Here is a 72,089-nt window from a genome sequence, read left to right on the forward strand (position 1 = left end):
GATAAATGACTCGACAAGCTAAAATTTGAAAGTTTTGATTGTTTAGAGACTCATTTGCGTAGCTGAATAATTTTTTAAAAGTTTAGATGATATACGAATGAAAAAGTACACTTGAAGAACATAAACAGATAAGTTAATTAGTTTCCATAGTTTAATTAAACGACCAACTTGATGTACTATATTTACCATTTATTTATATGTTCTTATTTTTTGTCACATTGCTATGACTTAGTTTTAATTACCTCTCGATATTTATCTATCGATATTTTAGGCTAACACATTTTAAACTAAGCTAAACTCTGTCACTAAATTCTCCTTAAAGCAAAGCGCTTTCTAGCAATTTGCATAAACTCTACTTTTAAATCTTTACTTTTATTATGCAGGACTTTTCCGAATTCTTCGAGGACTCACACAGAACTTAGCTGCAGTTTATAGGTAAGTATACTTATATAGTCAATACAACAAAAAAAACTGAAATAAAGTACAATATTTTTTTTAAAAACTTTAACTATACATAGTAACATTAATATTTACAATTCGATCTCTTATTTTATGCTTGTTGTAATGGGAACATATTTGCTACAAATAATTTCGCTACTAAATTTCAGAGTCTTTTTAAAGTTGCCTTAGGATTTATATAAGTTGCATATTGTTTATCATTAATATGTAAGTATCTTATTCACTTCTTTTAAATTTATCGCATTTTTCAATTAATTTTAAGAAATTTCAGTATGTGAAATAAACAAATTTTTGGTAAGTTTAAAAAAGATTCAATCTTGAAATATTCCCAGATAAGATTTTGGAATATACTAAATGTTAATCACTTCATCTATTTGACCGTTAGAAGGAAATGTTTATTAGAATTTACTCAGTTCTAATCAATATTTCGCTGTTCATGTCAACATTACATTTCCTATTTGTTTCAAACGATATGCATCTTAATAGTGTCGATATAAGATCGAAAGCTGAAAGTAGAATACAGTAGGGCTATTCCTGAAAAAGATTAAGATTAGATTAAGGATATCTTAATCAATTGACTGAACAAACCTTTTGCACACAGATTAGATTTTAATTTCGTGAATTCAAGAAAAACAGCGAATAATACTTTTCCAAGCCTCTTAAATAATAGTTTGCAACTATTTATTTAAAATGTATTAATTGGTATTCAACCATTATCAGTTTCTTTATTTTTCTTCGTGTTCTGTAACCTTTATTCGTGCCTAAGATTCATTTACTTTAGTATCTTTTTAGCTGCCGTATCCAACTGAAACTTTTCGTGTATCTTTAGCAACTATCCTGTATTAAATTGAAATGCAGAAAACTTACAACTTTCATCATATTGAAAACTGAGTAATTTTTTATATAAGTGAACGGTCACACAAATAACAAAATCAAAATCTAATCGAAATCTACCTCAGACATGTTCTCGTTGAAATTTTTAATGAGTAATGTCTACTCCTCGTATTTTGTATGGAATAGCAATGTAGAGCTGATCGAAATATAATCTAATCTGTTTCTGGAATACCCATAGTTTCTTTTCAAATGGTTTGCCGATATTTTTATAAAGATATGTAAAGGTCAATGATGTGTTATTCTTAGATCTTCCATTCATTACACTCTTGGGAAACATGAAAGTTCTACAACAGTTAAACTTATTTTATCGAACCGAATGGATGAACAAAAAGTTGCTCATCAATAATCGAAACATTTCTGCTGAAATCTGATACTGAAAGATGTGTTATCTGTAATAATTGGATTAGATATTCTCATAGGTGATATGCAGGTTGTAAGACAGTTGAACTTAGATATGCACAGGTCAGGATGATATAGTATACTGCATAAACAACCTTAACGGACTATCTAGTCTATATAGGTGTACATGGGTCTATGTGGCCTCAAGATATCTACTTTATACTTTATACTCCATGACGCAACTTTCTGGGACACTGTTGCCATAGAGGCATATCTTTGATGGCATTTCTATGAACCGAATGGATGAACAAAAGTTGCTCATCAATAATCGAAACATTTCTGCTGAAATCTGATACTGAAAGATGTGTTATCTGTAATAATTGGATTAGATATTCTCATAGGTGATATGCAGGTTGTAAGACAGTTGAACTTAGATATGCACAGCACCTTAAAAAGAACAGAACTATGACATATATATATATATATATATAAGTGGTATGTACATAAACAACTTTTAACGGACTATCTAGTCTATATAGGTGTACATGGGTCTATGTCTAGCCTCAAGATATCTACTTTATACTTTATACTCCATTTAGACGCAACTTTCTGGGACACGTTGCGTCATGAGGCAATCTTTGATGGCATTTATGTTGATGTTGTCATCCAAGTCCTGTGATGAGTTGCACGAGGTGGTTGTTGTCGAAGTCACGCCCACGCCCATTACACTGCCCATGCTGCCCAGCAAGAGACTTGACCCAGAGCCGGGCTGATGATGCTGTTGTTGCTGCTGCTGTTGCTGGTGCTGATGATGATGATGGTGATGATGACGATTCAATGTGGCCGTGTGTCCCACACCAGAGCCACCTGCCTGCTGCAGCGGGTGATGCAGTCGACCACTGGAATAGGCATTCAATATATAACCACCACCACTGCCCAGACCAGGCGGAAGTGTGCCCACTCCACTGCTGTGCGCCGGCTGAAGATGTGCCGCGATTGTCGCCGTCGAGGAAAGCGACGTCGGCGACCCGATGATGGTGCCGCCCATGCCCAGGGGCAGTTGCTTCGCCCCGCCACCGAGGCTTCCTATAATACTGCTGCTGGGCGAGATGACAGTGCTGCTGCATCCACCGCCAGCTGCTGCCACGGCGGCCAACAGCTGCGCCCGCTGCGCATTTATGTGATTGTAGGTGACCGGCGGATTCGCCGGATCACTGGACAGCGTCGTAGTCGTCGTCATGGCCGGTGCCTGCAATAAGATAACAATGAAAACAGTTGAAAGCGCATTCAGAGCATGTTTGCACTCAGCAACTCAGCTGGAAGTTTCACCCGGTTCCACTTTCAATACCCAAACCCAAACCCAATCCCTGTCCAGCTCTCTACAGAAATAAACAAAATCAGTGGACAATCGAGTTACATACTTTTCGGTTGCTAAACGAGTTTTGCCACGGAAATTAGCAATTTAGCCAGACACTCAGATAAATGCACATCTTATTCGCTTAACCGAATTATAAATACTCTAATAAACCCCATATTAAGTCATTTGGAACAATTTTAGTTTCGAATATTAAAAAATTTAAATTGTATTTATCATAATAAATTATATTTGATGATATACAGTATAATTAGAAAATAATATATATTATATCAGTTATTTTAAATTTCTTCAAAGGGGATGTTTATTATTGAAACTTAATTTAAATGAATAAAATTTAATATGATATCACACTAAAAAATAACGTAACTCTTAAAATATTTATAAATTAAATAGGGGACTCCGCCCCCTTCTCGCTTCGCTCGCCAACCCCCTGCTCGCTTCGCTTTTGTGAAAGGAGGAACACTTCTAATATTATTCTTGAATAAATTTCTTAAACGGAAAAATATATTACTGTAAAATTTTAATAATTCGGACACTTATTAGTTCGGACAACCCGCTAATTCGGACGCTCAATTTATTTCCACAAAAAATTGTTGTTTTTGGAATTCGATCACATTAAATTGCTTTTATGTAAGCTTTAAAAAAAAAAAAAAAAAATAGAAAAAACAAGAAATTTAAAAAAATTTTTAGACTTTTCCTAGATTCGTAAAGTAATAAATCGGAAAAAAGATAAACAGAATATCATAATTTTCATAATTCAAAAATTTATGTCTCTTAAACTACTGGTTTAAATCTTAAACTGTGAATGAATTAATTAGAGATAGATTCTTCTGATAGCTTAAGAAGTAAACTTTTACTGTTAGTAAGCATTACTTTTTCTGAAAGATAATGAATATACATATCTCAATGGGCAATTGAAGACACCCAACTTATGAGTTTGATTAAGATAGCTCAAAATCCAAAAAAAATTTTCATTCGAATGTTAATTTGCTTGCGATTGTTCCAATGGCAGCTATATGATATTGTAATCCGATTTTGACCAAATTTGATCAGGGTACAACAGGTAGTCACTAATACACAATTTGTGAGTTTGGTTAAGATACCTTACGAAACAAAAAAATTATTCATTCTAAAGGTTAATTTGAGCCTGATTGTTCCTATGGCAGCTATATGATATAGTCATCCGATGTTGACCAAATTTTGTCAGTGGTACAAAAAACAATATCTGTGAGTTTGGTTGAGATAGCTCTAAAACTAACAAAAATTTACATACTTAGCAATTTATCTCAAAGTGTGAACTTTGACCCCGAATTTGACCCCCTTGAAATTTGAATTTCGAAAACCGTCTTATTGCACGATTTTCTCAGCTCTATTGTGTGCAAATTATTATAGGTCTTATGGATTGGGCTGTGCAATGATCAATAAGCCAGTCAGTCAGTCAGTAAGGACAAAGAATTTTATATATATAGATAATAAACTTTAGATGGTAATAGCATATCTATAATTTAAATTTCAGCATCTATTTATAGAAGCTATGATTGTAATTATTGAAATATAATACTTTTATTCAATACTGGTTATTAAGTAATAGTTGACAGCGTTTAACGCAATTTTGATTTCTTAAATAGTTCGCGCACTTAAATAAATAAAAAATTATTACATTTGCTAACATGATAACTACAATTTCAAAACTGCTTAAAATGACTTGCATACTTTTTTTTCAGGGCTATGCTTTAAGTGTTTAAAGCACGATTATATGCACTCTCATAGCCTTTTAAACACGTCAAGTAAACCTCACAATTGTAGCGCATGAAAGGCGGCAACGCTTGACTATCGAAATGTTTTTTTTTGGTAATCGAAATGGAATTGCAATTGAAATCTCTGAATGCAATGCGAATTGCAGAATTGCGAATTTGCGGCGTTGTTGTTGTTGACTTGCAGATTCCCTGGATTGTGTTATGTTTGGCAATATTTAAAATTATTTAATTAACGAATTGAGTTATGCCCGGCTTTGGACTGGGGCCAATGTCCAATCTCACACCCAACGACTGATGCCTGATGGTAATTTAAATGTAATTGAAATCAGCGCAGCAAATCCCATTTGTAGAATGCACAGAGTTCCCCCATTTCCTGCCCCACCATCTCCCCTCCAGCAATGACTTGTGCTTATCTCTGCATTGCTGAAAACCGCACTATTGGTTTTTTTTTATTTATATTATTATTTTTTATTCTGAAGCTTCATGGCGAACTGGTTGTGGTATATGTATATATCAGTATTTGGCAGATTAGTGATATATACATATACATAAATATATATTTTTGAATACATTTGTAGATCCCTGGGTATTGCAGTCAATTGGTCATGGTCTGTATATGGCATATGGTCAGTACGAATTCTAATCGCACTCGAGCAGCTTATGGTAATTTCGGGAAATGCATAAATGAACTCTAATTGCAATTTTAATGAAATGAAAACAAATGACCATAGCAAAATAGCAACACATGCGATTATCTAAAATGAGTTTAATAAAAGCGCACAAAAACTTTGACATAGATAATAATGAAAAATTATAAAGTAAGTATCTATACCTTTATGAAGTATTTCAGAAATTATCATTATGTTCGTTTTACACAGTATCTTATTGATAATTTAAAATTGTCCTTGAATGCATTTTCGTGTACATACTTGCTGCCAATAAGGTAAAAACTAATTTTTTATTTACACAACATAGAATGAAAATCTTTAACCGACAATGAATACTATTCTGACTATAAATGAATTGTATTTGAAATTAATCTAAAGCTAACCCGATTGGATAACGAATAGTAATTTAATTTAAATATTTTACAGCCATAGGGATGTCTAGTAATTTTTAAACAAATTTATGCATCTGTCAGATTTGATAGCTGCAGTAGTGGTAAGTAAAAGAATTGAGCTAATCTTTATAAGAGTGTTGTTCTATGAATGCATTGTGTGTCAATCAGAATTGGAGACATTTTTATATTTATTTATCTATTTTATGGGGTCCAATTTAAAGCTCACTTGCAGCTCAATTGCTTTTTATTAAATTGATGTACAGAGCACATATGTTTTACAAACTCAAGATTGCTTCTTCCTTCCTCTTTGGTTAACTAAGCGAGGCAGCTAAGTATTTTAGAGCAATATAAATTCCAAAAAATTGATTGATTATGGCCAGTTCGACATGATGTATTGTGTTTGGATAAAGAATCTTGCAATTACCTTGTCGCTGGCTGGTTGCAATGCAAAGTGTTTTTCCCATTATCCCCTCAGATTGAACCAATGGTTTTTATTCATAACACTGGCAAGGAAGACAAGCAGGAGGAGGAAGACCGTGCAACAAGACGTGTACTCTGACAGTTTAAAAGCTTTTTTTAATAAACATCCTTTTGAATGCTTTGGATTGAGATTGGCAACGGCTTTGGAGCTGGTATTGGAGTGGGGATTGCGATTGAGGTTGAATTGGAGCTAAGGTTGGGCATATATGCCATTTGAAACCCGCCTGAGGTTACCCATCTTGGTAACTGCTGAGTTTTGCTTAGATATTTGGCAATTTGAATATTTGATTGGTTTTAGTGCGGATAACAGATAGCCAGAAATGTCAATTGGGGCTAATATAAATCTGAACTGACATCTGACAGACGATGACTGGAACCAAATAGATACATCTCAATATCAAGGTAACCAAAACACACTCACAAATTAGTCGGAAAGGCTATAGTCGAGATTTTGACCATAGGATACCCGTTACTTATTTCAATATATATAAAACTACTTCAAAGGAATTACTTGTACTACTTTAAAAAAAAACATTAGATCGCCATAACTGGGATTATAGATAATACTAATAGATTTTCGCGATTTTCGGGGGCGAAAAGGGTCGTGATAAAAATTTATAACAAACTTGTCCTGCTCCAACGCCAATGGGATCTGCTTGTGAAAATTTGGTTGCTCTCTTTCTTGTACTTTATAGGGTCGGAGATGTGTCCTTCTCTATGTAACATATATTCCAAGGAACAGAATATACTCTTTTAATTATTTTTTAAGCATAAAAAGCAATCCCAATCAAATGGCAATGGAAATACTCGAATAGAGTCTATAGTAACAACAAATTTAAAGTACCTTCTTTTTTCAGGTATCCGTGTGTCTGCGACAGGTTATTCTCAATTGATTAGATCCCACAAAGCATAATACTTTTGAACTCTTAATACTATTTAACGAATGGCGTAATAATTGAAACCTTAAACAAAAAAAAAAACTTCCAAATACTTTAAAAAATTATTTTTTATCTGAGGTAATGGTCAAAATATTTATAACAAACTTATAGCATTTGGCACATTGGACGCCATTTTCATCATTGGGCCCGAATGTGGACTTAATTTTAGTACAAATTCCGAATAAACATTTTTATCGAACGGCCGATTTTTACCGATAAACTCAAGAAAAAAAAGCAATTATCACTTTAACCAGCTGTTTTCTTCAATAAAAACGGTAGGCAGTAAATTTGCGCCAATTATAATATCAAAATAAATATTGAAATGTGCTTATTGTCAGCTTTTTATAATTTGTGCACAGAAACCGAACAGCTGATTTCCTTTGGGTGAATGTTAAATGTCTTTGGTCGTGGAAAGCCAAAAATGAGCCACATTCAAATGTGAGCAAATGTGGCAAATGTGAGTGGTCGTGAAAATAGCCAATTAAAGTGTTTTATTAATGTGCTTAATCATATAATTATTTGTTCTTAAATATATTTTGTATCAACATTTTGAAATCATTTATTTTAGTCAAGAAAATTTGTATGTCGTTGCACCTACGACAAAAATAAATACATTATTAACGATTTATAAAATTCTCATCAGCGGAATAACTTTATAAATTCTAAATCTCTTTACTATTTACTAATAGATATTTGTTTAATAGGCTTTAAAAATCTGTACACTCGTGTGGAAAGTTCTTTTTATTCGGTTTTAAAGAACTTCTACAGTTTTTGTTTGATTGGGCTATATAATAAATTGTAGGACCGTTTTAAAAATCCACACTACGAGTTAAAACCATGTCGAAAAGGATAGTAACAGGAATAATATTTAAACAACTGTTCTTTATAATGCAGTACTAATCTAACCTTTATGGAAATACCGGTATACTTACATTGCCATTGGGTGACCACTTGGAAACGCTTCCAACGACTCCAACGCCAGAGGGCGTCGCGGCAGCTACAAACTGAGGCGCATCGCGGTCCGCGGGAGCAGCGGTGGCAACCGCTGTGGAGGTGCTGCTACCGGTGGCTGTGCCCGCAGTGGTACTGCCCACATTGGAGGCATTGCTGCCACTGCTGCCGGCGCTGCTGCCACCAACTGTCCGAGATTGAAATTTATTGATGATGGTGCCACGTTTTGGGTACGTTCGAGTGTTCATGTGTTCATGTGAGGATGCGGTTGCGTTTTAGATTGGCGCATTCCATCGTTAAAAATATTTACGATTAAAAGAAAATTGCATCCGTTGATTGGATTGGATTGGTTTTTCGGTTCGTTTGGTTTCGTTTGGGTCGATGTTTCGGTTTGGCGAGGTCGCAATTGTTTAGATTGCCGGTCGTATTGTCGTGTTGATGAGATTGATTACGATTACGAGTCGCCCAACAGCAGAAAGCATGGCGAGGACAAAATTCAGGATGATAGCGAGACACATGAAAGTAAACGTCAGAGAAGTGGTCATAAAATTTGATTAAAATTTAATGGACGAAGTGCACGTCGCCGTACTATAAAATCCGACGATCCTGTCAACTCGACTGCTTAGACTGGATAATATTAAAACAAGCATTCGACAATTTACACGTATTCAACTGACGAACCAGAAATACACTAAATACACACTGATAAAAACTTATTGACGTGAATATTAAAGTAACTAAAAATTTCTATGAAGAGAACCTCATCAAAAGAACATTATAGTCGTAAGTTGAGATTCTCTATGTTATACAATTTAAAAGGCTTACATATCTTTTCTGATCTTTTATGACCTTAGGTCAAAAGGTAATAAATTTTAAGTGAAAAATAATCTATTCTAGAAATGTTTTTTAATCAATAGTATAACTCGTCTTCACTTCATATCAAATTATAAAACTAAAATAATTTCATAAACAATTTTTATTGTCCATAGAATCCCAAGAAAAGTATCTTTCTTCCTCTAATAACAGGTCCATAAGATTCCAGAGGTATCGAACAATTTTTTTATTGTCATTTATATATTTCCCTTTCAGAATTCTTATTCTCTAATTCTTAAATTTCGGGAGATACTCCCACTTAACCTTCACTAACAAATTGCATTTCTGACATGGTATACCCAAATCAAAGAGTGTAATTTAACGAGCAGCAACAACTGTTTATGAGCTAACCATATTGTGAGGGTATTACATCTGGATCACGTTCATCTTCAACCAAATCCTCTGATGATTTCGTTTTTATATCCGTATGTTGCCAGCGTGGTTTCTCCAGGTTGCCGCTCTGCAATGGTGTCGTCGAATAATAATATTAATTGTACTCGAGTCTGTGAGCTGGTTCTGGGAATATGTGAGGGATTTTCTCACCTTGAAGACATCGCCTGATTGGGCGACCACTCCCGCAACCGTCGCCTTGTTGCCATGTTGGCGATTGCGTCGCAAATTGTGGACAAATGTTACCACAAATATCCGTATCGCGATGGCCACTCCAATAATTATGATGGTCAAAACGCTGCCAACAATCACCGGGGACAGTGTCAGTGTTACATCGTCGTCTGTTGTTATCGTTGTTATTATTTTATGTCATCGGTTATTGTTGTAATTACAGGTTGACAATCGCCGGTCATAAATCATCGTAAATTTTACATAGATATCACATCACATCACATCACGTATTCCAAATATCGCACATACATCACGTTGATTGCATGATGGGCAACAAGGTGGTTCAAGTCGAGTTTGACAGTTTTATTTTTAGCCAAGTTGTGTTAACGACATGAAAAAAAATTAGAAGAGAAGGGCAACAAATAAGCTTGATTTTTTTTATGAAAACCAATTGGAAAGTAGGATAATTTACAGTGGTTCACACCATGTAAATAAAGGTAAACGAATATTTTATAAACGTTATAGTGTATAGGCTAAAATATAGTAATATTTTAATATAAGGTATAACTAAAATTACGAAATAATATACATGTGAGAAACAGGGTAAATTGAACTCCTCTCCGTCCATAATTTATAAATGCTGATCAAGACTCAGTGTAATATTACTAGTCGGTTATACGTCTTTCAGAATACTTCAGATACTGCATCATTCCTTAGGTAAAAACTCCTGATACCGTGATACTACTAATTGCAAGTATCAATTACTTCATTATCACAAGTAATGTATTATCCCACAAAAAAAACCTCTACACGAGGTAAAAGTCTAGTGACGAAAGCAATTTCTAGCCCCAAAATTTCTGATATCCAATTTTGTGACGAACAAAATTCAGTTTAATCTAAAAATTTTAAATAAAAATATAAATTATTAAAATAAAAATGCGAAATGCCAAAAGCCCCAACGGCTCCACAAGCTGCGATCATACAAATTTTTTCCCTCCCACTTACACCCCCGTATCTCATGACCCAGGTGAATTAGAAAAAGTTTTAGTATGCCATTTTGTAAGTTAGGACTTAACCTTTCAATCAATATATAACTTGATCTGATCGGACAGTCGTAGCAAATTTTCCAACTTAGCTGTATATATTGTTAGTCTCCTTTCGCACTCTTAGTGCTGCTTTCGTCACAAACGCGAACTGCCGTCCGCAGTGATACAAATTGTATAATTAAAAACTAACAATTTAAGCAGCAAAAGTCAAAAGGTAATTGCTTTAAATAAATAGACCCAGAAATAAAAAATTTATAAAGTTATTTTAGAATATTATTTAAAAATTTACGTTATGAGACATTTGTACATTTTTTTGATTTAAAAAAAATTTTTAAAGTTACAAATATGAGATATTAATAGGTGTTATTCCGAAGCGCTCATTATATTTTAATCGAGTGTTGGATTACCAAAATTTTAGATTCACAAACTTGTAAAAGTCAACGCAGTTTTGCCAAATATTTGCAACCACTGTACATGGAAATTGCTGTACAGAAGTGCAGCTGGCACGTCAAAAAGTAATTCTACACATATTTTAAGGCCTTTCAAGCAGCATCCATCCCACGAGGCAGGCATGTTGATTATGTAAGTACTGCAGATGACTCTGGTACCTGTCAAGTGTCGCCACCATGTGTGGAGACTGCCAGTCTCTCAGTGTCTCTGTCTGTGTTCTGGCAGGCCAACAACAACAGCGACAACAACAAGGAGAGCGGCAGGTCCTTCTTTGGGATAAATACATGAAATCACAGAAAACGGGCAGACGACGCGTCGTCTTTAACTGGTCTTGGAGGCAGGCATGTGTCAAATGCAATCAGTCCTATGATTACCATCCATCAATCAAGAACAGAGCAAGTATGTGCGTGTGCGTGTGTGTATGTGTGTGTATGTCACTCACCTGTCTTGTAAGCTGTTGAGCCAATTATGAAATCGGGCAACATATATGCCGCACTGCGTCCCTTTTGATTGTAGGAATAAATGCGTAGCCTCAACGAATTATTCTCCTGCATCATCATGGAAGTGAGCGTGTCCAGATTCTCCAACGAGAAGAGCGCCTCCTCCGCATTGCTCAGATTGAATCTTGTGGAAGAAATAGATTGGGATCCAAAGATGTTATTAAATCACAATGGCAAATCAACAGCTCTGAGCCTTTAATCATGTGCAATCAAATGTCAGAAACGGCGCAAAACCCCAACAAATACCAAACATATTTTTGGCAGCTTATGCTTTTACGGTCCTCGTTTGGACTTTTGAACCCCCCGTCCCCCTTTCACCCCATTCACCCTTCCAACCACACCAGTCAACACCCTTACCAAACATCTCCCATTCGCATGCTTCAATCATGACCTCAATTTGAATTTGATGCCTTTTGCCTTGTTGCGGCTTTCACTTGTCTTGTCTTGTCTTGTCTTGTTCTCTTTTGCATTTGCCAAAAACTCTGAAATATTAGGGTTCAATGTCTATATAAATTTTGCATCATTTTAACATGCTCTTTATACACTAACTCAAGGTGTATTCATTATGTCACTAAATGATGACCATTTAATACGTTAAAAGTCCATTAATTATTCTAAAAATATTTATTTTTCTGCAAAACTACCCGATAGATAAAGCTTAATTTTCACGTATTAACTTTTGAAATAAAATTAGTACTCTAATAATGCATTAAATAGTATCATGGGGTAGTGTATGTTAAATTTGGCTACCCAAGGACTGTTATTTTTTCGTGATGTTTCTCTCTGCGTGGCATTTCCTTTTACAAACATTTTTGCATTGATGACGACGTTTGTTGCTTTTTGGCACAATCATTTTGAATGAGGGTCCTTTGATGTTTTGGGCTTCCAAGTTTTCCTTAGGGCATACCCTTTACGAGTATTTGGGTGCAGGCTGCCATTGTTTTAATAAGCAATATTTATTAAACGTTTCTGGTTTGTTTCTCTGGCCTACTGACAGGATATATTATACATTTATATATATATTGTCCTCGCATAATGTAATGTGTGGATATGAATACGACTTCGATGTGATACTGATTACATTTTTCGGTTCTGGGTGTAATAAAATGCGCATTTTTTAAGCACCTATTCGACTTGCATATAAATTGTTGATTCTCGCCGGTCACTAGGGAGCATTGGGAGAGATGCGAGAACTTGGCCCGAAGCATCCTCTTTCACGCCTAATTACACCTCCCCAAGGAAGGTGCAAACACATTCATGCCTATGAGAATCAAATACTTGACCCCAGACATCCTGACAACTCCCCTCCCCATTCATTGTCACTTGCCTGGCCGTAGATGATGCTGAATAACATTCTGCAGAAGTATTTAGAGAAGCTGTCTGACGCAGGATATAATTGTGGCTATATATAGATATTTAATAATTTGTATGTGATTTATGTACTGTGTCTATTAACTGGTGTGATACTGGTTACAACATATTCAGTAATTAGAATGCATTAAACTACAGTCTGAGTCGACCTGTAAAGGTAAAACTCTTGCGGGTATTACATATGTACACGTAAAGATTTTTATTAAATTTGACTTCTGTCATTACAATGCGGTGATTTATTTAACCGAATTTCATTTTTAATATTATATTAAAGTAGAATTGGAGGTCGAAATCTATACTGAAACCAGAAAAAACAATTTCAGAAATTAATCATTTAATATTATTTATTCCGTGAACCCGAATCTGATACTTTTTATTAGTGATGTAAAAATAGATCGAAATATCGACAACTTGATATTCACGAAAGCTAATCTATTGAGTCGATTAAATCGATTTCCATAAAAACTTTGAAAACTTACTGGAGTTTGTTCATCTTAGTTCATTTGCACAACTAGATGATCTACAATAAAAACTTTTCTTGGAATTTAGTGCTTATTGTGAAGTGAAGTGAACAAATCAAGTTCGCTTAAATTAAATTATAGAATAAAAATCATAATATACTATATAACTTTATAGGTTCGAACCCAAACCTTGGGTTCAAAAGGTACATAAGCCGGTTTGCGAACCAAACCTCAGACTTGTTTTTTTGTTCGAACCATCTAACCGAACCTTCACCAAAATTTTGGTGGTTTAAAGCCTTGATTTCGAATAAATTTTTGACTCGAATACGTTTTAATTGGTTTCTTTAGTCGGTTATCTATAAGAAAGCGAGCTAGTTTCCCCCGGGAGTAATAATAGATTGAATTTTCTGCAAACATTGTTGGCATATGTTTCAAATCAACGCCTAGGGCCGATGACTGTGGACTGAGGAAGGCGGCTATTTAATCCGCTTATAAACGCAAATCTTACGCCCACTGGCCAATTCAGAGGGGAATGGAAGGTGGTAGCTGTTTGCAGTTGTAGTTATACTCGCAGTTGATTAATATGCTTACCTGGTAACACCGGTGCGTGATGAAAACATTTCGAGGACAAATATTTGAGGCAGACCTCCATCGTAACCTGGAATGCATTGTATGTCCACACTGAGCTCCGTCCGATTGAAGATGCTGCAATTGTTGACGGCATTGGGTAAAGCTGCGAATCCGAATCCGAATTTAAACAAGATTTATGTCGTCCATGTTTGCAGATTGTCCAGGAAATTAACAAGCCGCCAGATGGGAGTGTGACAAAATAAAAAACACACAGAGTACACACATATGAGCAGATGAATGATTTGAATTGAGTGGGGGAAAACAGGAGCTAGCAAGGACACTCCGAAATTTTTTTTTTTCGTTACAGTTCATAATTTATTTTTAATTGTATTTGTATTTTTAATCTTTAACTTAATCGTCGTAAATAAATAAAAGTAAAAAAAAATAAAATAAAGTGAGTCTTCACTGAGTGTTAAAGTCACATGTTACTTAATGAAGCAAATACTCGGAAAACAGAAAGTCTGTCAGAATGACTTAAATTCTGTTTAAACTTGACTTGTTATATGTATTTACTCTACTTTATTAACGTTTGTAATAACCAAAGTAATAATTAGTATTTTTGCAATGATCACTTAAAATTCGTAGAATTTGAACATACCCGCCAGAACCACTTGAAAGAGACAGGGCTGTTGCTGAGTTCCCACCTCGTTGGCCGCCCAGCAGGAGAGCGTGCCATAATCCTGTGAAATACATGCACAGACATATTTATATACACACTTGACTTGTAACATGCTTGCAAAGTACAGAGTCGGATCCATGTACATTTGGTTAATTATCTCTAGCATATTCGGTTGGACGCTTTCGTTTAACTCGCATTTCACACCCGTAAATCAATAAACGCATGCATAAGTATACATATGCAAAGCTTTATCGTATGCTCATAGAGAAAATTCAGGATTACATTTAAGGACACAAAGTGTGTGTATATTTCTGCTAAAATTCTACGAAAGCAATAAGCGATATCCAATTTTGTGACTTAAGCACGAAAATTGGCATTCTGCATTGTGCGCAAAAAGGGTGAGCTTTTTTATTCATAAAAATTACAAAAAATTTTCGTAATGTGGTTAGATAAATAATAAAAACAAATTTTCTTGATTCTCAAAAAAGAATAAATCCCCATCATTAAAGGTTTTTTAGCGCTATTTTTTTGTCTATTGAACTAGTTGTCGGATTTGAGTGATCGAGGTAGAATCAAAGGACCCAACGACCCCATTAACTGCAATCATTTAAATGTTTCCCCTCCAAATGTTTGCCAGTAGAGATCCTCTAATTAGATTTGCGTCTTTTCGCACCTTTTGTGCTGCTAGCGTCACTAGCGCGGACTGCCGTCCACAGAGATTAAAACAAAAAACTAAGTAATGGTTAATAAATAATACTTTGTTGATTCCGTACAAATTGTATCACTTTAAATTTAAAGACTTCTGACTTTAAATTTAAATGTTTGCCATAGAGACCCTAATTGATTTGCGTCTTTCGCAATGCGATACTTTAATTTAAAAATACAAAAAATACAGAGAAATATATATCGGTGAGAGAGAAAAAAAGAGAATGGTTGGCATCGCTGTCAAGCAGTTAAATGCTGATAAATTAACTTGTAGCCGCCTTCAGGCCAACAAGAACAACAACCACAACCACAACAACAACAGCAAGGAAGCCCCAAAGTATGCAGCAGCTTTTTAATGTTCACGCTGAGCATTGCCTCCATTTCTGCCCCTGTTTCTGTCTCCCCTGTCTCTGCCCATGAGCTACCACAACAATTACACGACGCAGCTGCGCTGGAAGCAGCATCGCGCATATTTTCCGCTGGCTAATGATTAATTATTTTAGCATAAAGCGTCAACTCAAGACACAGACACACACAAAAAAAAAAGAAAACGAAAAATTGAAATTAAATACAAGACAAGCCAGATGGACAGATGCACAGATTGAGCGACAAAGACGAGAAGTGGGAGCGAGAGGGAGTGGGTGAGAGTAAGAGTGAGAAGCAGACACAAAGTCGGTCGTCAGGCCACAGCAGTGCGATGGCTCATTAAAAAAACATTAAAGTCGGCAAATGTGGCAATGTGAATTAATAGAGAGTCCAGCACTAAGGATGCCCGTTCCACACTTCGCCAGAGTCCTTTTCTGGCATCTGCACATTTAGCATGAATTTAAGGCGTGGCACTTATACCAAAATAAAACATTAGGCGACGCCTTTGAAGTGCTATCGAATCAAAATATTGTTAAATTCTCACACATTTCCTACCATATAAACAGCATTTTCCGTTACGCACACACACGCACACACACTAGCTCACAATTACAGTCATTTGTCAATTTAGCAAACTTCCATTCAACAGGAAAGCTGAAGCAATTGCCTACAACAGCAAAAAGGGAGTCACTGCACCAAAAGGGACAAGGGGAGGGGATTGCAGAGTGCGAAGTGCGGAGTTTTTTGTTTGTACTCACCGTGGCGGAGGGTCCGCTTGTATCTCGCAAACAACCTCAACAGTCTCATCCTTGGAGGCACCAATTAGTATAACGCGATCCGTGTGCTTGCAAACGGGAGTGTCTGTAAAGTCGAGAGGAAGAAAAAAACGATTTAATTCAGAATACAATACTAAAGAATACCCTAGAAGTAAAATTAATATTAAGTTTAAGTGTTCAAAATTCAGAAGAGGACTTTCTAATAAAATAATTATACTCAAACATACCGCATCAATCATCTATCAATTATCAAAAAAATTGTGATAGTCTGCTTGTGCACTTTTTGATGGATTTTTGAAGCAATTAAACGTGATGTGTGAACAAACAGCTGATATGCTTACATGTTTTAAAGTGAATCATATACCCAGATAATTCCCAAAAATCTATAGTCACAACCTCCCCATAGGGAGCAGGAAATCAATGGCAAATTATTGAAAGAAAGGGAAAAGAAAACCGACTGAAAAATGAGGCAGAGCATTTTGTTTGGCATTGGGCGTTGCACGGGGAAACGCACAAAAGTGATTTAGACAGCAAGACGCCTCCTCATCAGTTAGAGTAGGCTCGTTTACCTCTCTGCCCCCTCGGAAGGTCATCGGGGACGGAGAGCAAAGTCAGTCTGTCAGTGTCAAACTCAATGGTATTCGTGGAAAGCCGTTGAGTGGCGACGTCGTCCTTGTTTACTTGAAATTAATTAATGTGGCAACATGATTTAGTACTTGCAGGTAAATAAGGCGTTCATAAATGTTAAAGGATTATTAGCTGACAGCACACGTGGCGTATGCGTAATTTTCTGTCGTCGTTGTCCCCCCGCATATCTCTCCGTATGCAAAGGAAACCAAACCAAACCAAACCAAACCCATTAGCAGTCAGGCAAGTTGAATTTTTGATGAATTGTTTGTCTTAAAAATTTACAAAAGAACCTAATTAATTAGCTGTAACAGGACGTTTTTCCTCATTGTTTTTGTTTTTTTGTTTTGTTTTTGTTTTTTGTTAATATTATTGTTGCTGTTTCTTATTTAAATTGCAAATTCACGAGGGCTGTTTGATCAGACAGCAGCCAATTAGAGAGAAGCACTTGAGACAGCACTCGAATAATACTTGTTGCTGCTCTTTGCCTAGAATCGACAGAGAAGTTCAATGGCATCAAGCGAAATAAGAAAATATCTTTGTGCAGGATTGCCGATTGTTTTAATAGGGCTAAAAAGCTAGAAAATAAATTCTTGAAAGGTCGATAAATGGATGCTTTAGTGGAAAAAAAAACAAAACCTCAGAGCTTAAAGACAAAACAATATTACGAACGGGTAAATACCTACCTCCTTAGTTTAAGGAGTCTGGTATAAAGTTGAAAGTTAAAGCTAAAAATGATACAGGTATTTTTCCATCATATAAACTTTTCGCTGTATTTGCTAAAATTTTCCGTTATAAGTATTTTTTTATGGGTATAGATATGTGCAGCTTTAATTCATTTTTAAATCATATCTACAATATCTCAAATAATAATTACTCGCTTAAATTATAAACAACGGAGCTAATAAATATAACACCCTTAACTAATAAAAACTTGTGTATATGTAAGCGTAAGAATTTGTAACCTTGAGAACAATTAATTACAATAGAATTTTGTGTTTTGCTCGAGCCAACAACGTACCTACAATGTAGGTCCTACACCTAAATATAGCTTTTAAATTTAAACTAGAGGCGGGTCAAATTCAGTGTCAAGGCTCAGGTAAGCTTTTCTCGCTACATTTGGATTTTTCCACTTTATGATACAGTAGTCCAAGTTTGTCTAGATACAAGAAGTTTTTAACACAAACAGCTATAAAATATAGTGGTCATATCGAAAAACGAAACAAACTTGATCTGCGTACGATATGAATACATACATGTACAATGCTTAAAGTCTCTAGGTCTTAGAGTCTGAGTTCTGAGGTCGACGTGCTCAAACAGACAGAAAGACAGACGGACAGGGTATAAAAAGATGAGTGTCCGAATTATCGGCTTTAATTCCGACAACAGCCAAAATATTATAATAAGCACATTATTATTATTATTACAAAAATTTAAAAAATCTTAAAATTAATGTACATACTGCCGATGGTTACCTATAAAAAAAAATAAACTTAAAAAAAAATATTACTGACACAAATTAGTCTTAATTATAATATTTCATTTAATTTGAACCAATTTTAACAATACCAAGTAAACCCTAATATGTGTGTTTATTATTAAATAAAAACTTGTTTTGAAGAGTGGCGCAAAATCAATAATTTACCATATTCGACTTATATTTTGATAGAAGTTGTGCATTAACAAAAGCACAATCACAATGCCAGCAGTTGCAAGGAGATGTGGCAGATTTGGGAGACGTGGTGGGAATCCATTTAATTTATAGCCCGCAGCAATGCAGTGGGGTGAAGTACTCATAGTCTGAGCATGTGTATCGCTCAGGGGCAACAACTGTTTTCTGGTAACTGGTAACTGGTAGCTGGTAGCTGGTAACTGGTAACTGGCAACAGTAATCTCTGCCTAACTGGGAACCCGATAAATCCGGCTAAAAAGCTCATTATGAGTGCGATCATCATCCGGTGGAGGAGCTTGTCAAATTGCTTGAATTTAAGCTGCAGCTGCACTTGCCGCATGATGTGTCTCCTCCAACTCATCCCTCGACTCCATAATCTCTTCTGGCAAGACGAAGTGTTGGCAACGCTTCGCGGCCTGTTAAATTGATGCATAATTCCGCAGCTGCTGCAGTTGCAGCAATGAAATATGATGCAACGCATGTGGCAAGCATATGAAAAGCGACTGGATTTTCTCTCAGTCTGTGAGTGGGAGAGGACTGACGCGATAGATAGAACGAGATGGCAAAATGTTGTATTTATGCAAAAAGCGGAATGAAAAATATTTTCACAGCCTTGACTTGCAACTGTGTCCCGTCTCGACTCAAGTTGAGTCGAGTTGAGCTGAGTTGTAAAATGAAAACGGCCGAGCACAAAAAAATGCAATACATCAAATAGGACAGTGGCGGGGGGAGGACAATTCGAGAAGAGGGTTGCTTGACAACGACAACGTCGCTGTCTGACTTTACGATAAGAAAACATACGTGAAGCAGGGAGTGAAGAAGGGACCAGCGGCGTGAGAGGGACAGCCAGAGAGATGATACATTCAAACAAAGTGCTGGCCGTGATGCTGCTCCTCGTAATGCCAACTGATGCAAACAAAACTGGCCTATTTGTTGTTTGCTCACAAGGCAACAGAGCCTGGGATTATAGAGTACAGCGATATGAAGTAAACACTTTTTCCTTGATATATATGAATGTATTTTTATATTTATGTATGTACTTATGTGTGCATGTGTGTTTCCTCGACTTATTTCTTTATACTCACATTTGACCCGCAGCGGCAACTGATTGCTGACCGTTTCGCCCTCATCGTTAATTGCACTGCACGCATAATTGCCCGCATAGTGTTTGGTGATCTTCTGGAGCACGAGACTCTGATTCGAGCGGATGACACGGGCCGAGGTATTGTGCTCCAAGTGTATGCCCTGAAAAGTGCAATATGAGCGAAATATAGAAGAGAGAAATGCATATGTACATATGAGAAATCAATTGCAACATACTTTTTTAAATTTAACAAGGGTCATAAGTCAGGGATTAAAAATAAAGACGAACCTTCTCTGAAACTTAAATAAATCACGACATAATTTAGAATAGTGCTATAGTAGACTATGACTAATAACGGAAGATACGAGCTGTAATATTTTTATAGATAAGCAACTAATGATATAAGACAAGGATTCAAGATTCGCAATTCGTCATTAAAAACGTGGCACAGTTAAAACTATTCAAGAATTGGTAATATTTATTTAAATTAATTGACTAAATCTTACAGGTTGAAGAAATTATTAAAATCTGTATTGAATATTGTCATTGATACAGGAGAATTATCTCCATAATTACTCCAAAATACTCTTAAAGAGACAAAAATCAAATTTAATTTTATCTATTCTTGTAGTTATCTTACTTTTATTTATGTTATATAGACAAACCAAATTTGGCATGCTAAAGTCAATTTTTAGAGTTTTGACATTGCAACTTTGTTGTCAAAGAAAGTACTTAAAATATGTACATACAGTAAATCTACAATCTGTATCTGTGACTTTCTTTCTTTGATATATAACAAGACAATGTCTAGTGCTTAGAATGAGCTCATTAAAGTTTAAATACAATATATATTATAAATGAATTCACACTGATTAATTCTGTACTTGTCTGCCAACTGCAGCGACAACTATCCAATGGGAATGGAAATGCTTTAGATGCTGTACAGGAACTGATGCTTTGCTCTGATGGGTTGCTTCACTCTGCACTCTTTGCTGATTGATTGCGGGAGGTGGTGAATGCACTTGAGTGTCGGCAGAATCAATACCACAAATCCCAAAACTATTTTGCCCAAACGGCACATTGCGGAGTTTCCTTCGCCCCTTTTGGCCCTTGCAGCACCCTTCGGACCGTCATTCTTGGTGTGAATTGAAATGAGCAAAAGCAGCGCAGAGCAGTGCATGCTGGAGCTAGAAGGAGCAGCCACCACGGCGCATACGCAACTTGCCATGTTATTGACACTTAAACAGAAATGAATGGAAGCCAACCAAGCACACAGCCTGAATGCCTGCCTGCCTGCTTGTGTCCTTTACTCTGTACTCAGTTTCTGCTTGTCGTTGTCATTTGGTTTTGGTTCACATTTGTCGGTGGCAAAACAGGTGCACAGGGGTGTGGAGAGGGGCGTAGGGGGACTACATGAAGTGAGAAGAGGACACTTCCAGCTGACTTGACGCGACCTACATTATGTAACCACAACAGTTTCCGCCATTGAGGATTCGATTGTACGTGACACTCGAAGTAAACATCATCGCCTTCCTTGATATCATCCGGTGTCAAGGTGGAGCCCAGACGCAACGTAACCAGCGGAGGATCTGCAAGGATTCGACAAATGAAAAGAAAATGCGTTAGTCAAATGGCAAACATATGTGACCTAGCTAATATGTCATTCATCAATTATACTAAAGATTGATTTAAGTATTACCAATTTCATTTAATTGTTATCCCTTCCGAAGATTACAAGTTTTTCATAAGGATTAAAGTTTTAGCAAAAATATATTCTTAATTACATTCATCTTTTGAAGATATAGGAATGGGACTATTTTTATCTTGTATCAATTTTAAGAATATGTATTTTAAGAATGTATAAACGAAGGCTTTGGTTCCAGTATTTTTTAATTCAAGAAAATTAAAAAGTTTAATGCTTGTTATTTCAACTTTTGTTTGATTTATTAAGCCGATATTAACATTTATATCTATTTATTTAAAGTCTAACTTAAGATTTTGATTAATTACTTTTTAATTTGCTAGTCAAAATTTCAAAAAGTTTCTGTAATTTACCTTTACCCGAACCAAAACTGTAGTAAAACTGCATCAGGGATACTTAATGCTTTATCTTGCTTGATCTCGCGCTTCTTTAATCATTAGTAACTTTGCTAGATAAGGTTAAAGATACCCATTCTTAATTCTTGCTCCCCACATAAGCTATCATCAGGTGTAAGTTAAATATCTTTGGGATTCTTAGGGTTACTCTAAGTTCCTCCTTGCCTTATTTTTCGTTTCAGCTGTCGTCAGATGTAAATTGTGAACTAATCTTATATCTTATATCATCTTAACTCGTTATAAACTGTCTTGGAGATAATTGAGGGAGAGCTCTCCACTTAGATTTGCATTCTTCACATCAGCTGTCATCAGATGTGCTATAACTGAAGTGATCTATTTGATTTAATAGTTGGTTGCAAATATGTACTATTTGCTGCAGCGACAGCAACAGCGACAGCAACAGCAACAAAGAGTTATGAGGACATCCTAATGGAAGGAGGCCAAGGATCAGGGACTGGCTGCTGCTTGTGAACATGTGTTGCCGCTTAAGTCGTTTGAATTTGCTTAACGAGCCACAAACTTTGCGACAAACAGAGCAAGAACCAAAGCCACAGTCCCAGAGCCCAGGGCCGAAGGTTGGCCAGGACGACGACGCGTCTGAGGAAGGACTCACGTGCCAGCCTTAATATTGTTGAGTTATTGGCGGCCAAAGCCAAACGGCGCCCGTCAAGAGTTAGACGACGACGACGACGATGACGGCGAGCGAGGCCAAAACTTTGCTTACTTTAGAATGGCCTGGCAAAGTTTGCCCACCCCTCTTTTACCCCTTTGTGCTCAGCACCCCTTGTGCTGGTCTGTCGCCCCGCCAATCAGCCAGAGTGCTTCAAAAGGGCCCCTTAAACTCTTTCGCCAAAAGTCGCGACGTTGTATTTCCGCACACATGTTGCAGGCCATTTTTGTGATTATCATTTACCGTTGCCTTCAAACTCAAGACTGTAAACTGGTAACTGGTAACAGCAAACTGCTGAGACGGCCAAAACAAACCCCCAAGAACTTTTGGGCATCGATCGACGGGTGGCGAGTTGTGCTACGAATTTATGTGCAAATTAAAGTTGGCTTATTATGGCATTTGATATATGCGACTTCTGCTGCGCGATTTGTTTGGTAATAACGCAAATTGCCAAATTGGCTTTTGCCTACAACTGGAAATAGCCAAAAGCCAAAGCGAGCTTTAAGGCATTCACAGTTTATCAATTGAAGTGGAGGTCTCTTGTTATGGCGCTCTTTAAATTGTGCTATTCAACTGGACCTCAAGAAGTAATCCTAGATGATTGGCTTGCTGCCATTTATCATCTGGCTATAATCCCTGCTCTGCTGTTCGCCCACTTTAAAAATATCAACTCAAATTGCGGCATTGAGAAAAATATCGCGATGCTTTCGCTTTTCCAAATGCCAGGCACGCACACAGCAGAAGCGCCAATGTAGCCAGCCATAAACAACGAGCAAAGGACACACGGCACAAACAGACACACACACACACACACACGCGCACACACTTTACAGTCTCTGTGTATGTGTGCTACTGCGCTCATGGGAATCTCTATGTCTGTGATTGCATTGCATGTTTTGTTGTCCTGTTTCCTTGTTTGCCGGGCTCGCATTATAAATTTTAAAACCGAGCGAGTGTCACACACTCGTACTACGCACAAACGGCACAAACATAAAGAAAATTATATATACAACCAACGCAGTTGGAATGCAGCAGTTGCCTCTTCCCCTTCCCCTTCCACTTCCCTCTACCACCCTGTTCCCCTCTCTTCATAAAGTATGGCAAATGGCCTTGCCAAATGCCATGCCTAAGAAGCCAAAACGAAGTTGGCATAATAACTCAGGCATGATGCTGAATAGAGATATCGCATAGCAGGAGCAAAAACAAGGACGAGCCGACAACAACGACAACAAAAGCATTATAAACAAGAACAGAAAATCCAAAACGATGCAAAGCATATTTGCCATGTGTGCTCAAATTAAAAGTTCGAAGAAGTTATGAAATAAGAAAAGTCGACTTAGGGATGCGCTTTATGTTTTTGAGAAAGGATCAACAGAAAAAAGTTTTTAACAAAAGAAATATTATCAAATGGTCGAGAGCGAAATTTTACTATTTGTCAGATTTACATATTTCAAAAATGTTGTTATAAATAATTCAAGGAAATACTTTTACATAAGTCAGTGGCTTGTGTAATAAGCTGGGATTTAACTATTTTTCGGAATCGATCGTCAGCTATGAAATACAGAAATATACTAGAATTTTTCTCATTTTTTTCTCTTCCATGAACAAATGAGCTTCAGCAATTTAATAAAATTATCACAATGAAAAATTCCGTTTAGAATATATTTGCTCAAAAATAAAACTTAAGTTGTTATTTTGACTACACAGAGAGAACAAATCATGTGTTCCATACTTAAGAAATCGAGGATGTCGATCTAAATTCAAGTATGATATTTAAGGAACGAAATTTAACGTACTTAATTTAAGTTCACTTCAAACTTGATCCAAGCTCTTAACATTCTGAAACTGAGTACAAAAATATGTTTAAATATGAATATGATACTTGATTTAAGTATATTGCAGACTTAAATCAAAATCGTGTACACCTAAATTATCTAATTATCTAAGCGATGGTGCTAAAAGCTTTCAGTTAGTGTGAAAGAAAGTGAAGACTAATTACATAAATTATTCTCTTAAAGTCTTAAGTTCTGAGTGTCCGTCGAACTACTCCTCATTGCAGGAAAGCAAGAACCAGTTTAGTATTCTAAGCAAGCGAATGCAAAATTTAATAAGCACTAATGAACTCAATTCAAGATTTGACGAACTTGGTCTGTGAGTCGAGCCTGGGTACCGATTGCATGCAAATCTGTACTTGAACTTTGTCGCGATGTTAGTCGCAACGTCAGAAATGTTTGTAAGCAAGCTTGCCAATCCCTAAATAATAACATTCACGCATTAGTTTAAGAACTGTCCTCGTTTATTGATTTGTATGGAGTTTTATAGGTTATTTTATGTACTAAAGGATAGAGATCACTATTGTGCTAAGATATTCTTTACTCATTTCTGCTCCTTGAGTTAATGAGTCTTATGTGACGGGGTTATTTCTTATCTATTACACGGTGCTACTAAAAAAAATCAAAACAAAACTTCTGGGATGGGACATGGCATATGTTGTAGGTATAGGTAAATAAAATTTTTTTGCATACTAGAATTTTTTGGATCACATCGAAATTTAAAATTACGTAAAAAAAACGTTTTTTTATACTTGCGCTCACTAATACGCCCATAGCTTCGTCAAATGTCCACTGATTTTGAATTTTTTAACAATTTTGGAAAGAAGAAACTTAGGTTTTTTAATGTACCATACTTGACTTAACAGGCTTCAATTCCCTTTTTAGTGTATTTGCTATGTACATTTTTTTTGAGTTTTTTTTAGTTTAATTTCTTAACTTTGGTGATGTTTTTTAACACTATTTTGTTAAAAACCCCCTAGATTTTTTTTTTTTTTTTATAAAAGAGAACACATTTTTACGGGTAAAATGAGTGTTCATTTTCTAAAATCGGTCAATAATTAGCAAAGTTATAATTGATTTTCGGAAACTATGTGTTGCGCATTATGTTGATGAGCGCGCCATTATTACACTGTCGGCTGTAGTAACATTGTTGAGCACTAAAATTAAATTCTTAAAGAATTATTTTTAAGAGTGAAGGTGTCTCTAAGCACTGTAAAATTAAAAAAATATATAAAGCTAATTCATATTATAATTATTTTTATTTTTAAACTTTTAGTACGCACTTAAAAATGTTTACTCGATCTATTTTTTTTTAAACTAATTATAATCGGTTTCTCTATCCGTGCTAAGTAAGCAGCAGTCATTTGTTATTATGTTGATTTTATTTTTGTCATCAGAGCGCTTTTCTTAAGTAGCAATATTTTGGTGAAGTCGTTCACCTTGTTCGTCGCTGAACTGGTCCAGATTAACTGGGACGAAATTTAAATGGGAATGAAAAAAATGGATTTCTATAGAGATGCTGCAGTTCATGTCATTGTACGCCGTTAAAAAATAGTGTACAACTGTACCATAGTCAGTGCTCCTGTTATTGCCAACATAATTGTCACATAGATAATAATTTTCAACTTGGACTTGAAATTTTCACTTTTCATAAGCTTTCGGGTCTGTAGTCCGATAAAAATACGTAAACGTAGCGAAAAGGAACTAAAAACGATCAGATACTGCCAGAAATTTAATGGCTATTTTCCTAAAAACTTGAATAACTCAGTTAAATATTACTTGATTTTAATTAACTAAATTGCAGAAGACGCAAAATTAAATGTTTTTTGAAACTGCATACAAAAAGTAATCAGTTTTATACCAATATGACTCAAAAATCTGAAAATATACATATATTTTCACACTTAGCTACCTCATTTTTTATTGTATTACACCGTTAAAAAGGTATTACTTTTTTCTTTCCAACGACGTATTACACTATATTGTAGAATGTAGGGATAGCTTGAAGCATAAGATTGCTTAGCTCCATCAACCTCGAAAAACGTTTTTTTTTCTGTAATTTAAAACTTCGATGTGCAACAAAAAAATCTAGTATGCCACAATGTATAATTTAACAATATCAACAACTACGCAATGTCGCATTCCAGAAGTTTTTCGACTGTAGCACAGTGTTATGTATTCAGTTTTGTTTATGTTGCCCTTGCCCATCTATTTCTGAGCGCCAGGATCGCTTCATAAAATAATCATTATTTTACAGTTTTATTTTTTTGCTCAAAAATACTGAATACTTCTTAAGTGTTATAATAAAAGTTATAATGATTACAGTCCCTTTTTTGACTGAGCCCTTCTACGGCAGTTTAATAGTAGTCTAAATATAACCAAATGCGCAAGATGTATAAAAAATTTGAGCCGATCCACACGTTTTTGACACTAATCACTTACACATTTACACACAAGCGTTTAAAACACTCCTTAAGGCTATAAAAATATACAACATACTTCAAATAATTCAAGCAACAAATACAAGACGTATCATTACATTAAAGATATACTTTTTTGTACCCGCTACTTAAAAAATTAGTAAAAGAGTAGGTTGTGTTAGTTGGAATGTATGTAACAGGGAGAAGGAGGCATCTCCGACCCTATAAAGTATATACATCCTTGATCAGCATCAGCAGCCGAGTCGATACAGGCATGTGTGTCTGTCCGTCCGTCCGTATGTGCGAATTTTTATTTTTAAATCAATAAAAGTAACTTCTTTAAAGTACTTTTATATATATTGAAATAAGTAACGGGTATTTTATGGTCGGGACTTCGACTATAACCTTTCCAACTAGCTTTAAATTAATTATAAGTATTTTTACTTTTACAAAATATATGTAATCCAAAGCATTCCAACTTGCTTATACATAATATGTGCAATTTCTGCACTAAACTAAACTTATAAAGTTATCCATTTCTTGGTTCTTAGCAAAGCTCCTATCTCAATGGAATTCATTAAATAATGAAGTGTATTTCGCGCAAATATTTCAAGAGCTTAAATTAAAAAGCTAAATTTGTTTTCTTCTTTATTGTTGAGCTTATTTTTTTTTTCAAAAGTTAAACATTTGCTTTCTGTGTGGAACACAAATACATCTAAAGTATGTATATGAATTTATATGAGTATTTTAGCGTACGTGCCGATCATAAAGTTTATTTGCATCAATGTGAAGCAAACGTTGCGGCGACGAGGCGCAAAACAAACAAATAAAAAATAATATTCTAAAATATAAAATATGAAGCTAAAAAGTATGTATGGCGCATAAAAAATAAATATAATTTATAATATCACCTTATGTTTTTACGTGGAGCCTAACCAGCAAATGTTTTTCTTTTTCTTTCCTCTCTCTGTTTGCGCCTGGCAGCAGATTGCAGTAAAAATTTAATATTTGAGGAAGTTAAAAGCAAAGAAACAACATTACGTGATGTGCCGAATGAGTACATTCCGTACATGCATGTATGTATATAGTATAAGTATATTTGTACAATTGTACACACAGACGAAATAATAAAATACATTTGCAGCGGCAACACGACGTATACGTAACGCGCGCAGTACTCTCTGACTTTGGAACTTTACGATGTCCGCAGTATTTTGTGGCTATTGACCCATTGACTATATAATTTGCACAAACTTCTTTATGTGCTATATAAAGATTTTTATAGTTGCTTGCTATGATTATAAGGGGCTATTGACTATAATAATAATATAATAATACCATTTTAGCATAAAGTAAAGTTCGAATACATCATACCCAACAAAATATTTAAAAAATTTTAAATTTTTTTTAAATAAAAATTAAGCGATATTATCTATAATGTTTGGGAGGAAGGATCGTTCAAAAATCCATCTTTAAAACTCTCAAAAAATTCATTATGTGTTGTGCTATACATTCTGACCACAATTAATATAAATTGATCCACCATCCAGCAACTGTTCAAAAGTAAGGTTAAGTATGCAAATTTTGTATGTCGTATTTCAACTAAGCTCGCAGGGGTCTGCAAAGGAATTAAAATTTTAAAATTTAAATTATCAATATAAATAAAAAAAGTATGTAAGAGTTTAGATGAACGCGATCTAGGCTCCAGTGCTTTAGAGTTCTTTTGCCAGCAGAAGGTCCTACTTTGATATTATTGTTGTTTGGTTTTGTAGTATGGGTTATATATAGAAAGTCCTTCATTTAATTTAAGCGCCTGCCATACAATTTGTTTGCCCACATATTTCACTTGTGGAGGAGAACGGCTAGGGAATGGGACAAAGAGGGGGGGTTACTGCTGCCGCGTCGGCTGCCTTCTGGCCCTTGGCAAATTATTCACAATTTGTCATTTGTCTTTGATTTATTTGCATTTTAAAGGCTTTCAACGGCGACGTCGACATCGCCGACGTAATAAATTTAGCGAGCTGTCTACCTTTTGGTAGCTGTCGGCAATGCTTGCTTTTTTCCTTCTCTTTCTCGATTTCGTTTCGTTCCTTCTTAATTTTTTTTTTGGTATGGTTTTATTTTTCTTATTTTTTATACTTAAACACAATTTGTAATACTTACAAACGACATTCAATTTCCACATGGTCTCCAAATAAAGGCCATTCACATTTGGATTTTCCGCACGGCATGTTATCGATTTGCCATCGTCGTCTGTGGTGGGCACAAAGCTCAGCTCCGAGCGTGTCGAGTTCTTTGATATGTCGTCCTGAAAATGTTTCTGCATTAATTAAGTTTCGTCAGACTTGAACCAATTCTCCCCAGGATCCCCCCTTTATTCCTGAGGCGCAATTCTCCCAACGTTCGTCTGTTTTCTTTGTGTGTTTTGGTTTTTTGCAAATTTGTCGAAATATTTTATGTTTGCAATTTAAAATTTATTGCTGCATACTTCGGGTTTTATGTGACTTGTGTGGGTATTATAAATTTTATAGCGCCAAACAACACATAATTAGTTGTGCTTTCGTAGTCGTTATTCTTGCTGTTAGTTGAACGGGTCATAAAATGTTCATTTTGAACAGTGTCTCCCCCTAGCGGCCAGACACTAACTTGGCTAAGCGCCTCGTCCCCTGCCTGCTTGTGCCAGCCCTGAAATATGCAGACACATGTGGTCCACCCGATGGCGTCGATGGCCTTGCCCCGAGCAGAATGGAGGAGTGTGGAGTGGGTGTTAGTGCTTTTCGCTTTTAAGTGGCATTAAGGTGTTAATAGTCTGCCAGTTACCGACCCGATTTCACGCCTTTCTCGCCCTTTACTCCTCTCAAATAAAACCGTATTTTAAATACATGTCCGACGCAACAAAAAATAAACGATAATTATTTGACAACGACATTAAATTTAAATGACATGATGATGTGTAAGATTTCTTTTAAATTTCTCTGATTGAAATTGAAACAAAGATTATAATAATTCTAAGCAACGCAATCATTTTTTTTATTGTCTGGATATAATTAATTATAAATAAAGAGTTATTAGGTTTCTCTGTTATCTATAAAAGAAAAAATTTAAAATAAAGGTTCAAGTTATAATTATTTTAACAAATAGCAACATTAAGTAGCAATATTTATTTTGTCATTAAAATCAAGTCTTTATTGAGGTCTAAAAAACATTAATTTGTACTTGTTTTTAATAAAAGTAAACATTCACAAAAATTGAAATTGTAAAGTGCATTATAATTAGAAAACAGAAAATATACAAAAAAAAGCAAAATATTATTAGTTTATTTATTTATTTAAATAAATTATTTAAATCATTTAAAATGATGCTACAAATAAAAATTTTAATTTTAATTTTAAATTTGTTGATGGAAATAATTCAATTTGTTTGTTTTTTTTCTGAACTAAGTACAACTGATTTAAAAATCAGATTGAAAACTATTTTATTAAAGTTTAATTTTAAGTGAATCTTTCAGTAAAAATGGGACGAGTTTTTTTTAAACGATTTTAAGGACATCCTGTATATGTATCATCGCAATTGAATTACTACACTGCCGCTTGACTCCTCTAAAAGATTGCAATACTGGAAATAACATGTTTAGCTCTCCATGGCTACCCTAATTAGCTTCAATTCGAGTGTAGTGAGTCGTGGTCGTCCGTCGGCCTCCAAACGCTGATTAATGTCGGAGCTTCTATAAGGTTGTTAGACCTTACTTTATACTCGTAACATCCACATGTTTGGAGGGCCCTCACACACTCACCCACACGTAGACTATTGCCACCCACAACGCCCACACATTAGAGACAAAGTAAGGTACCAAAAGGCATGTAGAACATGGCTTAAACCAGGTCCGTCGACTATCTGGCTGGATGGCTGTGAAGGCCTTTTGCCGCATTACAGCAACTTTATGCCACGTGAAAACTACTGAAAAACATTTCCGGTCTTTAAAGGAGTGTAGCTGCAAACGGCAAAGCAATCAGCAGCGGTATGCATAAACGAGTATGCATATAGGGCGGACAGACATGGACGTAAACAACAACAGCTCAGACTAGGGGAAAGGCGTAGAGGGCTGAGGGGAAGCGGCGCAAAAATGAATTGCAACAAAATTGCGCTAAAACTCCCATAAATTTGTCCAAAGTTGAAGCAGTACAAAAAAAAAACAAAGGAAAAAGAAAATGAAAATAGCAAAGCAAAAGCGAACCAAGCTAAAAGGGATGAGGAAGGGCGAGTGAATTGTTGTGTATTGTGGAGTTTATATCACATTATCTGTGTTTATTCTATTCGGTGGTGGGGAGCGGTTAGCGTCATGGCGAGTGTAAGCCACGCCCAGGGACAACAAGTGGGTGTTTCCTTAACCCCCGCCTCCCACACCCACCCTTTGTCGCCGAGCAAGAGTTACGAGCCACGTTTGTGTGTGCCATGACTGTGCAAACACAATAACTTATCGAGCTGAACGTGAGTCAGTTAACACCCCTCCATCCCCCCGGAACCCTATACCACAGAACGTCAATTGCGGTCATGTGAGAGTCCTATCTATTCTTGTCCTTCCCCTTTTCCCATTTCCAGCACTTACCTTTGTGCGTCGCAATTGACGCTTTCCCTTGTACCACGTGATGATGGCATTGGGACGTGAACCGGACGACTCGCAGGTGACTTCGTAACGACGATCGGCAATCATTGAGCTGGGGGGGTCCAGTATATTAACAGTCAATGGTTTCACTAAAAATAATAATAGTAGATGAGAAAGATAAGATATTTTTTAAGTATTATCAATATTCTATTATAACATATCTCAATTTATTTAAAAAACTGGAAAAACTTCCCTAGATTATCTTATATTTACTTTAATTCTAATATTTTTTTTATTAATCAGCGCTCCAGATTGGTTTTTACTGCGATTCTTATAATTATAACCAATATTTTAGAGTAAAATGACGAGTCCATGTAATTAAAATTTTACTTTACATTTTATAACTATAGTTAAACACTCTATTTATGTTATTCTAATAGGTATATTAATTGTATGGGGTGATTTTTAGTTCAAGAAATCAGCAAAATTTGTTCTTCCTATCTTAAAATCAATTTACGATAATCGTTATTAAATTGACAAAAGATATTTTAAAATATTTAAAAATATGTCTTTATTTTCCAAATTCAATTATTGATAAATAACGTTTTTTTACGTTTTCAAACACTATTCACTCTTCTTATGTTACCCTGGATAATTATGAGTCATTTTTCGTCTTCGTTAGTAGGCAGAGCAATTAACAATTTGTGTCTACAAGTAATACGTGTACGACTATAGACCGTCTTGTCCAAGTTTTCAAGTGTTGACGCCATGTGACTCTAAAGACCTCCAAAGGTCTTATGACGCTCTAGGACCTGGCCAGCTTTTGTTGTCCTAGCTGTTCAGTTTTGTTGTTTTTGCGCTGTTCTTTACTTACATATAAACCTACTCTCCATGCATCGGATGAAATGGAGCGAGGTTATCGCCTGTTAACGCCTCGACATTCATTCACATTTGTAAACATGTAATTATTTAACTGCTACTTTGAGAAGGTAGGACGAGAAGTAATTAACCTTATTTAACTCATTCTACATATACTTATAAGACGTTAGAAAACTGAACAAAAATTTTGTTTACTGAAAGTCGGACTAAACATTTAATAAAGAAAAAAATTTTATTGAACATGGACTTATTTCCAAAGGACGCAAATAACAGTCAATACATTTTTCTAATGCGGTCTGCTAACCTCGAAATCAGATAATATTAAGTCGACTCGGCCTCACAAAAAAAAAAAAAAAAAAGTATCTTAACAGTAACTACTTAGAATAGAAGTTTTGTTTACAAGTTAACGATAAAATTTGCTTCTAAAAAAAAACAATATAAGTGGATTACGTTAGTGGAAAATTGTTTGCTTGAAATTGCAAATTACTTGTTAATATATATTTAGTTATTGTAAGACCAAAAGGCAATATTAACTCAATTAAACAAGTGTTGAGCTTGACAACTAATATTTTCTTATGCTTAAATAAAATATTGAGAATCTAGATCGGCCTTCCAATCGAAAATTATTTACAAAAACACTTTGATAATTATTGTCTTTGTCTTGCATGAGCAATGACAGGAGAGAAAACAAAACATAATCTTCAGTGTAGACAAACTTTAAAAGTTGAGCAATTCTTGCAAGTCAAAGCCAAAATTTCTTCTTTAAAAACTGAAACTATAAACGACCTCTGTGCCTATAGATCAAAGGTCTCTTTCGACGGGTTAAATGAACCTCGGCGACAATATAAGGCAAACTGTTCTAAATATTTTGAACAATTTTATTATCCAAAGAATTGATTGGCATTGCCGGTACTTACAGTGCATATCCAGTATGAAGCTCTTCTCCTTGGGCTTATCTAATTGCGTATTCAATGCTTGACATGTGAATACGGAATTTAAATCGTTACGCTGCACCGATGGCCACAACAGTCGATTCTCGATAACATCACCGGAATTGTGCTCGTTTTGATTGTCGACAAGTAGTCCATTTACGAGCCAGCGTACCTGCGGTTGTGGACGACCTATCAAATAGTCACAGAAGGGCAAAAAGACAAAAACAATGTACTTATATATGAGACCGAAGAGGAGCACAAGTTTAGGGAGAAATGGTGGGCTCTGCCAGAAATAGTGCAAATTAAAAAGTCAAGCTTGAAAAAATAGAGCGCAATGGAAAACGAAAGCAAAGCAAATCGTTTTCAAATGCAAAGCAAACTTTGTGATATTTTCATTTGCAGGCAATGCGGCTTGAGGTTTTCGGCGTTTTTCCTAGTTTATACGGGCTTTTTTTTTCGTCGACCAAAGCTTTTAAGGAAATTAACAGGAAATTGTCTAGCCGGGCGAACGGATATAGCCATGTGTGGGCAATACATATATAGGAGCACAACTTGTATTGGGATATTGAAGGAACGAAGGGGATTTAGGGCGTGGTCGTCTAGGGTTAAGTTGTTTCGTTTACTTACCACCCACCACACGACAAGTGATAACAATATCGTCTCCCTCCTGCTTAGGACCCAATTGTGTGCCATTCAGCTGACGACCCCAACGGTCCAGTATGATGGGCTGCTCCGGAAGTACTAAAACAACAAAAGAGCACAAAAAGACACACACACAGACAGATGGATAAATTGAGAGATTGATAAATTGATAGATTGTTAGATATATGTACGATATACGTCATCATTTTCGATACTTACTTATTACAGACAAATTGAAACGGAAGCTTTGCGTTTGAGCTGTGCGAAAATCCACACGGCAACGGTAAATGCCTTGATCATGACGCTTGATATCCTGCAAAATTTCATTCCATTTATTATTGTGATAGGAAACACATCATTAGCATACACACGTATATACAGTACACACACAGCTACAAATACAACTCCGTTTTCTGGCCATGTAATTTTCAATTATTGCTTGTCACTTAAGTTGTACGACTGTGTGGTCTGAACTGTGGTCAACTCAACAGAAATTGAGACGTACTGACAAATGCAGACAAGGCACATAGTATGTATGTATGTATGTATACGTGTGTTCACCTATTGAACAGCTGCTTAGTTTGGTCAATTATGCACTCAAGTTAATTATTGTTGTGCAGTTTATCGTTGTTGTCATTGATTTGAAAGGTAACATTTTATTATTAAAGCTTCACTGATTCTAATTTCTCTGTTCAATTGAGGTATCAGAGTCAAAGCAAATAAATCTTAAATATAAAGGATCCACTTCTGATTTTTAATTGCCAAAGCAACCTATTTATTTCATGAAATGCTTTCAAGCTGGAGTTGAAAGTACTGCAAAATATCTATCATACAGAGACAAATCTATTCAAATCTAGAAACATTAGTAACATACAAGCTACTATAGAAGGCGCCAATGCTGCTTTCCCTGCTTCGTACCAGGTAAAATAGTTGCTTAAGTATCTTTTGTATTTATTTTACCAATTACAATTAAAATTAAACAACAAGCTTAATGTAATAATTCATAATAATGTACCATATTTACTGTTAGAAATTACAGAAATGACAATAAACTTGTCTCTTTTTACAGTCCGAGTAAACGCGCAAAACGAGAACAGCAACAAAGAGTTGCTACCGTTCACCAAAAAAATTTACTAAAATGTATTGTTAAGTGTTTAGTTTGTTTTTAAAGTTAGAGTTAATAATTTATTTGACAAGTGAGAAAATAACAATATTTTTGTGACTAATCGCTTGTAAATTAAATACAAAAAATTTCAATTATTTTGCCCGCCAAAAAAGTAAGTAGTGTGACAACCCTGCGATCATGTCGGCTGCTTAGTCTCTTATTCGAATATTTGTGAATGGCAAATTGGTTTGTTTACATTTGTGTAAAGCTTAAGTGAAGAAAGAAAATTCAACAGATACCTCTTGCAAGATTGCTGGCCATTGATTTCTTGCAGAGAGAAAGAAAAGGATCGATCACAGGTTTCTTCGCTTCTTATGTTGATTATGTACAAACACAGACAAATTATAGCTTTTCTTATTTTCAACAGATTTCGATATAACTACCGTGTCGACAAGGATACATCTATGATGACTTTTAATTTAATCGAAGGAGACATGCCATCTCTTTCTCACTTTGTGTAAGCAACCCAGCTCTTCTTCTTACGGAAGACATTAACACATACCACAAACACTGGAAAAGTTGCCACTTAATGAAAAATAGAAGTGCTGTATTAACTTTTTTTAATTTACAATAAACTCTTCAGCTTACTAAAACATTAACACTTTTTATTTATTATATTAGTGAACTTGATCAAATCTCCGGCCAAAGTGATGGAGATTTAAAAATGATCTTGAACTGGGGTCTGTGTCACCTAAATCTCCTAAAGTTGTTTTTTGGTTGGTTTTCGCTTGGTTTTCGCTTGGTTTCGATTTCTATGGCACCCCAGAATAACTAATTCTCCACTAGAATAACTATCATATTTATTAATACCTCCATATCTTGTTTGTTTGAGTTTACTGTAGCTACATTATATGTGTGTAATTTGCAGTTGTCTGTGTAATTTATAGTAGTTGTCTGTGAATGGCATAAGGTTAATTGCCAGGCAATTGAAATGTAATTAAAACTAATTTATAAAGTCAACTACCTCTCCCAGAACCATTTGTCGCACATAATTCATAGCTTACCAGTCTTCAAGTGGAATAAGTATTTTTGCTAACCTGTCCGCTTGTCCCGCCAGCATTATGAAGTTGATGCAACCGTGAGTGGCAAATTTATGTGGTTGCCTCTTCGTGTGCATTTCACATTCATTTCCGAATGTGTGTACATGCAGCTCGTTAACGAAGAACCCCGAACTCCACCCAAAACTCAACAAGAAACTGGCCAAGGATTCCTCCGAACCCAAGACAGAACCCAAACCCAAGTTACTTGGCCTTTAAAAGTCAACTGTTTGTGGCAAAAGACATGGCAAGGCGTTAGTTCAAGTAGCTGCCACATTGAAAGTGTAGTGTTTTGTTTGTACATATCTGTGTCTGTGTATGCATGTGTATATGTTTGGGAGTTCGTATGTGGGTGTGTGTGCATTGCATGACAATAACGGTAAATCAAGTTATCTGTAAACATGCAAGACATTAATAAACATTTCGCGTGCGCGAGGCAATTTAACAACTTTTGATATCTAAATTTGTTTTCGCATTGCCCAACAGCAGTCACAGCTTTTCTACCTTCATTTAACATTCGGATTGCTGTTTTCTCTTTCTTTCTTCCTATTTTTCTTTTCTGTTTTTCTATCTGTTCTCAGCATGTTTGTTACATCCGATTTCTGTTTTTCGGACTGGCTTAATTTAATACGCGCATTCTTAATATCAATTCGAAATTTCAGCAAAGCTGTTGCAACGCATGCGAAATTGTTAGTAAAACCCAGAAATATATTTGAAGCCTCTTGAATTTTGATGTCCCTATAATTACTAAATATCTAAAAGCATATTTATACACGTTACTTAAATATGTAATAGGGTGTATTTTGTCCGTTGAATTGTATGTCCAGCTGCCTGTTCGTGTGAGCACCTAAATCTCATATACCATAAAAGCTAGAGCAACCAAGTTTTTCACACAGACTCCAATAGTCTTGATGCAGACCAAGTTTGCTTTATATTTTTGCCAAGCCCCTTCTGCCTTCGCCCACCATCGGCTTTAATAGCCTATTTCCACGACAGCACATTTGGCTCATTCGACGCCATTTTCATCATTTGTCCGAAATGTGGACTTCATTTCAGTACAAAATCCGAATGATCATTTTGGCTCATTCAAAATGAATGATTTTTTGTCATTTGACCCTGTGAATTTCAGTATTTTTTTTATCGAACACGCGATGTTTATCGATAAACTCTTCAAAAAAAAAAGCAATTATCACCTTAACCAGCTGTTTTCATCAATAAAATCGGTATTCATTAAATTTGCGCCAATTATAATATCACAATAAATAATAAAATGTTGTTATTGTCTGCTTTTTATAATTTGTGCACAGAAGTCGAACAGCTGCTTTGCTTTAAGTGTCTCAACAGTTTTACATTTGGTCGTGGAAAGCCAAATATGAGGCACAATCAAATGTGAGCAAATGTGGCAAATGTGAGTGGTCGTGGAAATAGCCTATAAGATACATCGCGTTTTTTGGTAACTAAAGTAATCTATTATTATTATCTATCATTCTACCTCATCGCAACAAGGTCGGCTAAGCAGAATGCCAGTAATGTTAGTATTAATTTTTAAAGTAATATAAGCTCTTAAAAGTATGTAATTTGTATTCTTATAGTCGGGGCTCTGAATATAGCCTTTCCGACTAGTTCTTGTTAAACATGTATCTCATAGTTTCGCTAACATATCAAATTTAATCATTATTATGTTGCTTTGATTAAAAGAAATTTATCAATAACAGTGTGAAATTAGATTTTATTGGCTTGCCCAAAACATAGAATATTAAATTAATAATTTATTTTATATTCAAAGTGTAAAAATGGGTAGTTTAAGTTTTTAAAAATATTTCGAACAAAACATATTGTAATAAATATCAATATCCACATATATTTTGTACATACAATTCTGATTACTTTATTCTAATACTCTGTATAGAAATATGTTAAAACTGTACCATAAGTAGACATTTTTCATTACATCTTTTTGTACAGAAAATTGCATAAAAATGTAGATTGTCTGGTTAAAACATCTTAGATCTGGGCCCAGGGTATCTTATAGTCGATCATTCTATTTCTATTTATTATGTGAGCTGTAGCTAGCCTAAAAATACGCAGTAATAAATAAAAGAGTTCGCTGTTTTTTTTTTTCTGGTACACGCAAATTGAATGGAATATTTAAATATTTGATATGAGGTTAGACGGTAAAAATGAGTCTTGTTTTTTCTTCCTATACACACGAGAGGATATATGAGCTTGTTGTTGATGTTCGGATCGTTGCATGGTTGGGTAACAAGTTGAGAGCTCACCTTAATTTCCAATGTGGCTGGCTGCGAGTCAAAATGGAATTTGGCACGTGAGCCAAAGACTTCCGGAGCTGACCAGTGTCGGGGTTGCTCTAGGGCCATATTATCGCGCACATCGAAGCTGCAAAAACATGCGGGAAAAACGAAAGAAAGAACATGTATGAGAAAGAGAGAGATACAAGAGAGAATTATTATTATTGGGCCAGCATACTCGCGGCGTCGGGCCAAGGAGCATAAATATTTTACTAGAGTTTTTGGCGCGAGAAATTAAATCAAGTTGATATAAATTCTTAAATTCGACCCGAAATTCTACTCGCAATAACAGAAAAACTAATGAAATCCATAGGCAATATAATTTAACGTGGCCATGATATTATTTCGCAAGCGCAGCTCAATTTAAAATTGTGCTCGCGAAATTAGCCTCATTTATTTTGGCTTGCTCATTAGACCCAATCCCCTTCCATTTGGCCAACTCACTCCCCTGGCTGGATGCTGGTGCTGCCAAAATTAAATTTATGGCTGGCAGATAAACATTTTTTCAATTTTCTTCTGCAATTCTCATGGTCATCGTCGTCGTCAGCGCTGCGTTTAATGCGCCAAGTTTTAACTAAGAGAACACTGAGGCCATAACACTTAAGACCAGGATTTATGCTATCCCCTGTACTGTATAAAACGATGGGGGCTTCATTAACATTAACATGGCTGTAAACATGCATTAAGTACAGGCATTTACTCTATTCTCTTTCGGTCTCTTTTTTACTCAAAGATGTTAGGAGGAAATTTTTCAAAACTGCAATCAATAAGTGATAATTAGCGTAAAGCGGTAATATCCAATTAGTTGCAGTAGGGTTAAAAAGGAGGAAACTTAAAGAATATTTCAAAATCAGCATTACACTTAAAAAGAAAGTTTAATAGAATAAGCCAGAATATTCCACATAGGGTCCTTATAGCTGGCGCAATTACTATGGTAAATTGCTCAAATCTTTAAGGAGTTTTATCAAACTCAGATTAATAATAGCTATAAAATTTCTCAATTGTTGTTAAAAAAAAATGCAGCTGACTAGAAATTATCATTTGTTGAAATGGCTGCAATTTCATTTGATGGACATATCTTTTGGAGTCACACAAATTGGATTCCATAAATTTATTTACAGCTTAAGAAAATAGTGAATATTCCACTTATTTAACAAAATATCTGAATATGTTTAATATACATTGAATACCTAAATTGAATTAATATATTGCTTTAATCTGTAATTTTGTGTTTTATAAAATCTCTTAACAAATATTGACAATTATTTCTTTAACGTTGCCTTTGGATTATTAGGACTTATAGACATAGATTAATATATACGAATAAATTTAAATCAAATTTAGACAAAGTCGTCTATTATCGTTAAGCTATTATAAAAATAAATGCTCGATAAGTTTGTTTTTATAGTACTTAATTGCATTTTATTTCGTTATAATTGTAGCCTCTTTAGGCATAATCTGGAAATGTTTTTTATATCTCTAATTTTCTTGTTATATTCTCTTGTATACTACATGCATTATGTTTATTTTTAAATCGAAAAGCCGCTATTATTTCCGTTACAGCTAAATTCTATTCATATTTGAAATTAAACCATTAACTGCTTTTTAATTTATGACAACAATTGTAGACACTGCATTGGTGATATTTTGGCCATCCTCAACATTAAATTTACTGAACGTTATAAAGCCTATCCCTTTTTCTAATAATGGTCGTTGTTGTTTTTGTTGTTGTAACTGCCACTTTTCGGGATGCTCTGCGGCAGCGGCAAGTGGTGCGTTAAGCGCCCTTTTGTATGCAACACGCAATAATTTATGCGGCCAAACCTTGCGACTGCTGCCAGCTGTCGACTGTGACTCCGACGCTGACTGCGACTGCGACGCTGACGTTGACGCAGCGAAATGCAACAACTTAATTGCTGCGTGCCACGCGGAGGCAACTCAAGTGCAGTGCGAGAAATGGCAATGCCAGAGTGAAAAGGAGAGAGACGTTAACCCAATTTTGTTGCGTTTTCCTTTATTTTTTGCTCACTGCGCCGCAATTTTAATTAAAAACTAAAAAACAACAACAAAAAGCAGAAAATTATAAATAAAAAACTGTTGCGCTTGGCTTTTGAGCTTCGAGCGGGAAACTAAAGAAAGCGAAATGCCCCGGGGCTCCGAACTTAATAACGGTTCTTTGCAGCCGTTGGCAACGGCTTATGGCCAAATAATATGGTACCAGGTTCAAGAAAATTGAGTGTAATGAAAATGGCCAAAAGTTACTGCAAAAAACATAAGGCAACACTGTGGACTTAACTGATTATAATCGATAATTATCGATTAAAATGCATATCTTATGTAGCAACGATTCGTCTATTTCATTTTAAGCATGGTGAATACATCTGACAAACCCCTCATTATTGTATTTCTTAAGGTAGAGTGCAAGGTGTGCCATAAAGTATAGAGAAAGGTTTTTCAATATCTAGATAAGGTTTTTATTAACATTATCAGAGGTATATTTAAAAGTCAATTTCGTTGTGACCAGATAATCCCACAAAAAAAACCTCTACACGAGGTAAAAGTCTAGTGACGAAAGCAATTTCTAGCCCCAAAATTTCTGATATCAATTTTGTGACGAACAAAATTCAGTTTAATCTAAAAATTTTAAATAAAAATATAAATTAATACAAAAAAAAAACGAAAATTGGCATTCGGCATTTTCAATGGGCTCAGGGTATCAAAAATTACACACGCGAAACTATGAACAACTTTCGGTTTTCTGAAGTCACTGTGCTTATCACTGCAGACTACGTTATTAATGCCTCACTGAACTAATACATCACTCGATTACGATTACGACTTGCGATTTACCATTTATCATTTCTAATTAATTTTAAATAAGTTTAATATAATAAACTTTAATATAATACTTATTTAAAATTAATTAGAAATTGATAAATTGAATGAATCTGAAGTCATAATCGTAATCGCTTTAATCGATGTAGCGTGTGTCAAGTAGCCACAAACAACAACTTTGCTCAGCCTGCAATCTGGCAGCACCCATTTTCCTCTCTCACTCTCCCTCTTACGCAACAGATTCAGGGCCTGCCAAAGGCTGCAGTGCGCGCAAAATTTGAAATAAAGGCAATGTCTAATTTTGAGATTCTTAAAGCGGAAAATGCTAAGTTTTTTTTTACAACGATAATGCAGATACTTATTATATATATGTGTAAGCAATCGAAAATATTAATAATTAAAATTATTATTTTGCAGCTTTCAGTGCTCGGCAAGATGCAAGAGTAGTGCTGCAAAATGATCGCTATTTCTCTCATGCAATTTCATACATAGCTATCAGCTTCTGCTGATTTTTGCCATGCAAAATACATATTTATATATTAACACAATTATATTTTAATCAAATTGTATATTTGTATATACATAAATTATACATTAACATTTTCATTACATGATATCGATAATATTTTTGCTTATCGCTTAATTCTTATTTGGTACCAAAAAAAATTGGTACTAATTCGTTCTGTCTTGTGCGCTTGCATACAAACGTGAACATGCTGTCTCGCTCGCACGTTTGATTTGCCATGCAAATGTAATTATTCAACTAAATCTAAATTCCGAAATAACTTCTTTATTTATGGGTTAATCGCTTTGAAATTTTCAGGGTCGTTTAATACGCATACTTCTCAACTGATTGTTCAGTTAGGGAGTGCTATGTCAAAATTGCAACTGTAAATCGCTTTTTTTACAATTTGTGGGCGAAGGGGGCGTGGCATCAAAAATTGGAAACAAACTTGACCTGCGTATGGTATTCACAAACCTGCACTCCAAATTTGAAGTCTCTAGCACTTATAGTATCTGAGATCGACGCGTTCAAACAGACGGACAGACAGACGGACAGACGGACAGACGGACAGACGGACAGAAGGACAGACGGACAGACAGACGGACAGGGCTAGATCGACTCGGCTGTTGATCCTGATCAAGAATATATATACTTTATGGGGTCTGCCACCCCTCCTTCTGCCTGTTACATACATTCTGCCAAACACATTATACCCTTTTTTGCCCATTTTCAATGGGCTCAGGGTATAATAAGGGGGCTCCGCCCCCTGCTCGCTTTGCTCGCGTTGCTACAGCCGAGCATACTCTTCTGTCGGCGACCCCGTACTTACTATGAAAAAAAAAAGTTTTTCATACTAAGACTTGGATTTCGCCCGATCGGTGCTATGACAGCTATATGATACAGTGGTTGATTAGAACCAACTTTGGTCAGAATATATAAGTATATATATATATAGTTTGGTTATAATAAAGTTTTTCATACTAAGACTTAATATTGGACCGATTGGCTATATGATATAGTGGTCCGATAAAAACTAACTTCGGTCAGGATTTTTAAAACTGACTTAAATGCAAATGCTATCAATTTGGTTAAAATATCTCTCTAAACAAACAAGTTTTTCATACTAAAACCTTATTTTGACCCGATCGGTCCAATGACAGCTATTTGATATAGTAGTCTGATTTGAACCAACTTTGGTCAGGATATATAAGTCTAATTTAAATGCATATTCTATTAGTTTGGTTACGATATCTCGTAAAACAAAAAAGTTTTTCATACCAAGACTTAATATTGGACCGATTGGATATATGATATAGTGGTCCGATAACAACTAACTTCGGTCAGGATTTTTAAAACTGACTTAAAAGCAAATGCTATCAATTTGGTTAAAATATCTCACTAAACAAACAAGTTGTTCATACTAAAACCTTATTTTGACCCGATCGGTCCTATGACAGATATATGATATAGTAGTCCGATTTGAACCAACATTTGTCAGGATATATAAAACCAAGTTAAATGCATATTGTATCAGTTTGGTTGAGATATCTCATAAAACCAAAAAGTTTTTCGTACTAAAACATGATTTTCGACCGATAGAAAAATGTATTTATTCACTTAACAGGTAATATCTTCCAAACCCCTCAACCAAAATTAATGTTTCATATACCAAAAAACGCGAAATTGTACGTTTTACAACATAATAAAATTAAACAGAAATCGTTAGAGCCGTTTTGTCAAAAATCGCCAAAATGTAAGCTTAAAATTATAATATCACCTGTAAAATGTTACCTGAATACTTTAGAAAAAAAGGTACGCATAAAAGCCCTCAAACATACCTTTCCAATGAAATATAGAACATATCTGTAGCTTCTATGGTTTGGAAACTGTTTGAGTTTCAATTTTAGCGGGATTTAGCGTTTTCCCGCTAAACTAGCGGGAAATTGAAAAAGTCGTAAAACAAACATTTCTAGATTTTCAAAGAGGAATAAATCCCCATCATTACATCTTAGCTTTTTTAGCGCTTTGATACAAACAGACAAACAAAGAAACTAACTTTTCATTTCATTTTGAAAAGTCCACTAAAAATTTCAAATTTATTTATCTTTTGAACCCGTAAACGGATTTGGGTCATCGAGGTATCAATCGACACGTATTTTTGATAAAAATTTTTAAAAAATAAATAATTTTACCAAAAAGCCCCAACGGCTCCACAAGCTGCGATCATACAAATTTTTTCCCTCCCACTTACACCCCCGTATCCCATGACCCAGGTGAATAAGAAAAAGTTTTAGTATGCCATTTTGTAAGTTAGGACTAAACCTTTCGATCGGTATATAACTCGATCTGATCGGACAGTCGTAGCAAATTTTCCAACTTAGCTGTATATATAGTTAGTCGCCTTTCGCACCCTTCGTGCTGCTTTCGTCACTAACGCGAACTGCCGTCCGCAGTGATAAACACCGAAGATATTAAAAATTACATTTTTCTTAGTGGGGTAGAGCGACCGTTACCGAAAGAACTTCAATGGATGAATTTCAGTTCCGTAAATAAAGTTATAATTTTACAGTCGGCTTTTAGTTACTAGATTTAATGTCCCAACTATTCGACTCTTACTCTTGGTTGTGGGGTTGATCCCCGATTCGGAAGAGTGCGTATTTCTATCGCTTTATTTAAATAAATTTTATTTTTGTTCCTAAATTTCATTTTTTGCAATTGTTTTTTAGAGTCAAATTTGTCTGAATTATAAGCTTGCCTATTAGTTCATTGTTCTATTGCAAAATCTTTCATTCATTGTTTTTTTCCGCTCCCAATTATTTTATATTATTTTGAATAGAATTTCTATGTTGCTAATAAGCTTTCCAAAATATTTCTACGTCAAGCAATATCAATTTGAGTGGAAACTTTAGAAACTGACTGATTATTATACCCGTTACTTAAGAAATAAGTAAAAGAGTATATTGTGTTCGTAAGAATCTATGTAACAGGGAGATGGAGGCTTCTCCTACCCCATAAAGTATACATACTCTTGGTCAGAATCAACATCCGTCTCTCCGTCTGTCCGTCAGTGTGAGCGCCTAGATCTCAGAGACTATAAAAGATAGAGATACCAAACTTTCACCCCAGACTCCAAATGCGTTGGAGCAGGTCAAGTTTGTTTTAAATTTCCGCCCTTCCGCCTCCGCAAATCGCGAAAACCACCACACCCCCAGTTTTCAAGATAATACAGTTTTTCTGGTTAATAACGTTATTTATGAATATTATCTATATTCTCACTTAACCGCAGCAAGATCGGACAAGTAGAAGGGGATTAATAGCTAACAGAAGTTATTTAGTTATTATTTCGATACAATCACCTAAAAGTATGCATTAGTTTTCACTAGGTAGTAATTTCATTAAAGTACTTTTATATTGAATAAAGTAACGGGTATCCTTTAGTCGGGATCTTAACCATAGCTTCTCCCACTTGTTTATTAAATATTATCTTCTCTTTGATCAATCTAGACTATTTGTTATATATTGCACAGTACTCTGACTATTATATCTTCCATTCTCCTTTTTGTTTCTTCTATTACAAAATTCTTCACGGTCCCATTATGCCGACTTTATTAACAACCATTTCATCTTTTCTTAGACTTTCTGTGTAGCTAACCAATTTCAAATATATTTCAAGTTGAAGAAACCACTGTCATCAATCTAAGTGGAAATTTTACACAGAGTGCCACAAATTGCATTTAAAAGCGCATTTGACATCCAAAAGGCGCAACGTTGCGTAAAAATGTCGTGAATGCAATTAGACCCGCTTCTGCTCCCAGTGGACCGTGAGCTGCCGGAGTTTACCTTGGAAACTGCCCTCCCTCTGTACCCTAAGCCATGTCGCTTTCCTAGAGAAGGATATGAAGAAGGAGTCGCCCATGCAGTTTGCAGTCTGTTTTCACAGCCTTCTTTATGACCTGCTTGATTGCCATAGAGCAGGGAACAACAATTTGAGCTGTCTACAGGCTTAAATCCTAAATCCTCATAAAGAAGAAGAAATTCAACGGCATTTATCCAAACAATTCTTGCGGCTTTACGTCTGAGGTTAATTAGTAAATTAGGTAAACATAATTAAGTTAATTTAGTGTGCGTCTGCTAAAACAAAAGAAACAAACACGAACACACACACAGAAAAGTTAAATCACAATTTGGGGGCAAGGGCACTTATCAGCTGGCAGACAGGTGCTAAAAAAAAACACAAGCTAATAAGCATTAAAGTGCAAAAAGTCAACCTGTAGATACCCTTCAGTTATCATTATTCTTTTAGCAAATATGAAATTAAGTCTGATAAAGGATCAGTTTATATATAGTTAGTCTGTTTTTTTTATCAGTTGATCGTTATTCATCATTTATTTCTTTGTTTTTATATTTCAATTATTTTATTTATTTTATTTATTTTATTCAACCATTTATTCATTATGTCATTCCATAATTTGATCAATTTGTCGTTGAACATTTAATGATTTTTTCTTTTTCAGTCCTTGTCTCATTTATTAGTTTATCATTTATCATTTATGTTAAACGTGTATTGAACAAAGTATTACATATTCTTTACAGTCAATTAGGCTCTTTCGCTTATTAAGTACAGGGTATGCCGAAAATACCGTGGCTAAGTTGCTTATGTGGGACGTTGTGGGCCAACGATTTAAAAGGCAGCTGCTCTCGAGGCTCGTTTGCATTTCATTAAATGCTTATAAACAGACAGACAATGAGCCAAATGAGCCAGCCAGCCTTACCCCTCTACCTTCTATCCTTGCGACACATACGCATACTCATATATAGTTAGAGTGTACTCACCTATATAAAGGTATGCCGGCATTATCACGAAACCATAAGACCATATAAACATCATGCAGTGGTTCGGCAATGGGGCAGGGGAGGGACACTGATTTACCCTCAACGGCATCAATGTCCTTCGTTTTCACTGCGATTGTGGTAAATGCGGATGTGGATGGCATTACGTTGTTGTTATTGTTGTTTTGTGTTTGGGATGAAGTCGCCGCCATATTATTTTCGGGTCAGGAAAATTATGTTGTCACAGTTTTTGGTTGGTCAGCATCAACATCGACATGAAAGTAGAAAATAAATGCGTAAAATTTGTTAATTAAATGTTCGTTCTTTTTTTTTTTTATTGGCATGCGTGGCTGCTTTCATAGAAGAGCACTCGGTGGGGAAGCCAGGACTCTCGCAATTAAATGTTGATGCAGGCTTCATTTCAACGTAATTATAAACGCGTAAATTTTTATATACACCCATCGCTTAGAGTCCATTTTATTTATTTATTATGCACATGCAAATGCCTGCAAAATGTTTTTAAAGCCCCATCACAAGTACGACAAAGACTGGCCCAGATAGAAAATAAAGAGAGAGAAAGAGAGAGAGGGAGAGAGAGAGAGAGGGAAAGAAAGAGCAAGAGGAAAAGCGGGCAAAAATAAAATTTGCGAACTATTAAAGCCTTTTGCTGGTATTTACAACAATTGGCAAAAGCTTTCTATGATCTAAGCTGAGGTTATGAAAAATCGAATAAAATCATTAAATACTTACAAAGATATTAAATTTGAAAAAAAAAATAAGAAATTTTTTTTACAAACCACTTAATTTAATCCATTTCATTAGGTTTATTAAGGATGAACAAATGGGAATTATGCAAACCAAATTTAATTTGATTACAAGTGTTATAAGAGCGAAATTTAATTGGCTTACAATCCTTACAAGTGTTTAAAATGAAGCAAAGAAAATATTATTATTATTATAAATGTAAATAAATTTGTATCTTTTGCTACACACATTTTGAATCTTAAGTCTGTTGTAATCTGGTCTGTGTAGAAACGAAAGTTTAAAGAGAGATACTTAAAAAAACAACTTAAATGAATTATATCTGAATTATTTTTTTATAATAGTCATTAGTCTCTTTAGAAAAATGCTCCTACTCTGATAAAAAGCATTTACTGCCCTCCAATGCACAAAACGATAAACAAAGATAAGAGCTTCACTACAACTGTGCACATAAACCAATTTTACTGATAACAAAAATCAAATAAGATACAATAGTTATTTAGGAAACGGGACGTTTAATTAATATGTAATGGAAATGGTTCATATTTATCATCTAATAGAGTTATTGAAGCATTTTTATGTATTAATATTTTTATTCGCGTTTTCTTTTATAGTTCGTAAAAAGCCGCGACAATATTTTGACAGATGAGATGACCAAATGCAGCGACCAGCAAATAGAAACCAGAAACAAACAGCAACCGCTTGTCAAATGCGGCAATGTCGCTGTTGTTTCTTTAGATTTTGTTGTTGTTGTTGTTTTGCTATCGCGCATCGGGTGCCATCAAATGTATAGATACATACAACATTTATGCACATTTATCTTTATGTATAAATAAAAATGTCTGCGTTGAAAATATTTCACATCACATGAGCAAAAGGGGAAGCAAAGGCCGTAAAAATGTTGCCTTGCCGTCCTCTTCTGACGCCCCTGTCCTCCTCCCCACCCCTGTCACCTCCTGTTCCCCAACAACACAACCCTCACTTCCGCTTTGCACTTCACGCCAGGCTTTCTGGCGTTGACTTTATGTGTAAATATGAAAAAATGGCATTTTATTGCTACAATGCGTCGAATTTTTGTGCAAATTTATTGCGCATACGCGGCGTTGTACAATAAATATGCGCTTAAATGCCCACCAATTCTTTGCCTCTGTAAGGCTTTGTACTGTGTGTGCTTGCGTGTGTGTGTTAACTTTCAACTGTTGGCATCGTGGACAAACGCTGACTCAAAGCAATCCAAGCAGCTGTGACACCATAAAACTTAAAGTGTGAAAACTGCGAGCAACACCTGCAACTTGAAGTGTGAATCATGCAATAAAAATTATATTTAATAGTTTCTAAACTAAAGATGTGCAGGGTATTTCCAAGTAGACCAATGCCAGCGCAGTTGACCTGTTGGAACAAACCCATTATCAACACCATGACATTTAATTAGACTCTGCCCGTGAAAGCTCCATAGTTTTATCGCCAGATGGCGACACTGTGTTGTGCTCAGTCCCAGCACGCATCAGGTGAGTACTTTTTCGAGTTGAGTCGGTTAGTCTGCTGGTTCTAAAATCTGAATTGATAACTCTAATTGATAGTGCAGAGTGGTGTAAATAATGAGCGCAAATGAGTTTTATCACCTCATCAAACGACGGCACTCAAAAAGTAATTAAAATATTAGACATTGCAGTCCCAACGACATACAGCGGCAACAGAATGGAACCATTTGGAGATAAAGTTTCCCAGCTGAACAATGTGTTGGCCACAAAGAAGCGCAATGTAAAGCGACTGGGTCGCAAAGTGATATTCCTTATTTCAAGTATCGCCTTCATATCTTTGGTCACCACGATAATTGTGGATCGCAATGCGGTGCGACAGGAGCCGAGAGTGAAACCAGCACAGAAACAGGAACACATTCATATGTTCACGCTGCCATCGCCGCAAGGTGAACGGAAGGACTGGAACGACCTCGAGGCCATCGCAGCTGACAAGTTACGTTCCGGTCTTGGAGAACATGGTCTTCCTGCCAAGATTGAAGATCCCGCCGAGCAGGAGCTGGAACAACAACTCTACCGGAAGAACGGCTTCAATGGGCTGCTCTCAGACAAGATCTCAGTCAATCGCTCAGTGCCCGATGTTCGCAAGGAGGAGTAAGTTCTGTAGATGGGGATTGTCTGATCTACTAACTACTACATTTTTCAGATGCAAAACACGACAATATCTCGCCAAGCTCCCCAGCGTCAGCGTGGTCATCATCTTCTACAATGAACACTTTAAGACTCTACTCCGCACAGTCTACAGTATTATCAATCGCAGTCCGGCGGAGTTGCTCAAGCAAATTGTGCTCGTGGATGATGGCAGCGAGTGGGAGTCGCTTAAGCAACAGTTGGATGACTTCGTCTCTTTACACTGGCCAAAACTCGTTGACGTGGTGCACAACCCCGAACGACGTGGCTTGATTGGAGCCCGTTTGGCCGGAGCTAAGGTCGCCACCGCCGAGGTCATGGTCTTCTTTGACTCCCATATTGAGGTCAACTACAATTGGGTAAGTCTCAACTCGGCTTTATTAAATTTTTGTTAAATGACTTAATGTAACCATTTTAAAACTTTTTCAGATGCTTAATTGCTAATTTCAGTGCTAGTAATAGAGTGAAAAATTCAATTCATTTCTATTTCAGTTACCTCCGTTATTGGAGCCCATTGTTATTAACATAAGGATATCGACAAGTCCCATTGTGGACGTCATCGATCACAACAACTTTGAATATAGAGGTTATCAGGAGGGAATTCGTGGCGGTTTCGACTGGAACTTCCACTATAAACAGCTGCCAGTATTGCCAGAGGACAGTGTGGACAAATCCCTGCCATATCGCAGTCCTGTTATGATGGGAGGCCTGTTTGCCATCAACACAGAGTTCTTTTGGGATCTGGGTGGGTACGATGATGAACTCGATATTTGGGGAGGTGAGCAATACGAGCTGAGCTTTAAGATCTGGATGTGTGGAGGCATGTTGTTGGATGTACCCTGTTCCCGTGTGGCCCACATATTCCGTGGTCCCATGGATCCACGTCCCAATCCACGTAACTACAACTTTGTGGCAAGGGTGAGCATTAGAAAAATATATCCAGAGAAATACTGTGAATTATTATTTCTTGGGTCACTTAGAATCACAAGCGTGTGGCTGAGGTTTGGATGGATGAGTACAAGGAATACGTCTACACAAGAGATCCCGAGACCTATGACAATATTGATGCTGGAGACTTAAGTCGACAACGTGCGATTCGTGAGAGATTGAAGTGCAAATCCTTTGACTGGTACATGAAAGAAGTTGCACCCGACTCCAGTCGAGCCGCCTTCGTATGCATCTGGCGCCATTCAGAGTCTGGGCTATCCGGAGTACTGCATTGATGCCATGAACTTGCCTGCCGGCAATCCTGTGGGTCTATATTTCTGCGTTCAGAATCGGACATTCCCAGAGGCCAATCAATATTGGATTCTCAGTGCTGGTCGCTCTCTGAAACACTTTGGCGATGGCGAGTGTCTGGATGTTCAGGATTCACACGCCAATGCCACTGTCTGGATGTGGGACTGTCATAATCAAGGTGGAAATCAATACTGGTATTACGATCGCCAGCATCAATGGATCGTTAATGGAATCCGTAAGAGTCGCTGCATGGAAGCATTTGTTCAGGATAATGTGACAGCTGTTTATACCAATGAATGCAATGAAAAGAACGATCGACAACACTGGACATTTGGTATGATCAGTCACGAACTAAAGTTTTGAATGTAATTTTGTGTCACACCGAATTAAATATATGACTATGAAAACCCTCAATATTTTTTAACTGTATAGCATAGTTTCTAGAGCATCATTTGAAACATTAGTGTGGATCGAATTGTATAAATAAACTTTATGAAAGCTGGTACTCAAATTACGCGTTTTATAATTTAGCGTATCAATTTAAAAATTTTAAAAAAATTTGATCTGCAACAGCTGAGAATTTAGATATTAATAAAATTTTAAAAATGAGACTTAAAGTGTGTTAAAAAGTTTCGATGCTGATATCGATGATAAAACATATCAAAATATATTGTAATAGTGTATCAATAAAATCGATAATTACACTCGGCAACAAATTTGATCTTTTTGGCTATTACATATGGTATGTAGATTCCTCTATATTGCAGGCAGCTCGAGTTTGTTCCTATTTTTTGGTCGGACCACTGTATCTTATAGCGCCCATGGGAACAATCGCTCGAAAATCAAGTTTTAGTATGAAAAACTTTTTTGTTTTATGAGATATCTTAACCAAACTAATACAATATGCATTTAACTTGGTTTTAAATATCCTGACCAAAGTTGGTTTAAATCGGAGCCCTATATCATATACCTGTCATCGGACCGATCGGGCGAAAATCAAGTCTTTGTTTGAAATACTTATTTGCTTTATGAGCTGTCATAATTAAACTTATAGAATATGCATTAAGGTTAGTCTTTTACATTCTTACCGAAGTTGGTTCAAATCGGACCACTAAACAAAAAAAAAAACACTATTTTATAAATATTATTAAGTATTAATATTCAGTAGAACTTGTGCTTATTTTGCAAAGAGCAGAAAAGGAAAAAAATTGTTTCAAATATTTATATTGCTCTGTAGATGCTTACCAAAATTTAATTAGTACATGTTAAGGTCTGAAAATATATGTAGGCTTAATGCGTGCTTACTATAACACAATAAAAATATCACATCAATATTTCCTCGGAATAGCCGATTTGACTTACAGCATACGAACTTTGTTTTAATATATTGCAATAAAAGTCAATTTATCGCACATATTATATATTGTCATTCGATGTCTTATATTTGTTTTATGCTTAAATATCGTTTCCCAGCACCGATAAAGTACCGATATTACTATATCGACGTCCATCCCTAGTGAGTAATAAGAACTGCAGCCCCAAGTACTAAAGTTGATATTTCCAGTTCAATTTGCCAAATAAATTAGCTCGGTCATTTTTAATTCGTGAACTAAAGCACTTATTTAGTTAATTTTTCAGTTGGTCAGATGTCATAAACTATGAATTATATAGTAAATATTCAATTGTTATGAACGATGAATGATGAATATATGTGCTTATAAACGATTCTTAATAGTGAAATAGTGAAATGGGAAACGAGCTTTAAGCTTTTAATTACAATACAAATGATTATCAGTTTCAGGATTTATTATTAAACCCATTTATATTATGTTTCAGTAACGTTTCATAAAAATAAAAAAATTCAACTGATGTAAATAATAAACAATAATAATAATAAAATGTAAATAATGAAAAAATTCAATTCCATCGTGATAGTTCATGTATATTATTCTAATTTAATTTGTGTATCAAAACAAAAGAAAACTAATTTTAGTGTAACCAACTGTAAGGTGATCGATAGAGCTAATAAATGACTGAATAAGTTCACTCGTTATTTCAATGATTAAGCTTTTTCAGAACCAAACGAAACAAGTCTACAAATAACAGAGTATTTCGTAATCGAGCACACTCAAAGAGTTGCCTTAAATTCAAACTTAAAACGAGCCCATTATTCGGACCATGAAATAAAATTAAAGTTTCACGGTGAACCTTCGTAGTTGTATCGCCAGATGGCGACACAATGCTTTTTCTCAGTTTTAACACGTATCAGGTGAGTGAATTCTGGAGTGAAGTCAACCAGTGGGCATCAGATATGATAACTCTAATTGATAGTGGAGAATGATGTAAATAATAAGCTAAAATAAGTTTCGCTGCCTTATCATTCGACGGCACCCGAAAAGCAATTAGATTAATGTACATCCATGCCACGCATTGCAGTTTCAACGTCTCGGCATGGAACCATTTGGAGATAGAGCGTCCCAGCTGCATCACGTGCTAGTCATGGCCATGAAGAAGCGCTACGTGAAGCGCATAGTGCGTAAAGTGATATTCCTAGTGCTCATAGTCGCCTTCATCTCCTTGGTAACCACTATGATCGTGGAGAAGCGTCTGGGTGGCACCAAATCATCGGATGAGGCCGACGAAAGCAATCTGGATCCCAACGGAGATGCAATAACACCTGAATTCAGAGCAGCCAATGTGCCACCGACACGTCGCCCACCTCGTCCTCCCTTCCAGGATCGCAATGCGGTGCGACAGGAGCCGAGGGTGGAACCAGCACAGAAACAGGTACACATTCATATGTTCACGCTGCCATCGCCGCAAGGTGAACGGAAGGACTGGAACGACCTCGAGGCCATCGCAGCTGACAAGTTACGTTCCGGTCTTGGAGAGCATGGTCTTCCTGCCAAGATTGAAGATCCCGCCGAGCAGGAGCTGGAACAACAACTCTACCGGAAGAACGGCTTCAATGGGCTGCTCTCAGACAAGATCTCAGTCAATCGCTCAGTGCCCGATGTTCGCAAGGAGGAGTAAGTTCTGTAGATGGGGATTGTCTGATCTACTGACATAACATTTTTCAGATGCAAAACACGACAATATCTCGCCAAGCTCCCCAGCGTCAGCGTGGTCATCATCTTCTACAATGAACACTTTAAGACTCTACTCCGCACAGTCTACAGTATTATCAATCGCAGTCCGGCGGAGTTGCTCAAGCAAATTGTGCTCGTGGATGATGGCAGCGAGTGGGAGTCGCTTAAGCAACAGTTGGATGACTTCGTCTCCCTACACTGGCCAAAACTCGTTGACGTGGTGCACAACCCCGAACGACGTGGCTTGATTGGAGCCCGTTTGGCGGGTGCTAAGGTCGCCACCGCTGAGGTCATGGTTTTCTTTGACTCCCACATTGAGGTCAACTACAATTGGGTACGTCTCGACAAAATTTAAAAGCACTTAAGAACTTCAGACCATATAAGAAAAATGAAACTTGGCTGAAAAGCAACTGTGAATCTGCAACGAGTATAAATTATTTAAATAAGCTTTGAAAGCACTTGCAGCTTATTGTTATTTCGTGCTATGAGCATTATGACAGGTTAAAAGCTTTCAGCGACGCAAGTTGCATGGTTTAATTTAAATTTCAAAGTTTTGTAATCGACAACGGAAAAAAGTGTTAAAAACAGTATAGAGTTTTGTAATTTATTTAATGGTTTTTCAAAGAATCCAGCTCAGAAAATAAGCGGTTCTTTAAGATCAGAATGAAACAAAAATCGTAACGCTATCGATTTGTCGATATTATTACTCTTACATATTTGAAGCGATTCCCCTAAAAACACTAACAAGTGGGAAGGGCTATAGTCGAGATCCTGACCATAGTATACCCGTTACTTATTTCACTATATTTAAAAGTGCTTTAAAGAAATTAATTGTATTACTGTGAAAACATTAAGTCGCCATAACTGCCGTTCTACTTGTCCGATCTTGATGCGATTCAGTGGGATAATAGATTATACTAAGAGATAACGTTAATTACCACAAAAACCGATTAATCTTAAATATGTGGGTGTGGTGGCTTTTCGCGATTTGCGGGGCGGAGGGGGCGTGTCAAAAATTTAAAACAAACTTGACCTGCGTAAGGTCTATAGAAATCTGCTTGCCAAATTTGGTTCCTCTATCTTTCATGGTTTCTCAGATCTAGGCGCTCTCACACAGACGGAAAGACGGACAGACACACGTGGCTATATCGGTTAGGCTGTTGATGCTGATCAAGATTATATATATGTACTTTATGAGGTCGGAGATGCCACCTTCTCCCTGTTACATACATTCCAACGAACACAATATACCCCTCTACTTATTTTTTAAGTAACGGGTATAAAATTAACGGCTGCTTTGTCGTACCGCTTCTCTCACGCTCTCTGACATCAGTCCAGGATTTTTTAAAAATCATTGAAACAGCTGACTTAAAACCACTTGCAAGCTTTCAAAGGGCAAAATAACTAAAAGACAACTGACAATTTAGCATTCTTCATGCTCCCTATACTGTGAATCTTTAACGAGATGCTACAGTTTACGAATGTTTTCAAAAAAACAAAAATTAAAAAAATTTAGCCACAGTAGCTTTGTACTTTATTTCTCCTGTAAAAGAGCTATATTGGCACATGAAAACTTGGGTTAGGATTGGGTCAAACTTAAGCTAAAACAATTTGCATAACAATTTTATTACCACAACTTTTATGAAAATTTCAGCTGATTAACTTATTCAAGAGCTACTTTTGATAAGCCACTAATTTTATTTTATTCCTTTCACAGCTTCCCCCGCTATTGGAGCCCATTGTCATCAACAATAAAATATCGACTTGCCCCATTGTAGATATCATTGACCACAACAACTTTGCCTACAATGGAGGATATCAGGAGGGAACCCGAGGCGGCTTCGACTGGCGCTTCTTCTATAAACAGCTGCCAGTGTTGCCAGAGGACAGTGTGGACAAATCCCTGCCATATCGCAGTCCTGTTATGATGGGAGGCCTGTTTGCCATCAACACAGAGTTCTTTTGGGATCTGGGTGGGTACGATGATGAACTCGATATTTGGGGAGGTGAGCAATACGAGCTGAGCTTTAAAATCTGGATGTGTGGAGGCATGTTGTTGGATGTACCCTGTTCCCGTGTGGCCCACATATTCCGTGGTCCCATGGATCCACGTCCCAATCCGCGTAACTACAACTTTGTGGCAAGGGTGAGCATTAGAAAACTATATCCAGAGAAATACTGTGAACTATTATTTCTTGGCTTCACTTAGAATCACAAGCGTGTGGCTGAGGTTTGGATGGATGAGTACAAGGAATACGTCTACACAAGAGATCCCGAGACCTATGACAATATTGATGCTGGAGATTTAAGTCGACAACGTGCGATTCGTGAGAGATTGAAGTGCAAATCCTTTGACTGGTACATGAAAGAAGTTGCACCCGACTTTCTAGTGAAGTTCCCTCCAGTCGAGCCGCCTTCGTATGCATCTGGCGCCATTCAGAGTCTGGGCTATCCGGAGTACTGCATTGATGCCATGAACTTGCCTGTCAGCAATCCTGTGGGTCTATATTTCTGTGCCGAGAATTTAACATTCCCCCAGGCAAATCAAAATTGGATTCTCACCGCGGATCGCGAACTGCGTCGCACTGGCGATGGCGAGTGTCTGGATGTTCAGGATTCACACGCCAATGCCACTGTCTGGATGTGGGACTGTCATAATCAAGGTGGAAATCAATTCTGGTATTACGATCGCCAGCATAAATGGATCGTCCATGGGATGGGCAACACTCGCTGCCTGGAGGCCATTATCGAAAACAACGTGGCAGCCGTTTTTACCAATGAATGCCAGGTGAACAACGATCGACAACGCTGGACATTTGGCGTCATCAATAACGAGTTGTTAGATCGTTTCTTTGACAATATCTAGGAGGAATCTAGGCATTATTCTAGATCGGATCGGTTGGACTTACATAAACTTCTCAATATAACTTAATCTTATTTTATTGTAATCTCTTATTGCAGGCACTCTTAATAAAATTAAATGCTTTGTGCTTGCTTTTGACATGAGTAGCCTTTAACAACCCTCTAAAATTAAATATTTTATAAATTTATTATCAGATTGTGTTTATTAAATCAGAAATTGAATTTCAAGTATTTTCGAAGTATGTATGTATTTTTTAATAATGTTTGACTCACTCTATCTCAGTTTCCATATTCCATTCAATGTGATACAATACATTTTGTTCATTGATAAGTTAACAAAAGAAACCCTCTTTACATATTTCTATTATTCTCTTCTCTGAACGTGCACACTCTCTCTACCCTTAATTCTCAGTAAAAGCTTTGATTTACAATTCCAAAATTCTTTTACTTTATTCTTGATACAAGTTCAGATTGAAAATTCCTCTATATAAACTTCATAATTTATTTCTTCCGCGCTGATTTAATATCCTTTTAAAAAAGGGTTACATACTTTCTAACAACTCTCTCAGTATATACTCGTACTTTTAGCATTTAGTTAAGTATGACTTTAGTTTCTGTAAGCTTGTCGAAATTGCACTAAGCATTTATCGATGGTAGCTCATTAGCATCACATTGAAAACGAACTTTGCTTTTAAATTTGACTTTGCTTTTGGCCAACTTATGGGGTGCAACTTCAGTAAGCCATTAGTCAGACTTTTGGTCTGCATACGCTCTCTGTCTGACAAAAAATGCCAATGCATCAAAGGCAAAGATGCATCTCAAGTTGACTGCATTACTAAACGACTTTAAGCCGAGGATCTACCTCAACGTCTCGTGCCCCGTACCCAAGTACTTTGAAAAATGTTTGCTGGGAACTCTAGGTTGGATCTTTTTCGGGTTGCATTTTTGTGTCGCCTTTGGTTGGCCTTCACTTAACTACAGCAGCTCAACTGCTCGACAGCTCGTGCATGTTAAAAGCTATTTAAATATGCTCTCTTTGAATGCCTTGATTGGCTCTATGCCAACCCATTCCTTGTCAGACTCCTTTGCTGTACTTCACATGGCTGTGCTTTGCTTTGGTTCGGTTTGGTTCAGTTCAGTTTGACTTGACTATGACTCTGACTCTGACTCTGAAAAAAACCACAACGCATATTAGGGAACAGGACTTCAAATGTACCCCTTTCTCTTGCTGCTCAACCTTTTTGCATGAATTAACCCTATAATTGCCAAAGTGCTTGAAATTTGAGCAGAGTCACAAGTTTATTGATAATTGTGTATGCTTAATGGAACTTTGACAAAAAATCCATAGATATGTTACTCGAAGATAAATTGATCATGCGACCCTTTTCAACTCTACAAGCATTAAAAGTGTTTTGAAAAGGTGATTTTTCTAAAGTTAGTCTCTTATACATATTAAATTATGCATTCCAGAACTACATCTTAAAAATTTCAAGAACGTATGAGCTCGATATGTTGTATCCACTTAAAACCAAGCAAAGTTAATCGACCCCTGTACTTTTTTGAGTAAGTATGCATGATGCATGGTGAGGTGTGAAGGGCTACTGTCGAGCCCACTCGACAGTTATATGCTCGATACACATATCTTCACGGCCGTTTGATATAATGACCATTTACTAAATAAATAAAAACTTAAAGAACTCAAATTCGTCCAGAGGCGAAATTAAACTGTCACTTTTAACTTTCAAAATGTTAAAATAAAGAATATTTAAAATGTATGCAAATTTAACATAGCAATTGAATTAACAGAAGAAATGCATATTCAGCGGTGCTCTAGAACTACAAAGCAACCGAAAACCAACCAAAACTCATACGATTAAACATTACATACATTATAAAGGTGGTAACCTATACGTATGCTAAATTTAAAAACTGAACCTATTAAATTGGCCTTGTTATTGCATAATTTAGTTTTTTGTCGATTACAGGAATATTGGGGGTCGTGGCAATATAGCAGTATTGTCACCAAATTTGGTAGCTCTAGCACTTATAGTCTCTGAAATCCAGGTGATTTTATGTCCTCCATATCTCATATTTCCTCAACTATTGTCTGTGCTTATTAACCGATCTCTCAAGGCTGTAGCTTTTAAATTGCTGTTGTTATTCGATTTTGTGTCATTTACGTGGGCGGACGTGGGCGTGGCCAAATTTTAAAATAATCTTAATATTGTCACCAAATTTGGTTGCACCATAATTTGCCACGAATCTAATAGGCTCTAGTACCCAGTTGTTTGGGTACCGATCTAAAAGTCCATAGATTTCATACATATGTATGTACATATATAGATGCAACTTCATTACATACCATACATGTTTAATTGCTAAAACATTCTAAGCAATTTATAAATATATATTTTAATGTATTTTTCTATTTTTTTAGTTATAATAAAAGTTAAAATTAAAAAAATTCACCCAAATAAGGTACCTAAATTGTGAATTTTTAGGGTTAAGCCAACGCAACCTGAATTTGTTACATCTACATATATACACACGCCCACACTCACTTACAAAAGGCTGCAACAATCAAGTATGTCGACTGCCAACGCACTTTTCTCACACACAACTCCCATTTGGTATTCTCTTGAGAACTTGCCACGCCCCCTGCATATATATGTGCTGATGCAATTTGAAATGCAAAACTTTAATGGAATTTGTGCTGCTGCGACAATAGTTTTGGGAACTTTGCAGCACAGGCAACTTAATTTCTAATGCATTTTCCACATATTTTGTAAGGACACACTTACGAATACGAGTTTTTCTATACCGAAAACTGAAAACTAAAATTTGGTGGAGCATTCTAATTGATATTTAAGTATAGTTGCTGTTGCTTCAGTTTGCGTAATTGCCAGAGCGTCTTGTGCTCTCCAATTAGCATTACCATACAATTTACCATGACGCAAGCAAAGTTCCCACCCAGCTCTTCTTTCTTCTATATGTGCTCCCATATGGAATGCGTTTATTTCATGTAAAAATATTTCGCTGACAATTACATGTCACCAGACGCACATACAAAAAAAAAATTTCTCTGCTCACTTCTCGTGTGTACGTTCGTATTTTATGAGGGCATGTGGGTGTGTCTGTTATATTTTGCGATTAATCGTTGGACTCATTAGTGGTGAAAATATTTATGAAGACCTCTGGGAAAATGCAGAGTCGTGAAATCATTAAATATACATACATTAAAATCATTCTCAACTCTGTCTGTATGAGTGGCACTTAATGGATTTATCATAAAGTTCAAAATGCAGCAAGAAAGACAATTAAAACAAAATTTGTCATTATTTTCACAATGACAGTGTTCCAAATAATAGGCAATTATTTATTTATTTTATTTTATTAAGTAGTTTCTTCAAAATAGAATAAACTACAAAGAAAGCTCTTTCTTAAATAAGAAAATGGCTAGAGCAATGACAGCAGAAATCTAAACTCCATTTGAATCGTTATTCGTTCAGTTTCATGCATTTTCACTGTCTGCGACCTTACGGGTCTATTAAGGTTAAGAGTCTCCAGTTATCCTCCAAATTTCCTTATCGCCGCATAAATAACATTTGTTTAATATTTCTCAAGGTCGTATTTTAATATTTATAAGTGTCATTAATCAATTTGAGAGTCAATTAGTCGCAGCGCTATCATGATTACTGTTCACATACGAGTATTCTAATCAGAAGTATAAGTACAATTTGGAAAAATTTACGCTTAAACATTACTTTTTATATTCTTTTTCGTTTTTATTTGCAATTATAAGTGATATTTCGAATATTTATTTTCAGATTGAATTGAGTTGTTTTCTAAAAAATTCCTATACAAGAGATGAATTTAAAGTAACTTACATTACTTTTTACAATAAGCTTAGAAATTTGTTAAATAAAATTCTAAAATAATAGAGATGTCCTTAGTTTTATCAAAACTCTTTATACTCGAATAAGTAGTATATTTATATTCAATTTACATTTTGCTTGTTTCATTTATACCCTTAACATTTTTGTATGCATCACTTAATAAGTTGCTGTGTTTAGCTCTTTGAGCCGCTTTTGTGGTGGCATTATAAAAATCACTGAACAGTACATGCGCCTATCAGTACGAGCAGTAGGAGTACAAGTATTATAGGCACATTAAGGCAGCCACCGGAAATGATCACAGATTGTATGTGTTTGTGGTTATCACAGTCAGTTACAGATGCAACAGCAACTTTTCTGCCTCCTCTGCCCTCATTCCGTTCAGTCTCCCATTTTAACCCTCCCACATTTTGTCCGCTCTGCGGTTGTTCGCTGTGTCCTCATGTGCGTGTATTTTTTGCTCTACAGATTATTTTAGCTGAATTTTGTTTCGAATTCATCTCGCTAGTTTTACAGTCACATAGTCAAGTAAATAATCAGTTAAAATGAAAAGAGCTGACAAAGAGTATTTTTTATATAAAATTTTTACACCTTAATCCATCAAATGATTTCGTGTAGAATTTTTTACTAGCACTTTCTGTTTGTGAAGTAAGTAAAAAATTCTATTAGTTTTGCATAGTGAAAAATAATGCAGTTACTAATGTGACTTTTTCATTATTTGTCCGATAATCTTCTAAAGTCTGTTATACAATTACTGTTGATAATTATTGAAGAATTTATTATAAACAGGGTAGAATATAAGTTTAAGACACATTCATTATAAAAGAGGTATCTTGCAGGTATTATTGAAGCATGCATATAGATTAATATATAAGTTTTGATATGTGTTTGAAGCTGTTTAATTTATAATTATAGGGATTTCATTCAACTGACTCTGTGCTCTCCGTAGACTCTCTCTAAAACATCAGAAAGTTACTTATTCCAATTAAAGTTTTTCATGTTTGTAAGTAAAATATCAAAAACAAACATTAAAATTACCTTAATAACTTAGTGATTTTGTATCTCAGCAACAAAACTGTTGGACAACGGATTGAAAATATCTCTGCATGAACAATATCTTGCAAAAACAAGGTATAATAACCATAGTCAAAACGTAAATGTTCAATTTGTGTTTTTTTGTTATTTTGATGCTGTTGTCTATTTAAATAAAATTAAACTACTCAGAGCAAACAACAAAAGTGCATTGAGAATTCATGAGAGTTTCATGTTTATTGTTTTGCATTTGAATTTGATCAAATTTCAATTTGGCAAAACAACAACTAACAATTGGCTATGGCTAAAAATTGCAAATGCCGCCAAAATGAAATTTGTCTGAAATATTAAACACAAAAAGTGAATTAAGTCCCAAACTTTATGTGGCAACAAGCAACAAACTGAAAAATAGATCGAAAAAACGCAACGACAACGTGCTACATCTACAATAAGAGTTGATGCAAATTTTTCTTGGTAAAACGATTCTCAATCACATAATGCCCACAAGAATAATCAAATTCGATTAAATTGTCAGAGAAAAGAAGAGACAAGGATAAAACATCATGTGGCAGGACTAAATGCAAATTGGGGCAGCAGCAAAAAGGCATTAAGATAAAACATTGCAATTCAATTCAAATAAGTCGACTAGCTCACAGCCTGCAATAGTTTCTCAATGTTTTCAGTTGTTTCAGTTTATCGTACTTTGTGTATCAAGAAGACCACATATGTAGCTCTTATTTATTTATTATTTATTTCTATATTTTTAGAAAACAAATTATTTATAAACTACAAATTATTTTTAAGCTAAAGAAACTTAGGCCATCTAGCTCCTAACATATTCCTTATAGGTACTATTAAGAAAATGGCTTTTAAATGTGGGAATGACGTGGTAGCTTACAAATAACTGAAAAACTTTCTTTTTATCTAAAATATATTTACAGCAAAGTAGAATTACAAATTCATAGAGTTTTTTTTTCAAATAATATGATATACAATATTTACTTAGAATTAAAATCAACACAATCAGAGATCTCAAAAAAACCGTCTATACATATTTCCAAAGCATTTTGCTCACCTTGAAAATACGAAAACTGTAAACCGACTGAACCATTTTTTCGGTTACTATTGTATTGTATTAAGCTAAATCCCAAAAGTATCTGATCAGTAACATCTTAGAATAACACTTTTGTACAAGCCAATAAAAAAGGTACTAAGAAGTAAGAAGAGTGAGCAAGTGTTTAGAGGTTTGTGTGAATTGGAGAAGAACTTACTAGACCACTGTTCTTTTATTAAGTATTGGATCTAATTAATGGATAGTTTAAGTGGACAAAAATTAAATTCACCGATTATTGCTAACAAGAATTTTTACACTTACTTACGTTTTTCACTTAAAATTAAATTAAGGGTCAAGAGGACAATTTCAACGGGAAAAAACTAACTTGTTATTCAAATCTATATATAATGCAAGTAATACGAATAGTTTTATTGTATATCTTTTTATGTCCCACAAAATATTCACTTGTTAAACTTTCCTTGTGTTTCGCTGTAGAGCATTTCAGGGTACAAAGGCCAAAAGTCAAAGAGCTCAACATGATTTTTATTTTTAACAGGCCAAGCCTTGTGGCAGGGACTATAGCAGGAGTCCAACTAAGACCGAAACGAGATAACAATCAATAAGCAGAAAACAAGAAACTGACAAAGCAAGGGATAAACTTGAGTTTAGCTACCCTACAATAATGCTAAAATGCTACAGCAAAACGGAGGCGGAAGACTGGTTGGTTGGCCAAACGCAAACGAGGCAGACAAATAAGCCCAGTTTTATTATAAAGTAACAAAAATCTGAAATCTGTGCACAGCTGAACCCAACCAACCCCATGACCTGCCCCACTGAACTTTTGTAGCAAGGCTATATAAAAGTGCTACAGTTCTCGTTATTGTTGTTGCTGCTGAATAGTTGCTACTGTAGCTGGCCCACAGAAAGGGAAGGAGAGAGAGAGAGAGAGAGGCTTCAATTTTATGCAAAACAGTCGAATAAGTTCAAAAGGTGTTGACCATGTTTGAGGCAAAAGGCGATGCGAATATTGAATTTGTTTTAAATGACAGCATAATAAGCCAAAAGATACAAAAAAAAAACAAAAAACTTTTCTGAACTTTGAGCTCAAGAGAGAGAAACAAGGGAGAGTCAACAGTCAATTTATGGGTCCTGAGGGAATAAGAATATTTTGAACATTTTGATATATTTTCGATAAATACTAAAATTAAATGCAGTACAATTCTTGCTGTAGGCTTAATTACAGCAATTGCACGATATTTATTATTATGGTATTTTCAAAATAATCTTATCATATTAAATATTTTGTTTATTATTACTATTTCAATCAAAATAAATCAAAAATACGTGTACATTTTAAAATGTCGTCTCGGTAATTCATAAAATTCAAGTGAAAACTTCGACATTGTGTATGTTGCACGGTATTAAAGCCTCTCTTAAATCTTGTGGCCATAAATTCAACCACGAAACGGGTTCATTAAATGTGTATGAATGTATGTGTAAGCCTCGTATGTGTGGGTTGTAAACTTTACCAATTGCCTGCGTTCCTCGCAGCCTCTTCTTTCAACGTGGAGCGACCTAAAAATTCCAAAAATCAATAAGGGAGAACAGTCAAAAATGAAAAATGAAAAAATGAACGGGCGTGCAACACTTACGGCAAACAACAACACAAAAACCTATTGTGTACCTTCATATAGAGTAGATAGAACATCGAGAAGCGCATAACTATTTTGCATAAAATAAAAGTTTTTGGGTTCCTATGTGAGCGGCTATTGAATCATACAAAGCACGTACATTTATAGGATGTATGTCCTTCTGTTCATTCTGTTGTTCTTTTGTCTCGTTTGTTTGTCACCAGGCATAGACAACACGGTAAGGTATAAGAAGAGAGCTCAGCACAAACAAACAAGAGCGAAACACACAATAAAACTTGCTCACACATTGACCCAAATTTATGCAATGGCAACTTTTAAAGAATCAAATCGAATAACATAAAAATAAAACACAGTTTTTGGTTTTTGGTGCAACCGATGACAGCAGCTGCCACATGTGTGCTGTGTGTGTGTGTGTGGATTGCGAGTGGGCTGCGAAAATTTGGCGACATTAAAGTATCGCCAGGATATGCATACCAACGAGTTGCACTGAGAGCCTCGAATCCTTCCATTTTATTTCTTTTCTATTCTTCTTCGCTTTTTTTTTTTTGGATTTTGCTTTTTGCACAGTCATTTGCTGAATATTCATATTTTTTGATCCCAAAAACTTATGAATTATGAAATATGCATACAATTGTCTTCGTCTCTCTGTCTGTGGAATGCAGTGAAAACGGGACTAAAATTTGCTTTTTTCTGTGCACTAAAAATAAAAGAATTTGTTGAAAATTTCAGCTTGAACTCGCTCACACGTCTGTTCAGTGTTTTTTAGATGCTTAGCACATATTTCTCTCTCATACATATATTTAAACGAGTATGCACATATATCTTCATTTAGTTCTCTTTCTGGCATACCTGGCGTATGCGTAATTGCTTGTGTGTGTCTCCGCAGCAGTTGGACGATGATGCGTCGTCGCCCAAAGCTGTTGTAAAATTGGGTGACACAATTTAAATTTTTTTTTCAGCTTTTCCTTTCTCATGCTCGAATTTAAAATGCATTTTGTCGTATGGTATTTTAAATGAGACTCATTAGGAGTGCAAAAGCATAAACTATTGTGCATAAATTAAATGTTGCATGAATATTATGTGTGCGCATATTAAATGTTGAACGGCTGTTGAAGTATTTCCTACAATGACAATGGAACGTGGCACATGTGCACAAAATTCATCACAAATTAATCAGATTCATCTGGATCAATAAGCTTAGCGCAAGACTTAAAAATAATTGATTCTTATGCAAATAATACAATGTACATTAATTTAAGTAAAATAACAAATATTTAATCAGTGCATCATAATAAAACAAGTAGCAGATAAGTACGAGTATTTAATGTCAATATACAATCTCACATAGGTTTCATGCATAATGTCAAATCATGTTAATTGATTAAGCCTGGATAATAACATTAATTATATTTTTATATATTTCCATTTTTCTCAATATTTACATTAATTATTTCGCCGTGCAAATTCTAATTCATGTTTTAACTATAAAATAATGTGTGTAGCAACCTAAGCAATAAGCCTTGTTTGTTTTACAAGACTTAACTATAAAACCAAATCATTAAATTCCATTACTTTCCTTTAGCTAGAAATGTAAACAATGTTCTGTTTTTATTCAAACAATTTAGCATCCTTTTATTCTATGTAAACTACAGGAAGTGAAACCTTTAACGCTGTTTTGCCATTAATAATATTCATGCTGGCTATTTCCTGGTCTGTTCCATATAAACTAGTCTGTTGTTTTTTGTTTTCAGCTCCTCTTGCTCTGGTTGTTGAGGAGGAAATAACTTACAATTGACCTCGTTAGCCGCTGTCTCATGTGTATGGCACTTTATGGACTGTGTCTTTTCATCTCACTCTTCATATTCTCCATTTCTTTCTTCCATTCTCCCTCTCTCTCTGTCTCTTTTCCATCGTCTGTATATTTTAGGTACTAAGCCGGCTAGTTTGTTAGTTGGCAGTCGTATTAGTGTCGTGACCTCTTGACTATATCATTTCCTGTTTTTTCATGTGCTAAGGAAGCAGCCTCTGCAGCTAATGCTGATCCAATTAAGTTCACTCCAGGAGCAAGGAACACAGCATGTGAGCCAATGCGAAAGAGATGAATTGCTGTTGCTGCAGCCATCTCCCTCGCTCTTGCAGTTGCACACAAGATAAATATACCTTTGGGCAGTACGCATAACACACGACGCACTCATACATATATATATATATATATATATATATATACGTGTATATCTACTTACGTATATAAAGTATTGTAATTATTCCTTGTGGTGCGCAAAGAGTCGACTCTGTGGCTTGACTTTTTTAAAAGAATTATCCCGCTTTATCTCTCTCCCTCCCTCTCTCTCTCTCTCTCTCTCTCTCTCTCTCTCTCTCTCTCTCTCTCTCTCTCTCTGCCACCTCCGTGGCTTATTAAATTTAAATTACATAGCTTTCGCTCTGGTTATGCGTCGAGGATTTTAAAAGGATCCCGCTTTGTTGTCGTCTCACACACTTGTACGTATTGCAAGTAAATTAAAAATGATTGCAAGTGCGGCTATAGCGCAAATATGATGTATACGCCACGTTGTGGCTCGTTTCCAAGTTCCATTGCCATTCGTTTCAGGCATAGCAAATCAACGCACATGAAATTTTCAACAAATAACAAATACAAAGTCCCCAAGGACATATAATAAATATACAGGAACAACAAAATATAAGTTGTTATCTTTTCGGCTCTTTTTTTATATAAATAACATTTCGTATGCCGTTTCGGTGGTTCCCCAGTGTAAATGTGTAAATGTAAACACGCGCTTATCAATGTATGCATTTATATTTATGTGTGTGTACAAAATACACACAACCTTACACCAATACAATCGCATACGTATTCTATGTATGTGTGTCTGCGACAGCGTGTGTTTGTGCCTGTCAACTGTCATTGCCAGTTGGTTATGTGGCTTTTGGCTCAGCGAACAGCAACAATAACAAATAATGCAGCCCCCAAAACACATAACAATGAGAGCCAAAAAAAAAATATATATATTTATGTTCAGATGTTATTTGTTATACCCTCACTAAAAATAATAATAATGCTATAAAACACCTCACTTTAAGGATTTACTTAAATATACATCTATTTCACATATTTCTGTTGTATATTTGTGTGCCCGTCTAATATTTGTGTTTCAAAAACTACTTCACGCAATTTTTAAAGCCATTTTTTGCTTAAGAATTTTTATTTACTACTGAATATTTTGGAAAATTTAGTTTTCTCAAAGTACGAAAAGCCTTCATGATGATTACTATTCTACAGCTAGAATTTTTACTTTATTATTATATATTTTTAAGTCAATTTCAAAGAGTAAAGTTTGTAATTTTTTTCTATTTAATTTAGATTATCTTTTTGCATATTTTGTTCTTTATGTTATGTTTTTTGTTTATTTTTAAAGTATTTTATATTTTTAAATTAATTAAATTATTTTAATTCTTACATTTTCTATTATTATTATTTGATAAAACTTCCTCAAACTATGTAGACCACTCTCGGAAATTGAATATCTTTTCGTTGCTTATAAACATTTCGACTTAATCAAAATATCATCTTTAAAGTGTATATAACAAATTGATATAAAAAATGTCTACTGATTTAACTTTTTTATGGGCTACCACACTGTCATAAGCCGCAACGGGCAAATGTCATAACTACACATTGACTGTGGTTGCCATTGCTATTGTTGCTGCTATTGTTAGCCATATAGAATTAGGTTGAATATTGCAACATTTTTCTTTAAAAATGTCATCGCACAAGTGTTAAAATCGCTCATCATATCAACGCCAACAGCTGCAAGCATGAGCAGAAGGGAGAGAGCAGAAGGGAGAGGAGCAAAGAGCACGAGTCAACAACAAGGGTGAAAGCATCGCTATTGAACTTTATAGCTGTGTCAGTATATATACAAAGTATATATACATATTTTGTATACATATTGATATATATGTACACATACATATATGCACGATTCTCTATGCGATGGCAATAGAAATTCGCTATGTTATGCTGAGCTAAGCATCCTTGACTGGCAGCAGCTGCCACCGATTGTTGCGGCCTTTTAAGTCGGCTCAGCCATATGAATTCAGTGCATGTCTGTATGTGTGTGTGTGTGTGTGTGTGTGTGTGGCACTGAAATAGCTTCAGCTGACAACAATTGTGGCAAATGTGGCACATCAGCATTGAAATGAAAACAGCACTTTGTTATTGGTCTGCTTGACTGCAAACTGAACTGTAAATCAACAAAACTTTTTAAAGTACTGCAAATATATTAAATGTATTATTATTTTTATGTACATAAATAAATCACATAGTTATAAGGCAGCAAGGATCAAAGGCTTATCATCTTTAGTAGATTACAACAATACTGAGCTTCATTAAAATTGAATGAAAAAATATTTCAGAAATAATTTTTTGCAATTTCCGGCATTTACAACATTTTTATAGACGTTCTGGCATTTCACCTGACGTGTGTTAAAAGACTGTTAAACTATAAGTGCCAAACGGCAAATTGCAAATATTGTTATGTATAAAATAAGCCTCCTCCTTTTTCAACAACCGCTCTACAACCATCACTTAATATGCAACAACTGCCAAAAATGCCACAAAAGGTGTTTGCATAGCGCCAAAGTAAAATATTTTATCGACACGCACATCCCGACGAACCGCACCTTTTGGCCAACTTGTTCTTCATCTGACTTGATTCGCATGCTAACAACAAACAGTTGGTAAACTCAATACAAACGTTAACAAAACCCGTAAAAAACAAACACACAAATATGTATATTGTGTTTTATCTTTAGATTTAGCCTTTGTGCGACAAAAGCTTTTAATATGCAAATGACTAAATGAGCGGCCCCAATTGAGGGGCACCCTCCTCTGCCCCTCTACCCCCTCTGCAGTCTTCCTCTGGTTTTGGTATGCGAAATGTGCCTCGGTCAATTGGTACATTTGCGCATTTCATTAACGCGAGTATTTGAACATGACCTCCCCAAAGGCAGCTCCTAGTTCCGATTCTAACTCCCATTCGTACTCCTTCCTCCCCTCTCGACTTCACTTCGGACCATTTGGCTCTTAACTAGCTGACGCAGCTGGAAATGGCCTTGCTTTGATGTTGTTCAGCAATGGGCTATATGTAAATTCCATATATATGTGTGGCTTGCTACTCGCTTCCACACTTCAGCACACTTATTCATGCACATTTGCATATCATTATGTGTATTTGGGCCAAGCTAAGGCAGCAGCCTAGACACCTCACCCCTCGCAATGCTCACCATTTAAGCTCATATAGTTTTCAAACTCCCTCACTCTCTCTCTTCTTATCTACTACTCTCTACCCAGCTAGTCATCATAACGCCTAGATTTAAGATTATGACCTGGCTGAGTTTTGTGGCTTGCCGCTAAAGCATGTTTGGTATGTCAGTAAGTAAATCTGTGGAGGCACAGTTAGGACTCACAGGTCGCAGGTGTCTGACTATTAACTTAACATTCAACCACTGACTTCAGCCAACATCTTAAAGTGGCTTAAAGTCTTGCCAGCTTCAGACGCATTGGCCAAGTTGTGAATATTTTAAATAGCTTTCAGGAAATGTTGGGTTTTTGTGTTTTGAACATTCAATAAACTTACTTATTTATTAAATTTATAGAATGGCTTAGGAAGACAACTATATTAATACTAAAATATAGAGAACAATATTAAAAAACTAATAAAATTTCATTATTATATTAAAATATTACAAATATGGTTTTGCATATTTTTGAAAAGTAATAAAAGTAAAACAAAATAAAAGTTAGTTAAATTTGCAAATTTAATTAGAATTCCAAGTCAAATGTTATTCCCACATTCATCTTCTAAATTGATGTTTTCGTTGCCTCAAATGTTGTCTGTGATATTTTACCACAATTAATTTGATTTCACAAGAAGTCGTCTTTATTATGCTCAGCCTAAATGACAGGCAGTTAAGCCAGGCAATATATATATATATATACGTGTATATGGGCAAAAGTTCAAATTAGATCTATGAAATCTTTTGTAACTTTAGCTCCATTGTACTATTGTCTGCTCAATTAAACATTATTGTTTTAATGCTCGGCGCTCCCAGTGCTGCCCTCGAAATCCAATTAAACTTAAAAAGGCGTCTCGTACAGGCGCCGTTTATCCTGTTTAAGAATTCCATTTCCTACGTGACATATGCACAATTTAATTTTTTAATTGCCCGAAAAACTTGCTAGCACACACAACAGAGAGAATGGAAGGTTCGGGTGCGAGCTAGAGAGAGATGCATATATGGTTATGGTATGGCAAAAACCCAATTTCAAAATTCAAATCCAAATTGAAGCCAGCCACGTTTGTAACCTTGAACCTTGACTGCTGTCAGCCAGAGGCCCAGAGGCAGCTGAGAGACAATTCTTTGGCCTCTTCTTCTTCTTGTTCTAATATAAGTAACAACAACAATGCAAGGACATTTTTGGACTTTGTTGTTGTCCTTGCCTTGTCTAGGCAACTTGGCGTAGGCAGTGCTTCCCTTTGTGTATCTCCTGTCTGCCTTCCTTAGCATTTAAGTTACGCTTTACACTAATAAGCAAAAGTGTCTAACGTAGCGTAACTAAATGCGAAAGGCAAACATTTCATTAAGAAACACGCACAAAGTGTGGTATGGGGCGGGGGGTCGAAGGGAATGAGTGTATTATACATATTGTAGACACCCAGCCGGTTGACAGTTATGTGTGTAATATTTTTTCTTTAGTCTTGTGTCCCACCAAAAAAGGGCTGTCTTTCTGTCTAGCAGACTAGCTGTTACATACAAACACACACACACATACACACACACATGTACACTTATATACACATATGCTTTGTGTGTGCATTCTTTGAGGGTGTGTTTGAAATTTCATAATATCTTTCATTTCATTCTTTGCTTTACTTTATTTTAAGCTCTTTGCTTGATTAGAAGGTGTTGCCATAAATGTCCTTTATACGTATATGTGTGTGTATGTGTGTGTGTGTGTTTGTGTAAGTGTGCTTGGTTGTTAGCTTCGAATATTATTCCAGCTTTTGTGTGTTTGCTCATGTGTAATTTACATTTACCAAGTGCTTTATGGCGACAAGGCGACAAAAATTTAATAAGACTCGGTAAATGTTCATCCTGTTGTTCGTGGAATGATTAAGGCGTTGTCCTTGCTATTCATGTCGAATATTTGTCTGCAAAAGAGCAAACTTATTCATACATCGGAGTATATGTATATTGTATGTTTCACAGAATAGTTTTTGCATAAATTTCTGTAATTTCTATTCATTGCCAGCACAGGAAATATTATAGTTATCTTATCCTGCGTAGCTACAAAATACATATAGTACACACTCTACAATACATGTGTTCTATAATTTCATAGACTTAAAACTGTACGAATATTTAAGTCAATGTGTTTGGTTGTTATTTAATATTTTAGTAATTCTATCACGTATATTTAATTTCATCGAAGCATCAATTCAATATATCTATCAACTGTGAGTTAACTGAAATGCATTTCCTGTTACTTATATTATTATTTCAC

At 35.7% G+C, this 72,089-nt stretch overlaps 3 protein-coding genes across 3 annotated transcripts; 2 read left to right on the forward strand and 1 right to left on the reverse strand.

Annotated features, from left to right (window-relative positions):
* Nucleotides 1-2,236: 2,236 nt before the first annotated feature.
* Nucleotides 2,237-46,965, reverse strand: LOC117781279 (nephrin). The gene is given in 17 exon segments (XM_034618031.1): nucleotides 2,237-2,941; nucleotides 8,238-8,443; nucleotides 9,481-9,589; nucleotides 9,673-9,860; nucleotides 11,629-11,810; nucleotides 14,110-14,251; nucleotides 14,747-14,828; nucleotides 16,530-16,699; nucleotides 19,999-20,158; nucleotides 21,456-21,586; nucleotides 29,180-29,324; nucleotides 31,623-31,768; nucleotides 33,416-33,619; nucleotides 34,058-34,171; nucleotides 34,292-34,376; nucleotides 38,554-38,671; nucleotides 46,757-46,965. Coding segments are annotated over 17 exon segments (3,045 nt in total). The 3' UTR covers nucleotides 2,237-2,287.
* A 2,248-nt stretch (nucleotides 46,966-49,213) lies between these two features.
* Nucleotides 49,214-51,543, forward strand: LOC117781280 (N-acetylgalactosaminyltransferase 4-like). The gene is given in 5 exon segments (XM_034618032.1): nucleotides 49,214-49,647; nucleotides 49,700-50,042; nucleotides 50,176-50,601; nucleotides 50,664-50,836; nucleotides 50,838-51,543. Coding segments are annotated over 5 exon segments (1,824 nt in total). The 3' UTR covers nucleotides 51,286-51,543.
* A 1,815-nt stretch (nucleotides 51,544-53,358) lies between these two features.
* On the forward strand, nucleotides 53,359-57,061 carry LOC117781180 (N-acetylgalactosaminyltransferase 4-like). Its single transcript, XM_034617926.1, has 4 exons — nucleotides 53,359-53,951; nucleotides 54,003-54,345; nucleotides 55,729-56,157; nucleotides 56,221-57,061. Exons 1-4 carry the CDS (start codon nucleotides 53,374-53,376, stop codon nucleotides 56,875-56,877), a joined length of 2,007 nt encoding a protein of 668 aa, XP_034473817.1. The 5' UTR covers nucleotides 53,359-53,373; the 3' UTR covers nucleotides 56,878-57,061.
* The last annotated feature ends 15,028 nt before the right edge of the window (nucleotides 57,062-72,089 follow it).

This window comes from Drosophila innubila (genome assembly GCF_004354385.1).
Source record: "Drosophila innubila isolate TH190305 chromosome 2L unlocalized genomic scaffold, UK_Dinn_1.0 4_B_2L, whole genome shotgun sequence".
Classification (NCBI taxonomy): domain Eukaryota; kingdom Metazoa; phylum Arthropoda; class Insecta; order Diptera; family Drosophilidae; genus Drosophila; species Drosophila innubila.

What these genes read in the sequence shown, in the direction of transcription:
- LOC117781180 (XM_034617926.1), top strand. Translation starts at nt 53,374, where the DNA reads ATGGAACCATTTGGAGATAGAGCGTCCCAGCTGCATCACGTGCTAGTC. An exon ending in CCCGATGTTCGCAAGGAGGA is followed by an intron (nt 53,952 to 54,002) that starts GTAAGTTCTGTA and finishes AACATTTTTCAG; the next exon opens with ATGCAAAACACGACAATATC. An exon ending in TTGAGGTCAACTACAATTGG is followed by an intron (nt 54,346 to 55,728) that starts GTACGTCTCGAC and finishes TTCCTTTCACAG; the next exon opens with CTTCCCCCGCTATTGGAGCC.